The sequence below is a fragment of the Gastrolobium bilobum genome, unplaced genomic scaffold, assembly GCF_033153095.1.
Source record: "Gastrolobium bilobum isolate Gb01-03AN ecotype WA unplaced genomic scaffold, APGP_CSIRO_Gbil_v1 utg2122, whole genome shotgun sequence".
NCBI lineage: Eukaryota > Viridiplantae > Streptophyta > Magnoliopsida > Fabales > Fabaceae > Gastrolobium > Gastrolobium bilobum.
The window spans coordinates 15,544-87,331 of record NW_026897715.1 but is presented as its reverse complement, the minus strand read 5'-3'; the positions used below and the strand labels follow the sequence as shown (position 1 = coordinate 87,331).

The 71,788-nt window shown below is 32.0% G+C and overlaps 4 protein-coding genes across 4 annotated transcripts in view; 1 reads left to right on the top strand and 3 right to left on the bottom strand.

The window, feature by feature from the left end:
- Window positions 1-15,508: 15,508 nt before the first annotated feature.
- LOC133309421 (stachyose synthase-like) lies at window positions 15,509-18,480 on the bottom strand. The gene is made up of 4 exons (XM_061510186.1): window positions 16,951-18,480; window positions 16,674-16,851; window positions 16,187-16,551; window positions 15,509-16,107 (listed from the first exon to the last, which is right to left on the bottom strand). Exons 1-4 carry the CDS (start codon window positions 18,415-18,417, stop codon window positions 15,544-15,546), a joined length of 2,574 nt encoding a protein of 857 aa, XP_061366170.1. The 5' UTR covers window positions 18,418-18,480; the 3' UTR covers window positions 15,509-15,543.
- An 18,481-nt stretch (window positions 18,481-36,961) lies between these two features.
- Window positions 36,962-53,914, bottom strand: LOC133309420 (uncharacterized). The gene is made up of 27 exons (XM_061510185.1): window positions 53,690-53,914; window positions 53,312-53,377; window positions 52,874-52,960; window positions 52,604-52,660; window positions 52,423-52,487; window positions 52,149-52,318; window positions 51,724-51,785; window positions 51,495-51,578; window positions 50,916-51,075; window positions 50,251-50,366; window positions 47,862-47,990; window positions 47,116-47,187; window positions 46,838-46,933; window positions 46,679-46,756; window positions 45,646-45,774; window positions 43,221-43,397; window positions 42,859-43,062; window positions 42,656-42,769; window positions 42,311-42,552; window positions 41,849-41,894; window positions 41,521-41,769; window positions 40,057-40,287; window positions 39,499-39,590; window positions 38,168-38,396; window positions 37,701-38,054; window positions 37,490-37,563; window positions 36,962-37,387 (listed from the first exon to the last, which is right to left on the bottom strand). Exons 1-27 carry the CDS (start codon window positions 53,792-53,794, stop codon window positions 37,282-37,284), a joined length of 3,594 nt encoding a protein of 1,197 aa, XP_061366169.1. The 5' UTR covers window positions 53,795-53,914; the 3' UTR covers window positions 36,962-37,281.
- A 6,296-nt stretch (window positions 53,915-60,210) lies between these two features.
- Window positions 60,211-64,569, bottom strand: LOC133309422 (DEAD-box ATP-dependent RNA helicase 24). The gene is made up of 5 exons (XM_061510187.1): window positions 63,667-64,569; window positions 62,274-63,502; window positions 61,255-61,294; window positions 60,623-61,040; window positions 60,211-60,531 (listed from the first exon to the last, which is right to left on the bottom strand). Exons 1-5 carry the CDS (start codon window positions 64,277-64,279, stop codon window positions 60,486-60,488), a joined length of 2,346 nt encoding a protein of 781 aa, XP_061366171.1. The 5' UTR covers window positions 64,280-64,569; the 3' UTR covers window positions 60,211-60,485.
- A 3,623-nt stretch (window positions 64,570-68,192) lies between these two features.
- LOC133309457 (proline-rich receptor-like protein kinase PERK3) overlaps window positions 68,193-71,788 on the top strand; it is a 6,457-nt gene continuing 2,861 nt past the window's right edge. Inside the window, exons 1-4 of the mRNA XM_061510237.1 lie at window positions 68,193-68,514; window positions 69,189-69,560; window positions 69,783-70,154; window positions 71,310-71,519. Of these exons, the coding sequence (XP_061366221.1) occupies window positions 68,505-68,514; window positions 69,189-69,560; window positions 69,783-70,154; window positions 71,310-71,519 (964 nt within the window). The 5' untranslated portion in view covers window positions 68,193-68,504. The remainder of the gene's footprint in view (window positions 68,515-69,188; window positions 69,561-69,782; window positions 70,155-71,309; window positions 71,520-71,788) is intronic.

Below are 71,788 nucleotides of genomic sequence, written 5' to 3'. Positions count from 1 at the left end.
GACATAACTTGTATTATTTAAAATAATACACATCTTTTTACCTAAAAAATATATACACATCTTTCTCATAAAAATAAGAACATTGTGTTTCCGAGAGAAATTCTTTCTACGGCTGACACAATCCACATGTGAAATTTATTAGAAACATGTATAGGTTGTGTCAGCAAAGAAATCTCTCTCCTTTCTCACTTAAGAAACACGTTACCATAAAAACAATGTACATACCTTTTTTGTGACAAAATAAATTTAAGTCTATATTTATTTTATAATTAAATCTTATAGACAAGTTGCGAAATGTTTTTGGGGGAGGAAGTTAACGGGAGATAGACTGGGTGTTGATTTCTCTAGAACATTACTTAAAATGTATTTAAATCAATATTTAATTTACAATTAAATCTTATAGACAAGTAGCGAAATTAGGGCTGTGCATGGGTTAGGTCGGGTCAGGTTTTTGTCTGACTCGACCCAACTTGGTTTTTATAGGTCAGGTATTTTGACCCGACCCGTTTCAACTTGATCTAAGTCAGGTCTGACTTGGATTGAATTTTGTTGAACTAGTTTAGAACCAGTTTGGATCTGACCTGACTTGGTTTATGAACCGGGTCAAATATGACCTGACCCGTTTTTGACTTGATTTTCTCACAAAATTTTGTCAAAATTTTTACGTTACAAAAGACGAAAATTTCGTCACAAAATTATTTTTTCGTCAAAATTTTTACAAAAAATTTTTTTCTATTGAAATTTAGTTTCCGTCAACAGTTTTGACGAAAATGATTTCTTCCATCAAATGTTTTAAACAAAAAAAGAATTTTGTCAAAAAATTTGACGGAATGTTTTTCGTTCATAATTTCGATGGGAATGTATTATGACGAAAATTTTGACAGAAATTATTTCGAGGGAAATGTTTCATTTGAAACTTTCGACGAAATTTCGATTCTCTAAAGAATTTTGACAGAATATTTTTTTCACCAAAATGTTTTTTTTTGTCAAAAAAATTTACGGAATTTTCTTATAGAAATGTGTTTCGTTGAAAATTTTAATGGAAATTATTTATCAAAAAACTTGACGAAAATATTTAGTTGAAAATTTTCGATGGAAATGTGTTGCGCTAAAAATTTCGACGAAATTTTTTTTTTGTCAAAAAATTTAACGAAAATTTTTTCGTCGAAAACTTTCGCCGAAATTTGAAATCTGTAAAGAATTTTGATGAATTTTTTTGCCGTCAAAATTTTTTGATGACGAAAATGTTTTCGTTGAAAACTTTCGCCAAAATTTGAAATCTATAAAGAATTTTCATGAAATTTTTTGCCGTCAAAATTTTTTGATGACGAAAATATTTCCGTCGAAAACTTTCGCCGAAATATGAAATCTGTAAAGAATTTTGATGAAATTTTTTGTCGTTGATATTTTTTGCCGTCAAAATTTTTTGATGACGAAAATATGTTCGTCGAAAACTTTCGCCAAAATTTGAAATCTGTAACGAATTTTGATGAAATTTTTTGCCGTCAAAATATTTTTATGTCGAAAATATTTTCGTCGAAAACTTTTGCCGAAATTTGAAATCTGTAAAGAATTTTAATGAAGCCGTCGAAATTTTTTGATGGAAATGTGTTTCGTCAAAATTTTCAATGGAAATTGTTTTGAGGAAAATGTTTCATTTGAAACTTTCGACGAAATTTAGATTCTCTAAAGAATTTAGACAAAATATTTTTTCTATCAAAATTTCTTATCGAAATATTTTTGTCAAAAAATTTTACGATTTTTTTTTACAGAAATGTATTCCGTTGAAAATTTTTATGGATATATTCTTTATGAAAAAATTTGACGAAAATATTTAGTCGAAATTTTTTGATAGAAATGTATTTCGCTAAAAATTTCGACGAAATTTTTTTTTGTCAAAAAGTTTAACGAAAATGTTTCCGTCGAAAACTTTCGCCGAAATTTGAAATCTGCAAAGAATTTTGATGAAATTTTTTTTCGTCAAAGAATTTCGATAAAAATGTGTTTCGTCGAAAGTTTTTATAAATATATTTTTTTGTGAAATATTTTGACGAAATTTAGATTCCGTAAAAAAATTTGACAAAAAAAATATTCCGTCAAAGTTTTTTACCGATATGTTTATAGTCACAAATTTTGATGAAAATATTTTTCGTCAAAATTTTTTGCGAAAATTTTATGAAAATATTTTCCATAAAAATTTTTGACGTAATTATTTTACGTTAAAACTTTTCTTTTAATGTAATTGTGATTTTTTTTCACATAATGGGTATGGCTCATGTTTTGGGTCAGTGGGTCAATATTAAAATGAGTCAGGTCTAAAACTGACCCAAATAAAAGTGGGTCAGTATTTAAATCAGTTCAAAAAATATGGATATTTATGAGTCAGGTCAAGGTCGGAATAAGGACATGGCAATAAAATCCTTTTGGATTAGCATTTACCAAAACGAGTGAGGAAATTAGTGGTAGATGCTGGGTGTGGGTTTCTCTAAAACATTGGGAGAAGGGGTGGACAAAATGGGGACTTCAGAGTTCGTCACTTTCCCCCCTCGTTTGCCAAGTCATTAATGGGAGACATAACAGCATTGAGAAATATAATAAGTATAATTTTGAAATAAAAATAAAATTACTAAATATTGACGGCAAGCCTCCCCGGAATTGAAATTTTGAAATCTCAAGTGATTGTAGGATGAAATGTTGGTAAACACAAAAGGATTACTCTTCAATTGTCGGCTGAGAATATTTTGAGAAAACTCAAAAAAAAAAAAAACAAATTGGTATAATACTTCAAAATAAAGAAATTATCTGAAAAATCAATATTAGAGATTCTATCGTTATTATTGAAAAATATAAGTTACTAATGGATAAAAATGTCACGTATCTATTTTAAAACTCATGAACCAGTTTCCTTTTCATACTTAATCAGTTAATAACAAAATAATTAAAATAATAATAGTATATATCCTTATGTGTATCATAATATTAAATACAAAATATAAAAAAGAGTCAGTCAAGTCAGCAATATCCTATTTATAACTGAAATTTTCCTTCTCAAGTTGGACTCATCATAAGAGTTTGACTCATTTTTTATCTATTAAATAAGAATGAGTCATTCATGAGTAAGCAATATCCTATATAATAAAAATAAGTCAGCCATAAGTTAACATTATCCTATTTAATAAAAATGAGTCGGCATATCCTATAGAAGAGAGAAGCTCCTAGAGGACAAAAATATGGCATGTCTACTTTAAAACCCATAAATTAGTTTCCCTTTTACACTTAACCGATTAACAATAAAATTGCCACGGGGTGTTTGCTTTATATCTCATGAACCAATTTTCTATTTAATTTTACTATTCATTTAATTTAATTTTATATTTTTTACTTATCCTGTGGGGTCCTACATTAATAAAAATGAGTCGGCATATCTTATAGAAGAAAGAAGCTCCTAAAGGACAAAAATATCGCATGTCTACTTTAAAACCCATAAATTAGTTTCCTTTTTACACTTAACCGATTAACAATAAAATTGCCACGGGGTGTTTGCTTTATATCTCATGAACCAATTTTCTATTTAATTTTACTATTCATTTAATTTAATTTTATATTTTTTACTTATCCTGTGGGGTCCTACACTAGTTTCTCCTAATATAAGATCATTATGATTTATGAACAAAAGTTTGTGAGTTCGATAATCGTTTAAATGTTACGTCGATCTTGTTTTTGTATGGGTATGTATATTGTAAAGAATCTTGGGATACACCATCCCAAAAGCTAGCTCAAAGGGTGGGAGTGCCCAAGACCTTATAAACTCCACATTAGTTGCACATACAACCAATGTGAGACTATATATTTCAACACGTCCCCTCACACGAGAGCCCATTGGGCTTGAAGAATGGACAATGCAACAGACCCAGCCTACCTGTGCTAAGAAACGCCACACGAGAAAGTGGGTGGCAGCGAGGCTCTGATACCATGTAAAGAACCTTGGGATACACCACCCCAAAAGCTAGCTCAAAGGGTGGGAGTGCCCAAGGCCTTATAAACTCCACATTAGTTGCACATACAACCAATGTGGGACTATATATTTCAACATATATTTATTTTATTTTTAGTATTAACCTGGAGGTGTCCTCATTCAACCTCCTCCGATCACCTTGCCCTCGGGGTACGGTCTGACCCTGAAAGCTAGCCCCTTATTGAAATAGCGGGTGCATAGAGCTTCGCTACCGGAAGAAGAGGAGAGATGCATGTCCTCTGACCCTAAAGATTTTTCAAGAATTTGCTTGAGACAGAGTTTGAACCCCTGATCCAAGCTAACCCTTGGAAGCTCAGTTGCTAACTGACCTACCCTTGGAGGTTGGGTATGTATATTTACTAATAAGAACAATGACAAAATGATTATAGTTCTCTTGTATTTTTTACGAATAAGAATTTATATTTATCAAATTATAATGGTAGTTACTGAAATTATATTTACTCAAAATGTAGTTTTGTCAATCTTGTTTATGTATTGGTAATTATATTCAATTTTAATAAGCTAATTTTGTATTCTATTATATAAATATTCTAGAGTTATGATATTGAAACCAACAAATTCGGAGAAAGTTAAAAGTAATGTATTCTCTTTAAGTTTAGGATAATGTTATATAAGTAATATGTAAAAAAAAAAAATTAAAATATCGTTACAAATAATAAATTAATGCAAATATTAAGGATAAGTTAATACAATTAATGCAAAATAATAAAGTAATGTAATCTCTATGCATCTGACAAATGACGGGTATAGGTGCAGGCTCCCCAACGTCTGTCAATCTACCAACCTCATTGCATGTGGCTAGACATCGAAGTGCCTCATGATAAATGTGACTCATGGAGAACACATCCCTCGACTCTGGTGATGCCATGTGGGCGACCGTCTCTACTCGGTCAATGATAAACTTCTAGTTTATCATGTTTTAAGTACTAAAATCACATATATTATCTAGTCAAATGCACAAAAACATAGGGTTATTTGATGAAAAGGCATTGAAGTTGAATTAGGAACTAACATAACTGATTCTTGTTTTGTTTTGAAGGTAATTTGATATAAATTGGAGCAAGAATAATGTTAAAGGACTTGGAGCACAAGGTTGAAGATCAAGGACACCCTTAAAGCGCATCCTAAAATAAAATTAGAGATTGGAATAGGCCCCTACAACGCATTAACGCGCGCAAAATGAGCAAAAATAGTCAAACTCTTCTAGAAAATGTGCTAACACACGCTATCATGAAGAATTTTCTTTCGAAGAACGTGCTAAAGTGCACTCTGGGCGCTTTAGCACACTTGGGCGATTTTCATAACATCTTTTAGCATGCTAAAGCACATTCATCAGCGATTTAGAACCCTGTTGCGATCCAATTCAGGCGCAATTCATGAAATTAACTTAGGCAACAAATCCCACACTTATTTAAAGGAAATTTCAAAACCAAATCAAGACCTTTGATATTTTGAAGAGTTGAATCCTATTTTGGTTATAAAAGCGCGTCTTTCATGCTTTGGAGCACCGGAGGCAGGTCGAATTCAAGATTATGCTGGGGACTTTGAAGATTCAGAACACCATTACACCAATAGAGTTTGGGGAAGCTTTATTGTTTTCTTGTATTTTTGAATTCGATATGTTAGGCTATATTTCTTTATAGTTAGAATTAAATGGAACCCAATTGAACCTTTGTGATTATAGATTAAATGTTTATTGTAATTTTTCGTTTTTATATTGCATGAATTTATCTATTTTTAATGCCTTCTATAAGTTTGATCTTGTAGATTGATTTAGGATTATTGTATGACAATAGAAATATTGGTACATGATCCATGCATGATAAATTCATCGCAGTCCTTATGATTATAGAAATTAGACATATGACAATTATTCAATATTGTGATTCTTGATCTTAATGCTTATCTTCTTGGGGAATAGCCCGGGAACTAGGATTCTTTCAAGATTATAAAGAATTAGGGTGTTAAGTGATTGAGTCCTAATTAATCTAGAGGAATTGATTGGCAATATATTAAGGGCAATTACTTAAGGATTTAATTCATAACATAAAGGAGAAATTGGAAAAAATCGAAGTCCTAACTGAGTCTTCTTTGATTGTCAAAAAAACATTCAATTTAGTTTCTTGCGTTATCAATTCTTTAATTTTGTTATTGCTTGGTTTTAAATTTTAATTCAAACATTCTCGTTATGGTTGTCCAAATAAAGCAAAAATAGTGAATTATTGATTGAAATTCTAATACTATTGGGAATGATATCATACTCCGGTACACTTTATTACTTTTATGATCACTACATTTTCCGAAGTCACAACAGTCAGCCTGCGATTGGCACATTAACAAAATACGTTAAATCTAATACATCGCAATGTAAAATAAATAATGGAAAGAAAAGAATATTCTCAGACGTACCACATGCGCACTGGCGGACCCAGCCATGGGCAAATGTCCGCAAGTGCCCACATAAAATTTTGGATTTTTTTTTTTTTTTTTTTTTAGCTTTGTAGGTATTTATTTGTATGTTGATTCAATATTTATATTAGGAGTAAATATCATTTTAAGTTTCTAATAAAAAACATGGTCCCCACTTTAGTCTCTTATCAAAAATTAGTCTCGAGGTCCCTACGAAATTCAAGTGAATCAATTTAGTTAAAATCGTGGTTCCTCACTAATTCAAAAAAGACCTACATTAGTTACTCAAAAAGACTAAAATGAGTTCACTTTAAATTTCATAAGGACTAGGTAACTATTTTTTTTTATAATAGACTAAAGTGAGTACCGAATTTTTTGTTGGAGACCAAAAATGATATTTATTCTTATATTAGTTAGCAACGTACGGAGATGATTAAAATAACGTAGCAACGCTCTCTTCCTCCCCTACCATGTACCCATTCTCACGCTCTCTTCATCTCCTTTGTTTCCTTTCTAGACAAGGCCTTCAGTGTGATTTTGCTTGTCTTCTGTACAAATAGTGTTGACTTTTTTATTCATCACTATAAAATAGAATAGAATGATGATGTATGGATGTACTTAAGTATATTTTCATATTTGTTTTGGAGGATTGGTAAGATTTAAGAGAAAAAATGATGGGTCAAAATATTGCCTGCAGCTTGTTACGGAAGCAACTAGATTATGAGCGAGTTTAAGCGTTAACTTAAACTTTTTTTACAAAAAAAATTTGGGAGCACCCGCCACTAAATGTGCGGACATAAACAAATTTTTCTGGGTCCGCCACTGCACATGCGTATATATACCTCCGCTCTTTGGGTCATCCAACTACGAGTAACAGTCCTATACCACTGAATATAAGCATTATTGATCGATAGGTGGCCGTCTCCATGCAAGGATTGAAGATCTTGCAACACAAGGGCATCCCTGGTCTCCCACTGTGCAATATAGAAAGCATGGTGATCCCTCCAGTCCACTTTTGATTTACCCGTAAGGCTAAGAGTATGCATCTTAGAACAGTGAATTGGTCTCTCGAGGATTAGTTGCTGAAAACTAAACTGCCGAAAAACTCATATCCGGCTACTGGTATACGACAATATGAAATTTAATTAGTGGACAAACAACCATCCATCTGCATGCCATGTCAGCCATTGTGGGAAACGCAAGGAAATCGTGCTACGACCTCCATCTTATCTGGCGCCAGTGCATAACATCTATGTGATGGCGATTAGGGTGTAAATAGGCTAGGCTAGTCTAGGCTATGGCTTAAATAAGTTAGGTCTGTGTGAAAAATATTGGGTATGGCCTGGTCTATTAGCCTGTGTAGACCCCAAATTACAAGTCTGGTCTGATCTATATTTAAAAAATAAAAGCCTCGACCTAGGCATGTTAGCCTGTTTAAGCCTATTAAACACTCAACAATTAAAAGAATAACTAAAATAATATTATTTTATTATTCAAAATTATTAAAATAATAATTTTATTTATTATAATTTAAATAAATAATATGATATAGGTTGGCCTGTAGGCTTATAGGCTAGAAATGTACAAAAAAAAGCCTATGGCCTAATTTCTAAATAAGTATTTTTAAAAGTCTAGGCCTATTTTCTTTTACTATTTATAATAGGTCAAGCCTGACCTAATATAGGCTAGGCCGTAGGCCGGCCTAGCCTATTTACATCCCTAATGGCGATATCTGCAGATGCGGGTATATATCACCTGCCGCGTAGTATTTTATGTAAATAATTATTTTCTGCAGACAGGCCCTCTGGGCTAATCCCAGTTTGCAACCTTTAACCATCAGCATTTTATGTAAATAATTATTTTTTTGCAAAAATTTGTGTCATTAGTATTTTGAATTTTACAAATTTATATTTATAAAAATTAAAATCAGATTTAGAAATTTAATTATAAAAGAAGAGGGATAAAATTTTAATTTACTTATAAAAATGTGTTGGTGGGGTTGGCCCTCCGGGCCGAGCCCAGTTTTTCCACCTCTAACTATTAGCATTTAATAGATTTTTATATTTATCCACACAAAAAAGACTCTTATAGTTGCATCTAGGTTTTTATATTTTATCTCAGAGATGAACTCTCATTTATTATAATTAGATTTACAAAATAATAATAAATAGTTATTTTTTTGTAAGGATTTGTGTTGTTAATATTTGAAATTTTATAAATTTGTATTTACAAAAATTGAAATCTGATTTGAGAATTTAATTATAAAAGAAGAATAGTGAAATTTTAATTTAATTATAAAAATGCGTTGGCAGGCCCTCTGGGCCAAGCCCAGTTTGCAACCTTTAACCATCAGCATTTTATGTAAACAATTATTTTTTTGCAAAGATTTGTTTTATTAGTATTTTGAATTTTACAAATTTATATTTACAAAAATTAAAATCAGATTTAGGAATTTAATTATAAAAGAAGAAGGATGAAATTTTAATTTACTTATAAAAATATTTAGGTGGGCTTGCCCTCCGGGCCGAGCCCAGTTTGCCACCTCTAACTATTAGCATGTAATAAATTTTTATGTTTATCCACACAAAAAAGCTTATAGTTGCGTCTAGATTTTTATATTTTATCTCATAGATGAACTTTCATTTATTACAATTAGATTTATAAAATAAAATAAAAATTTGCAAGGATTTGTGTCGTTAGTATTTGGAATTTTATAAATTTATATTTACAAAAATTAAAATCTGAATAAGGAATTTAATTATAAAAATGTGTTGGCAGGCGGGGCGGGCAGCCCCTCTGGGCCAAGCCCAATTTGTAACCTTTAACCATCAGCATTTTATGTAAATCATTATTTTTTTTGCAAAGTTTTGTGTCATTAGTATTTTGAATTTTACATTTATATTTATAAAAATTAAAATCAGATTTAAGAATTTAATTATAAAAGAAGAAGGATTAAATTTTAATTTACTTATAAAAATGTGTTGGTGGGGCCGGTCCTCCGGGCCGAGCCCAATTTTGCCACCTCTAACGATTAGCATGTAATAGATTTTTATGTTTATCTACACAAAAAAGGCTCTTATAGTTGCGTCTAGATTTTTATATTTTATCTCAGAGATGAACTTTCATTTATTACAATTAGATTTACAAAATAATAATAAATAGTTATTTTTTTGTAAGGATTTGTGTCGTTACTATTTAGAATTTTATAAATTTGTATTTACAAAAATGAAAATCTGAATTAGAAATTTAATTATAAAAGAAGAATATTAGAAATTTTAATTTTAATTTAATTAAAATTTTGAATTTAGAAACTTATTAAATAGGAAACATTTTAAAGTAGTTTCATTGTTATTATAGTTTTTCTTGAATGTAGCGAAATTAATAGACTCAACACTTTCCAATGCAGAAAGTAGTGTAATTTTATATTTGTAATGAATGATGAATTATTTTTTCACACATCAAGTTCAAATTTCAAAATTCGAATTTGAAAAGTGAAATATTTTGTAATGAATGCTGAACTCTTTTCCCACTTAACAAATAAAAAATTCAAATTTGAAATGTTTCTAACGGTGAAAAAAAATTAAAGTGGTTTAAAGTGTGAACACAAAGCGCATATTGAAGGAGAGAGCGACACGTCGACAAACTTGCCAAATAATGATTTTCTTTTAGTATTGATATAGATATGTAATTTCTTATTTTTTTATTTAAATTTCAAATTTAAATTATTTTTAATCAACTATACATATTTTTAAATTTTAAATATTTTTTTGTTTAATCTATAATTTTATATTATATTTTGGCTTATTATATAGGGAAAAGTTCACCAATGTCCATGTGGTTTGCTTCAGAATCATTTATGCCTCTGTGGTTTTTTTCTATCACATATGTCCCTGTGCTTTGTAAAAAATAAGAAACCACAGGGGTATATGTGATAAAAAACATACCCTTTTACAAACCACAGGGGCATATGTGATAAGAAAAAAACCACAGAGGCATAAGTGATTATGAAGTAAACCACATGGGCATTGGTGAACTTTTCCCTATTATATATATCCTTATTCTAGTATTTTTGAATATTGTAAGTCAGTAGCCATCAAACGTTTTTGTTTGCGAAAATTTCCATATTTCTCTGTTCCCTTTGTATTGCATTTATTATTGGAAAACAAAGCATCAGATACATCAAACTAAAAAGGTGGTCTTGTTATCAAAAAAAAAAAAAAAAGGTGGTCTTATCTCTGACTTACAATGCATTTATTGATTGTAATCATTTTGTTGATCTCCCTTTCACATGATTACAATCAAAATGACCAGCAAATGTTATATTTATCTTTCCAAATTCCATTTGATATATTTTTTAAATTTATCTTTTCAAATTCATTCAACCAAACCATTAATATCGTTTCATTTATGTCTTTACAAATTCCATTTACTTTGAACATTAAATTTTCATTCAATTCAAATAAATAGCAAGTGTTATTTTTACTTTTTCAAATTTCATTCAATTTGTTTTATTAATTTTTTACGAATTCAATTATGTACATTCAATGCCGTTTAAGTTATGACTAATAGTGAAAACTGCAAATAACTTAAGAGTCAAATATTTTAGTGAAGTTGCTGATTTTTGTTATGAGCAATAAAATAGTTTTCCTAATCATTCACTTTGATTGATTGTGCCCTTTGAATTTTTCCACGCACATTGTAATTTCAAACGATATTTCAAATTACTAACATTTTAAAATTCCGATGTCATTTTATTTATGACTATGCAATAATAGATATATAGATAGATAGATTATCTTATTGTTTTTACAAATGAATTATTTATTATTATTTTAATTTTCTTTAACTTTAAAAATCGACATAACAATGACTTATTTTTTCATTTGGTAGACAACAATGAATTTAATTGCATATTTTGAAGGCTTACTTTTTCTTTAGTTTTTTTATTTTTATTTTATTTAAAAGAAATCATTTTAATAAAAGAAATTTTATTTTTAAAACCTATTTGTTTAAGTAAATCAGTTTAATAAAAGAAATTTTATTTTTAAAACCTACTTGTGTAAGTAGAATATTATTATTACTATTATTAATGAGCTTAACAATTACCAATTCAAAAAGTAGTAGATATTGTTATGATTGTTTGCCACTAAAAGATTCTGAACTTTTTTTCCACCTATAAAATTCAAAATTTAAAATCCAAAAACTCTTCAGCTTCCACTAAGCTTCAATACAAAAGAACTTTTCCATTCTCCAATGAGATTCAATAAATTTTCGCAGAACAATTACCTATGTAGAAAGTAATAGTATAATAAATGAGCTGTCTGCCACCAATAATTGTCCAAATATTTTTCCACCACTACAAAGTTTAAAATTCAAATTCAAAATTGAAATTTAAATGAAATTCGAAATTTAAAATAAATATTTCAGAAAGCAATGAGTTATTATTAATTTGGAAATTCCAATGTAGAAAGCAGTGAGATATTAAATGAGTTGTCTGCCACAAAAAAAATTTCACATAATTTTCCATTTATTTATTTACAAATTTCTATTTTATTTTATATTTATTTAATTTAAATTTTTACTAAAGAAGGAAAGTTTTCAAATGACTTGTAGTGTGAACACAAATGTGAGACTTAAGGAGAGAGTGACATCTCATCAAACTTTCCAACAAATGAGTTTCCTTTATATATATAGATATAGATATAGATAGATAGATTATCTTATTGTTTTTACAAATGAATTATTTATTATTATTTTAATTTTCTTTAACTTTAAAAATCGACGTAACAATGACTTGTTTTTTCATTTGACAGACAACAATGACTTTTTCTTTTTGGTAAACGGTAGACAACAATGACTTTAATTGCATATGTTGATGGCTTACTTTTTCTTTAGTTTTTTATTTTTATTTTATTTAAAAGAAATCATTTTGATAAAAGAAATTTTATTTTTAAAACCTACTTGTTTAAGTGGAATATTATTATTACTATTATTAATGAGCTTAACAATTACCAATGTAAAATGTAGTAGATATTATTACGATTGTTTGCTACTAAAAGATTCTGAACATTTTTTCCACCTATAAAATTCAAAAATTCTTCAGCTTCCACTAAGCTTCAATACAAAAGAACTTTTCCATTCTCCAATGATGTTCAATGAATTTTCGCAGCTTTCAATTTCTGCAACTACCAATAAGAAGATAGTGGAAAATTAATTGTGTTTGCTAAATTTTAATTTTTTACATTAAGTATTAACCACTTAATATAACATAATAAATAGTAAAACGAATTGTGGAATATGAAAGCGTAAGATAAGATGATTTCCGTTACTGTTTTAATAATGATTTTCGTTTTAATAAGTGGTTAATAATGATTTATAATTTTCATTTTAATTTGAATTCCATCGTTACTGTTTTACATTAAGTATCCCCACGTTTTAATAATGATTTTCGTTACTGTTTTTACATTCGATCTAATTTCTGCAAATGCCAGCTTCAATATAAGATAAGATTATATATATTAAGATAGAAGATATGACATTTCTTATTTTTTATTTAAATTTTGAATTTAAATTATTCTTTAATGTACTATACATTATATATATTTTTAAATATTTTTTTGTTTAATCTATAATTCCTTTAGTTTGACTTTGTAATTAGCTAATTTGTTTTATGAGGCTTTTGATTTGAATTCTGGGTTTTGAGTCACCAGTCACTATTTATACACAAAATAATTTTATTTTTTTTAATAATTAAGCTCATTAGTGGGATATTAATAGGGTTAACAATTACTCATGCAAATTTTTATTTTAGGTATAATAATAAATATTATTAATAGACTTAACCAATTTCAATGCATCAAGAAGTGGTAGAATTAAAAATTTGAATTAACATTTCGAATTTAGAAACTTATTAAATAGGAAATATTTTAGAGTGGTTTCACTGTTATTATGGTTATTATGAATCCTTCCATCCTGAAAAATGAATAAATTAGTCAGTATAAAATTTATGAAAACGAATTCATAGGGTTTGTTCATAAAGAAACAGAAAATTATACCAATAGAACAATCCCTACACACATGAACGAAAAAAAATATGCAAGCAAGACAAAAAAAGAAGCAACACTTCCCTATTTATAGGCAAAGTCGTAATTTATTTATTTAAAAAAAAATTTAGCTTGTAGAATACACTTCACCATTACCAATGCAGAAAATAGTGGAGGGAACTTAATTGTTAGGTGACTGATTTCAATTTCAATTAATACACTTCCTACCCATTTCAAATTTCAATTTCGAATTTTGAATTGAGAACATCATTGATACAGCTGTCTGCCACCAAGTATTTTAAAATGATTTAAAAGAAACTCTCTCTCATTTGTAGAATTTTTTTATTTACGAAATAAAAAATATTTCTAAAAGAAGTAACTTTTCAAACTATCTCCAGTGTGAACACAAAGCTAAGAATTAAGGAGGAAGTGACACGTCAGCCAAGTTTTCAAAATTTGGTTCTCCTTTCTATATATTAAGATAGTTATTTAGATTATAAAAAAATATTTAATTTTTTACTCTGCTTTTTTTAGAAATTAAATTTTTTTTGTGATTTTTTTTTAAAAAATATACATTCAAATAGACTTTATAATAGAAGTATTTTTTTTCTTAAAAAATAGCTTTAGGCTTAAAAAAGCCCATTCAAACAGGTCCAAATAAACTTAAATATCTGAAAGCTTCATGATATAGGCACTCTTTGATTACCGTTATTAAAAATAGTTTTTAATTTTCAGAACAAAAGAATAAAAAAATATGTTTAATAAAACCTGTATTGTAAAAAAAAAAATTAAAAATGTAACTATTCTTTATTTTTAGAATAGAAAATATTTGTTTTATTTTGATTTTTAACTTTAACAAAGAATACAGAATTCCGCAAAACGCTTTTAAGAAAAAAAAACCATAACACTATCAAAACCGACTCTATAATCTCCGACCAATTTGCATTTTGTTTTCTCGGATGGACACTGGCTTTTCAATTAAATAAAAAGTCCCAGGAGCAAAAGTATTAAATAAATAATAGTCCCACGAAAATTAATCCCAAAAGATTTTATCCTTCCGCCTAAAATAAGTAGCGTATTTCATGTTTCAGAAGGGGGAAAAAATTGTTATCCTGAAGCGTTGGACTCAAATACCCGTCAATTTTCAACCAAAAAGTTGCTCCGTTCAAGATTTTTGCCGCCAATTATATATAATATTAAATTGAATCAGTTGGTTAGTTAACACTAGATTAGAGTTGGTGGTCAAAGAGGCCTCACTTTTTCATAAATATAGATATGCTGCTGTCGTCTTAAAGTTGTGAGATTTGGTATATGGAAACCAGAATTAACACCGACCAAATAAACAGATAATTCTATGATATTTTGGTATTTCAAATTTTCAATTGGTTTCATATCTCTTACTCTTTTTTTGGGTCTCAACGCTTTGCGGATGACTCTGCACGTCATAGGATAGAACCATTTGGGTCACAGGTGTTGCCCAAGATAATTGCGTGTCACTTGTGAGATTTCAGCGTAACACGTACAACTTATCAACGCGACAATTGGCAATTAAAGATGCAACTGTCTTTTTCCGGGTTACTTGTCTTGAATCTTCGGTACACTAGAATCAATTATTATTATTATTAAATTGGGCTATCAATGGAAATAATGGCGATATGAAACCATAGTTTTAACTTAATTAATTGTTAGTGTTAAAAAATTGACTAGAGTCTCGTAATTAACTGATCTGCAAATATTAGTAACATTGCCATTAAGCTTGTGAATCTTAAAAACTAGAGTCCATCAACAAAGATGCATCAGAAAAACAATTTTTGATACCAAAGAGAACAATATGATTTTCTAGTTTACGCCAGGAAACACCGCATGAACATAAAAGGAACATGGAATGCCACAAACTACGCTATAAATTGCTCCATTATGTAAGCAACAAATGTACGTTTTATTGATGTAAAAAGCGAAGAGATGCAATAGCAAAAGGAAATAGTTTCCTTAGAAACAAAAAAACAAAAACAAATCAGGCAATATACAAGAGAACCATGAGCAAATAAAAAAAATCTAGAAGAAAAAGGCCACATCAGAAACTCCCTCAGCCTCTTCGATCCAAGGAAGGTTGAGAGTCAGTTTTCCATCAGGCAACCACTCAAAATGGACTTCAGAACCATTCAACTCTAACTTCTTAGGAGATTCACTTGAATAAGCAAGGAAATTCCCAGCACCTTTAACCTTAAGCTTAGCACCAGTCTCAACATATACCAAATCTTGAATTGTACCTCCACTATTGAACATGCTTGTTAGCCCAATTGGTGCAAATTTGATGCTGTCATTGATCTTAGTAACCGGCACAAAGCTGTAGAGCTCGAAGTTGACAGATTGGAGGGTAAATTGTATTGGTTCGGACTTGGGGGTCATCAAATGAAGTTCCTCAGCCTGATTGAGATACACTATGTACTCCTCTGCCTCACCCATATGGGTTGCTTCTTTCTTCTGGTCCCACTCAACCTCAGTTACATGTACTGCACCAGAAACTGTCTTGTAGCATTCGGGGAAACCCCTGATCTTCTTTATCTTTGGATCCCAACCTGCCCCTTGACAGTTGAAAGCACCAATAACTCCTCCATACTGTTGTTGAATGTACAAATTTATTGTTAGACAGCATGTAGTAGTAATCAATTGAAATGTATGTCAATGAGATATATACCTTATTGAAGTTCCAAATTTTGAGAGCAGTTTTTTGGTCAAAAAGAGGGTTCTTGAAAAGAACATCCCTTGTAGGAAGGGGAAAATGGATGCACTTGGGTACGGTGCCATCAGGGAACACGAGTTTCTTAATCAGATCGAAGTCATGGGAGCCTACACTGTCACTCAAATAGATTGGACCACCACAAATAGCCCTAGAACCAGCATGAAATTTGGCACACACATGGTCCGATTGGAACATGTCCCAGTCGGGCTGAATCATCTGCCCCATCCACAAGCTGTTGTAGGAACAGTGAATCATGTGTACCCCTTGTAACCAGAACACCCCCATTGGGTCATTGGAATCTTGGATCCAAAAGTCATCCCCTGTAACAAATTTCATTGGTTAAATACAAGTTTTTTTTTTGCTTGCATATGTATGAATTAAACAACGAAATTCATTTAGCAAATGGTATATCCCCTTTGTGTGTGTACTGTTTAGTGCTTACCAACTCTTCCCATGGCAACTTGCTTCGTTCCGAGGAAGAAAAAGTCATTGCACTGCTGCATGCTAGCGATAATTCCACTTCCATTAAAATTCTTAACAATGGACTTTGTCAACCCATCATAATAAGCCTTGGCAAGCTCGACTCTGCCTCCATATTCATCGCACACATATTCAAGAGTCTGCAATAGAAAAAAAAAAGAGTGCACCAATGTTAATAAGTACTTATAGTTGAATCAGACACTAAAGCTAGAGTATGTAAAAAGGAAAAGTATACTAACATGAATAACGTCCACTTTGACTCCTGTAACACCAGATTTAGCAAGATGAGAGTGCATGGAATCATACAAGTCATTAGCTTGATCAGGATGAACAAGCCCGATTGAACCTTTCACGATGTTTACCACAGCTAGATCATGCATTGTCCCATCAAGGCCTGGGGAGAGTTTGCAGGGAACTATTTTGGAATTCAAGTGGGTTGCTCCTGGCCTCACACCACCCCATGCACCACAGAGTGCATACCATACATAAATGTCATCCAAACCTTTGAATTCAGTCCTCAAGTCCCTTGTGAAAGCCTTCATCCCATAATCCAATTCTTTACCGGAAGAACTTCCGCATTCTCTTTTTTTAGCGTTGTGTTGCTCTCTTCCAAATAGATCATTGATTTCTCGTTTGATCTCCTGAATCTTGGACTCAATCTCGGTCACATCAGAACTCCCAGATTCAATGGCAGCATCACGTTTTCTCTCCAAACGCTCAACCGCCATCCCCCTTGCAAGTAATTCCTTGATCTTATTTGGGTCAAAAGAAGGAGCATCAGGACCCAAGAGGAGGCCAGCTTGGTAATTTTTGAACTTATCACCTTCGTCTAGCCTGTGAAGCCTTGCAGTCATTTGTTCACCACCCATCACAAGATTTTTAGCGTCTTCTGTGGGGTCATCACCATCAAGATTAATGCTTTGCCACCCATCATCAATGATGACAAACCTCGGAACCACCCCACCATCAGAAAAACCCTTCAATCCATACCAAACGCCAACAGGGTTTACAGTTAAATAAAAGGAATCCCAGGTGCACCAGCCAAATTTATCAACCAGGTTTGGTTGCATTTTCTCTTCCAATAGCCGGAAGGAATTGAGATGAACCCTGAGAGCACCGTAGGCCTCTTTCATCAAACTAAAGGGGTTGTCTGACATATGAATATAAGCAATCGCATCAAACTTTGATGCTTTGACACGAGTGGAACCACTCTCAGCACAAATCATGACATGGCCATAATCAGAGCCAGCTTGGAGAGCAGACCTAAAATTACCCTCAATAATAGGGATAACTATAACGTAGGATTTTATTTGAGGCATGTCAATAAGAACCCACTGGGTTTCCATTTGTAAATCCGAACCCGAGTTTCCCACCCAATGTGTTGACCACCATGTTTTGAATCTAAAAATACTAAGAAAATCTTTACCGCTGAAACTACCCAAAGAGTTAATCAATCTATCGGAGGACACATTTTGGGAGAATCCAAGGAATCCACCTTTATGAGAAAGTGCAAGAGTCCTCTCAAGCAGGGAAGGTGGGGCATCAGAACATGATTGACACACATTGGAAAAAGGATTGAAGGAGACATTTTGAGGGACTTCAGAAAACACTGATACGCCTCGGACGGTGAGTTTTCCATCGGATAAATCAAAAACATTTTCTGAAGATTCGAATGTGGAATTCATTGGACCATTAACAGGAGCCATGGAAAATGGGGGGGGGGGGGGGGGGGGAACAGAGAACAGGGGAAAGGAACAGAAAACAGAAAACAGAGGAGGAGAAAGGGTGAAGTGATAGAAACCTTGTTTTGAGAAATGAGGAAACCTTTCCTCTCTAGAGGGATATATATATATATAGCAGCTGAAATGATAGCTATGAAGAACACAGAGTGCTAATAGCAAGTTGATGAAAGGCGAGGATCAGAAATGAGGAAACCTTTCCTCTCTAGAGGGATATATATTAGTATCAGTTACAAATTTTAATGGTCTTTTTAAGTCTGATGTGATGGGCACGTGGTTACTGTAATAAAGTTGTTTAGTGTAATGTTAACATAATGGGTCACTTAGTGGTGGAGTCATTTGAGTTATTAGTGTAAGGGTTCTATTTTTCTCATGTTGTAGGAGATAAGTATCTCCTACTATAGATACATAATATGGTAGAGCCCACCATCCATTAAAAAAAGAAAAAAGAAAAAATGATGTCATAACTTTTTATGTGAGAGAAACATGAGATAGTTATCTCATGTAAAATGAGACAATTATTTCCCTTAGTGTAATGTGTCTCTTGAATTTAGTTGTTTTTTCATTTTCTTACTTTATAAGAGGCTTATTTTTGTTCCGAAATAATACATGAAAAACATTCTCTCTTCCAATATTGTGCGCAACATCCTAAAAAAATTGTAACATTCAAAAGCCATATCTATGGGGAAATATACATACGCTAAAACTGCAAATGCTGTGTCAACAAAATTCAAATGAAAATAGAAACAAAGATGACACGGGTGTCTGAGTGTCGTGGTCGGCCACGGTCGTTTTTAATGCCTTTCTGAACTTTTTCTCTCTTTTTTCCTACTATTCTTTTTTTGACTCTTTCCTTTATTTATTTATTTTCTCTTTAAATGGTAAAACCCAAATTTAACCACTTTAATTGAGACGAAATAAAATCAAGCATTGTCTTAAAATTTGTGATGGTGTGGTGTTTTTTTATGAGAAAATATTTTTTTATGTGAATTTTTTATGATTTTACTGTATAACTTTTTTAATATTTAATTAAATAGAGAGATAAGTATAATGTTTAACGAAGGTCGGTTTTCCCCCGTAGATGACGGTTATGTTTTGCTGGCCATCTATAATTTTGTTGGGTAAATGGATTGTTATGTGATATAGTATAACACCATATTCCTACTCTCACAATGGAATGTGGGTTCCATCCCTTAACTTTTCTCTCTCCACTCTTCTCTCTTCTCTTCGTTATGAGAGTAGGAATTGTTACGTTACATCATGTAACATAACAATCCATTTATCCAATTTTGTATCACTATAGTCTATATGGGGTTCCTTATTAATTAAGAAAATGATTTGACTTGTACACTTGAACGGTTGAGAACTGGAAAGTTCTAATGGACAATTCAGGCGTCATATCTCTAATGATGGGGTAAAGTATTTGTCCTTTCGTTATCCAGTGATTTCTAAAATTATGTTATTTTAAATTAATGAATACTATTTTTATAATTTTAGAAGAATTAATGAAAGGTATTTTGATAAAATTTATATGATAAAAAAAAATTAAAAATATAAAAATATCATTTATTAAATTAAAATGACGTAGATTTAGAGGTGAGTTTAGTGACTGTAAAAATACTTTATCCAAAAATTAATTAAAGAAAATTTGATATACGAATAGTGTTATCAGATTTGAATTATTGTGTAAGTTATTTAGTTTTGAAAATTTTAAAATTAATATTCAGAAAACAAAAAACACAACTACATAGCACATTATGATTCGGATGTAACATGTTGGAAATTATATTTTCAAAAATAAGTAGTATTTCTAAAATATATATACATATTTGAACTATTACAGGAGATTCATCAATATTTGGAGAGGATGAGGGGGATATCATTGGCCTTTTTGAAATGTAAGGAAAAGATATTGAATCTATTTTCATTGGATAGGATATTTTCACTATCAATTTTTTCTACTACCACTCCACTACTAATCACTATTGGATTAGAGGAAAAGTTAAATGAAGAGAGAAAAAAAAAACTTTTAATTCAATGGTAATTAAAGTGGTAGTGGAGTGGTAGTAGAAAAAATTGGTAGTCAAAATATCCTACCTCATTATCATTTATCACAATATAGTTGGGAGTCGACATATAGTTTTGTGACCATAAACTAAAAAGTATATATAGATTTTTAAAAGGTTTGTTTTTTCTGACGTTACTTTAGATAACTTTACCTAATGTTCATCAAAATGACGTTGTTTTGGGATAGAAATCATAGTATTTTTGTAATTTTAATTTATTTCAGGGTTATAATAGTCTTTATCACTCTAATTTTTTAATTTTTCAACCCAAAACGACGTTGTTTCAATGAACATTAAGTAAAATTATCTAAAGTAACATTGAAAACTTTTTTCCCATTTCTAAAACTATGAAACCCAAACAATGAAAATTTTATAAAATAAAATAATGATAACTGATGTAGTGTAATAAAAAGAAAATTACATCGAAAAGGTGCAGATAACTCCAGTTTTAAAGTTTTATTCCCTAGAATTTTGATCTTCATTCTTCCTCTGTTGAGAATTTTGATTTCCTTTCCTTTTGTTGTTCTTTTAGAATTTTTTTCAAAGCTTTCTGCTCTCTTGGGATGGATCAAGAACGTTCAAAGAGCAAAATTCAAGTCTTTTGGTATGCTCCTGCTTCACATAAGATAAAACAGCATTGCAGATACCTCACCACCAGCTCTCTAGAGGGATATATATAGCAGCTGGATGAATGATGACGTGGCCAACACATGCTGAAAAATAATTATTAGCACTTAGTTGCAGACTTGCAGTTACTTCTTTTAAATAAAATATTGTAACTTCCTATTGTATTTAAAAGATTTCTCATCTACTTTTATTATTTCTCTCTCCTATTGAGATTCTGATTTAAAGATGTTGAAGAATGATAGATAAAGATAGTTAGAAAAAAAGTATGTAGAATAACATATCCCATATATATATATATAGGGTTCACTTTTTCTACGGTCAATTTAGATAACTTATCTATATTGAGCCCAAAATCATGTCGTTTTGAGACAGAAATCAAGATGTTTTTGTAATTATAATTTATTTCAAGGTTATAATAGTCATTTTCTTTATAATTTTTTAATTTTTTAACTCAAAACAACGTCGTTTTGAGAGCGAATGTAGAAAAGTTATCTACATTTACCGTAGAAACATTAAAGTCATATATATATATATGGGGACGATTGTACTTACCACTAGGTAAGTTTACCACCCTTACAACCAATCTCATCACCGTTAGATTAAAAATCTAACGGTTCATAATTATCTTTTATAATCCTAATTTTTACTCTTCCATCCCCTCTTTGTCTCTCTCTTTAGGTTTGAAATCTGCATACCTCTCTCTCCAAATTCTTTGAAAGTGTAAATGTGGATACAAATTTTTTACGACTCACATCTAAAAACACAAATTCAAACTATGCATGGTGGATGTTGTGGACAACAAAACAAGAACTCGTTAACGTGACACACCTAAAATAATAATATAACATATGAGCAATCTGATCTGCATCTTTTACCCACCATTGCGAACATACATGTAATTTGAAGAAAATACGACATCGCCACAAGTCAAATACTCAAGAGACTCATTAATCAGTAATAGAAAAGCATATAAGAAAGTTGATTTCCAAATCTAGAGAGAGAAAAAGGTATGCAGATCTCAAATCTAGAGAGAGAATAAGAGAGTAGAAATTAGGATTATAAGGAATAATTATTAACTGTTAGATTTAATTTTAATCTAACGAAGATGAGATTGATTGTAAGGGTGGTAAACTTACCTAGTGGTAAGTATAACCGTTTCCTATATATTTATAGGGAAAAATGTTTCTGAAGATAAGTTATCTGTATTTATTCCCAAAACGATGTCGTTTTGATATTGAAATCTTAAAAAATTATAAATATAAAGACTATTATAACTCTGAAATAAATTAAAATTACCAAAACACCATGATTTCCGCCACAAAACGACGTCGTATACTTATCTGCAGTAAGTTATCTGCAGTAACTACAGAAAAAGCGAACCCATATATATATATAAGGGGAGGATATTGTAACAACCAAGTTGTGTTACTACCATGTTACTATCAATCAATCTCACCGTTACATCTTTGTGTGGTCATGATTTCTCAAATTTAATACTTTATATTTATTTTCATGATTTCTCATATTTAATGCTTTCACTTTAAATATGGGGAATCGTAACCATACAAAGATGGAAATAAATATAACCGTTGTATCAACATAATCGATGTAACGGTGAGATTGACTAGTAGTAACATGGTAGTAACACAACTTGGTTGTTATAATATCTTTTCCCACACATATATATATATATATATATATGAAAAAAGTGTTTGTCATTTTAAATGACATAAAGTTATGTCATTTTAAAAGAGAGATAGACGCAAAATAATTTATTTATTTAAAATTTAAATTAAAAAAAACCACCCAATTTCTCTCTCCCATGATTTCTATTTTTTATGTCTATCTCTCTCTTAAAATGACATAACTTATGTTATTTAAAATAACAAACATCAAACCCAATATATATATAGGGCTTATTATTTCTCAAGCTGCTTGAGATAATTTTATCTCCGGCTACTAAATCATAACCGTACAAAGATGGATCAATGGTGATAAATAAAGAGAGAGAGAAAAGGAATCATAACAATTCAAAGGTGAATCAATTAATATAAGAAAATAAATAAATAAAATGACGTCGTTTTGGAGTAGTCGGAGATAAACTTATCTCAAGCTGCTTGAGAAATATTTTTCTCATATATATATATATATATATATATATATATAGCGTATCGTTTCTCAAGCTGCTTGAAATAATCTTATCTCCGACTACTAAATCATAACCATATAAAGATGGATCAATGATGATAAAGGAAGAGAGAGAAAAAGAAAATCATAATCTTTCAAATGTGAATCAATTAATATAAGAAAATAAATAAATAAAACGACGTAGTTTTGAGGTAGCCGGAGATAAACTTATCTCAAGCTGCTTGAGAAATGTTTTTCCCATATATATATAGTAAAATCATTTCTACATCCGCTTTACGTATAATAATGACAGGTGTATGGTTATGATTCTCCACATTTAATCCTTTCATCTTTTGTATGGTTATGATTCTCCACATTTAATGCTTTCAAGTATTTGACTGTTGCGCGTACGGTAGTTGCAGAAATATAAACCCCTATATATATATATATATATATATATATATATATATATATATATATGGAAAAAATATTTCTACAGCCACTTTAGATAAGATTATCTACAACTACCCAAAAATTACGTCGTTTTGATTAATGAAAAGGTGTTTATGTAATTTTAGGTGAATTAATAAAGGGTGTTTCAATAAAATATATATGATAAAAACAATAAACAAAATTACGAAAACACCCTTCATTAATTCACCTAAAATTACGAAAATACCTTTCATTAATCAAAATGACGTAGTTTTTAGGATAACTGTAGATAACCTTATCTAAAGTGCCTGTAGAAATATTTTTCTATATATATATATATACATATATATATATATATATATTAAGATGAATGATTTTCAATGTAAGTCAAAGTCCACCATTTCATAATTTTTTAAGAAATAATTTCATATTAAAATCCATCATTCAATTAGAAATTTTTACAATATAAATCACGTGTGTAAAATATTATCTTGATTTAAAATTATTTAATACATCATTTATGTAAATAACAATTAATAAGATGTATGGTTAACAAGAGTTTGATCATCTGGTTATTATTATTCTTAGAACATCTGGTCCATTTTTCATTTATAGCAATTGGAATTAGAGTTTTTTTTATATAACAATGACACTCAATTTCAAACTTATAACTCATATAAATTAGGGATATGTTATTTTAGGAAATGGATAGTAAAAAAATTACATGATAATGTGAAAAGATCACAACCATATAAAGTTAAATCAACGGTTAAGATTTTGTAATTACTTATTTCAATATTTTCTCTCTCCCTCTCTTTTATTTTATTCTTATTGATTCACTTTTGTATAGTTATGAGTTTCCAAATGACCATGTCATGTTTTTCCAACACGAGAGGATCCAGATCTGTTATTTTACCTATTTTTTTTATGCTTACCTTTCATACCAATCCGTTAAATTAGAATCTCAATTAACTTTAGTCTTTCTCCATTCTCTTCAAATTTTGATCTAACGATGGTAGAGATTAGTAAATAAGGTAAATATAAGAAATAGTTATCCGTATAAATTATTTACCATTAAATTAATCTTAATAACTTTTCTGATTTGAGTTTGAAAAATGGGTTTTTCTATGTCACCAAATTTTTTTATTTAAATTAATGATTTATCTTAATTTTGAAATGAGAAAAATTTGCACTCATTATAAACTTTTAATTTTAAAAAATTGACGTGGCTGATCTATTGTGTCGGTCATTTCCAATGGGAAAGCCCTTGATACCCCTTGTACCTTAATCCGTATCAGGAACCTTGTGGATAGTATTAACATAGCTGACAACATGCACGTTGCTGCTAACATTATGCCCAGGAAAAGATCATAAGCTTTCATTCACTGGCAATATCTCAAGTTTGGGTGGATGAAAGTTAACACGGATGGCTCTAGCTCCCATGACGGAAGCAGCACCTCTTGCGGAGGAGTAATCCGAGATAATGGAGGTAATTGGATCATGGGGTTCAAGATCTTCACTGGTCAGGAAAATGCGCTAATAGCAGAATTGAAAGGTATCTTTCAGGGTCTCACTCTGGCTTGGGATAGAGGCTTTAAAAGTGTTTGCATTGAGAATGACCCTACTACAGCTTTACCACTCTCGAAAGAAGGTTGCATTGATAGCCACCCCTTATGCACTCTGGTAAAGAGGATTAGATCCTTGATTAGGAAAGACTGGAGAGTCGAATTGTCTCATACGTATAGAGAGGGCAATGCTGTAACTGATTGGCTGACATTCTCTTCCAACGTTCAGGCTTGGGAGTTGGAGATTTTGGGCAGGCTTCCCAGGAAGTGCAACAATTTCTTTTGAAGGAACAAATGGGAGTAGCTTATCCTAGAATGGTCTGTTTAGGTTTAGTTTTTGTTGGCCTTGTATTGTAATTTTTTCGTGTTATATATATATATATAATCTGTGGTTACATTTTATTCCGTGTCTTGTTGATTTGGATGGATCAAAGTGCCTTTACTTAAAAAATTTATCATTTTAACTTACGTTAAAAATTATTTATTCATATATTTCACATTGGACAAATTTAACCGCGTGCGTCCCAACCAAAATTTAAATTTTATGCGTCATATAATATCATTAATTTCAATCATTTATTTAAATAAATTATGATTGAAAAAATTATTAATTATAATAAATAACTGAAGTAATATAATTTTAAAAATTAACATTAAAGCCACTAGAATAGTTTATATGAGTTTATCAGAGAAAAAAATAGTTTATATAAGGTTATAAGTTCGAACCACAAAACTATTATTACATAAAATAAAATAAACTTATATGATTAAATAATAATTGACATTGTAAATAATTTACGTCATTTTTGAAATCTTTATAAATTTAAAAACGTTAAACTTGATTATCAAAATAATGATTTGATAGTTAATTTTTTTTTTCATTTTCATTGGAATGATTCAACTATATTAAACATGATCTTTTCGAATCCCCGTAAATTCAAGAATTATCATTAATGATTATATCTTGATAGTTGATTTTTTTTTTTTTTGATAAATATCTTGATAGTTGATTTATTTCTTTTGTTTTTTGTCGGAAGAATTAAAATATTTGATTGGGTGACTGGTATTATACTCCGTAGTTGCTTAAATGCTATAATTATTCATAAAATATTACAATTATTACGAAAAGATTCTGAATTATTACTAAATGATATTAAATATTTGAATTCTCCTGAAAAAAATAAAAAAATATTAAATTGTGATAATAATTTTAATAGTTTTAAATCTACAAGAATTTCAAAAGTGATGCATGAGAATTATTTATTCTATTAATTATTGGATTTAACATTTTTGATTTTCGAAAATATTTTTCTGCCACGCTCATATAAACCCATTTATTTTTATGTGAGTGTTGTAGAGAAATATTTTCTACAGGAAAAGCAGAAATGTATTTCTTTTAATTATTTATTAAATGGATTAAAATATTTGATTGGATGAGTGGTATTATACTCCTTAATTGCTTCAATGCTAGAGTTATTCATAAAATATTACGTTTGTTACCAAAAAAGTTCTGAAATATTACTAAATAATATTAAATATTTGAATTCTTCTGATAAAAGAAAAAAATATTTAACTGTAATAATAATTTTAATGATTTCAATTCTACAAGAATTTCAAAAGTGACGCATGAAAATTATTTATTGCATTAATTATTTAATTAAACGAATTTAATAATTTATAAATTAAATATATTTACGTTATTTATTATCTTAATTATTATATAATAATTACTATTTATGATACTGAATAATATTTTCCTCTTCCCATTACTCAAATAAATAGCCGAGAACAAATGGATTTATCAACAGTTATTATTTATGATCTGAATGATATTTTTCTGTACCAATTTACTCAAATAAATAGCCAAGAACAAATGAGTTTACCAGTAAAGCTCACTCACGACGACTTTATCACAAAAAAAAAAAAGCTCACTCACGAAACATTGATAAATAACATATTTTTTAATCCCATGATGATTACTCATTAAAAAGAATTGCTGTCAATCTTTTTCAATTTCAGTGATTTCTTCCCTACTTTTTAGCGGTGATGATTTTTTTATTCAATTCGTGTTGTAATATTCCTATTTGCTTTTCTTTCTTGGCGGTTTGGTCCGATCTTATCTTTGGTTATTATTTTCTTGTTATTGGATATATTTTATTTTAAACTTTTTAAGATTGGATTATAGGATGAGGTAGTCCATAAACTAACTGGGCCAGTTATTTTTTCCCGCTTTTGTCAAAGATTTAGATAGACATCAATATTGTTTTTATGTTCAATCGCAGCAATCAGAAATTTAGGTTAGTTTGTTTTTCCTTTATTTCAAATTATTATGTTTATTTACAATTACAAAAATATTACTTTATTTTTTATGTTATTTCCCATTTTCTCTCGCAATAATATTATTTATTCTAAAAATGTCATTTAAATTTTTTCATTTAGTTGAGCTAATCGGCTTGGACACAAGTTAACTTTGATTTGGGCACATAAATATTTTAAGAACTGGAAGAAAAAAAAAATGTTCACATATTGAGCTCTATATTTATGAATTGATAGTCAATTAAGAGTCTCTGTGATTAAATTAATCGTATGTTTGATGTGATATATAAGGCATGATAGTATAAGTTTATACTATACGTTATGACATTTTTAATTGTTTAGTGTGACTATCGTATAGTATAAGCTTATACAACATAATCCCTTAATACATCAAAACAATGTATAACTTAATCCGGCCTAAAGGTGAGGGATAAGGCCTGATAAGAGATTGATATATTAACATTGTTGACCAATGTAATTCTCAAAATTAATATTAAAATATTTTAATATTAATCTATTAAAATAAAAATTAATTTTTCAATATATTAATTTTTAAAATATTGAATATTTTTATTTTTATAAAAATTAATTTATATTTTGGACACACTGATCAATAATTTTTTTATAAAAATTAATATCATATGACATTTTTTGAAGAATTATATAATTTTTTTATTAAAAAATATTTTTATTAAAAATATTTATTTTTATCATATATAGTATTATATAGTGCATTACCAAATACTAGATGATATTATCTTACTTAATATATTATTTTATATAATACCGTGCCAAACATTGGATAGTATTAAAATTCAATCAAGTCTTATACAATCAGATTTTATATTATCAGATTTTATTTTATGCTATGCATCAAACATGCCCTAAAAGAAGAAGTAGACAACTTACAAATGGCCAAATCATCAGACTTGTCGGTGGAGTTTTATAAACAAGTTCGTCAATATCCTCAAAGTAGGTCCCTTTAAGGTTGAGACTATTGTTGTACCAAAAAGTAGATGTATCTTATATTCTTGCTAGAACAGTGACATGCGCTTTTGAAAATGTGTGATTATGTTCTTTCCTAGGGACACCGTTTTCTTTACTTCTTGTACCTGCTCAAGATAAAGTTGTAGTTTATTCAGAGAAGAATATCCCAAGGCTAGCCTTTTGAAATTTGTTTTCCTATATTTACTGTTCAAATAAAAAATTTTAAACGCACTATATATATCTATGAAAAATAGATAATTTATACTTAAAGTTTTTTCCTTACAATTATTTTGTTATAGTTAAATCAAATTAAATTAACAATTTTCCTACAATATTATTTTATAATTTGTAATTTAATTGTTATTCAAAATTTAAATTAAAATATAAAAAGTGAAAAATAAAACCTCCCTCATAAAAAAAAACATAATTTTCTTAAACATCATTTCCTATTTTTTAATACCACTAAGATAACACTTTTGAAGTTGAAAACTTCAACCATTCAGCTCAATTTTAATGGTATCTTCCTGTTCTTTACAGGGATTACGATTATGTAAAATGGATTTGATTTTCTACATCTTTATTTATTGATAAACTGAAAGGGAAAACACCCCAAACATATCTACATCTTTCTTCTTCTTTTTTGGTAAATTGTGCATCTTTACTTTTATTCCGACCTCCCTCAAATCAAAAGGAAAATAAACTTAATAATTTTTAATAGACTCTCATTTTACGTTTCTATCTTTTTTCTACCTCGACATATTTATCATATGAAAAAAGTGTTTTTTTTTTAAATGACATAACTTATATTATTTCACTCTCATAAAGAGGTGGGACCCACACTTTTATTTTTTGTGTCCACTCTCTCTCCTGCTTTATCTATCTCTTTCTCTCACTTAAAATGACACAACTTTACATCCTTTAAAATGACACACACTTTACCTTATCATATTTATATTTTATTTTTATATTAGTTTTTTTTTGCACACATTGACAAGAACGACACTAATAACTTGTGGTTTTATTTTTTAAATAAAATTACTTAAATAGTCTTTAATTAATAAATAAAAATATAATAAGTGCAGTAAATATATAATTATTTAATTATTAAATTTAAATGAGTCGACACGAAATATGAACAGAAAAATATTTAACACAAATATAAATGAAAAAAACTCATATCAAGTCGTGTTGGTATTTTAAGAAATTGGTCTTTCACCTTTTAGCTAGGAGGATACTTTGGAATGCAAAAAAAATACAATTATTGTTTTCCATATATCAAAAAGGAATATATTATTCTTTTTACTTTTTTTCTTTTATCTACCTTTGTCTAGGGCTGGCAATATGGGCCAGCCCGCCCCGGCCCGCCACTAGCCCGCCCAAAATGGGCTGGCCCGCCCCGGCCCGTTTTGACAAAATGGGTTGAATTGAGTAACCCGGCCCGTTTTATGAGTGGGCTGGCGGGCTACGGGCCAGCCCGCCTAAAATAAAAAAAATATAAAAATAAAATACAAAAAATTAAATTCTGCATAAAATCACATAAAAAAAATCTGCATAAAAGCATACAAAAATCTGTATAAAATCCTAATGTGCTTATGAAACCAAGAAGATCAGTGTTTAATAATCTGCATATAAATATGCACCTTTCAATCCAAAAATAATAATAAAAAAATAAAATCATATCAGGATAAAATAGAATAACAAAACAAGTAACAAAGTGTTGTATGAGCAGTCCACAACAATTCAAAAAAGCCACTTGCAAGCAGAGAAATCTAAGATACGGAGCTACATAACAATTGGGTAACCTAAAAAAAAAAAAAAAAATGACTTGGCGGGCTGACCCATATGGGCTGGCGGGTTTGGCGGGGCGGGTTGGGCGGGCTGGTGGGTTGAAAGACTCAACCCAGCCCACCCCATTTGGCAGGCGGGGCGGGCCAGCCCGGCGGGCTCAGCCCATTTTGCCGGCCCTACCTTTGTCTATCACTCTCTAACATTATTAGATTAAAATCTCAATAGAAGAGAAAAAATAATATGAGATTTTAATCTAATGATGTTGAAGAGTGATAGACAAAAGTAGATAAAAATAAAAATAAATAGAATAACATCTCTCATATGAAAAATGTTATTTACTCAACGTTGTTCTATTATTATAAACTTTACAAATTTCTATTTGTTGAATATAAATTTTGTCAATTTATGATTTTGATAATTTCTATGTTCATATAATTTTATTCCGCACATACCATTTGATATTTGCAATACATAATATTTTAACATTCTAATGTAGAGTATAAATAAAAAATGGATAAAGCGTATTAAAAATAAAATAGATTTTGGAATTTTAAATTTTCAGTTGCAGATTTAGTTAATTTACATGCAACGTTTTAGGCCTTTAGCGTCTTAGTCTATTGAGTTTTTTAATAAGTTGTTTATATAATTGAAAAATTAAAATGTTGTAAATTATATTTAAATTGATATTTTTCAAATTAAGTAGAGACCACAATAAAAATATCATTCTTTATTAAAAGTATATATTATTCCTTCTCTTTAACTTCTTTCTTTCTTCATTAAATTGGACAATATTAAATTATTATATTAAAATGCTTGATCATTCAATTTTACATGAATGCTAAAAAAACTTGTTAGTACAAAGAGTCGCAGCCACCAACACCATCTGGAGAGAGGCATAAGCACTGTAATTCTTAGACTCGCACCCAAACTCTGGATTAGTCTCATATGCGGCTCAAAGAGTCAAACCCGTGGAGATACCAGGGGGTTCTGATTTGCCTCAAAGAGGTAATTAGGATCACTTTTCAAAAAAAAGAAAAAAAAAACTTGTTAGTACAATTTTGATGAGGAGAGTAATTGATGAACAACGATGGTAATATCCAAAAAAAAATTTATTAATACATCAGTCTGCAGTATGGCATATTATCCTTCCAACTTCCTTTACAAGACTCCTTTCATATTAAAAACATTGATTTATAGTGATTATTAGCTGTGTTTATATTTTTTTTATATTAAAAATGTGAATGATAATAATTACATTAAAAAAATACATATTAACTGTAAATTTTCCTATGGCATCATTACATCATTTTGGGCAATGTATTTGTATTTGTTAAGTGAATTATAATAATTCAAATGTACAACCAATAAAGGGGTTGATTATTTATATCATGATATGAAGATCAGTACCTTCTTAAGAGATAAGAATTAATATTAATTATAGAAGAGAGGATTGCAGATAGGCTTCTAAGGCGTGTAATTTGGATTAATGATATTAATTTTTTGTGTAAATGTGAGGAGTCTTATATAATTATTGCTAATACGTTATGATGAATTCATGTAAAAGTTCGACTCACTGTTTCATCATATATATATATATATATATATATATATATATATATATATATGGAGAGAAAAAAATATTTCTAGAGCCACTATAGAAAAGATTATTTACAGCTATTTCAAAATCTACGTCGTTTTGATTAATGAAAGATGTTTCAATAAAATATATATGATAAAAAATAAACAAAATTGCAAAAACACCCTGAAAAACTCTCAGTGGATTCACATCCGAATTTCCCCTGGCGTTTACACGTGAATATTCTCTCGTCTTCCAATATATGATTCAGCTAAGTTTACTGCGAAGAGTTTAGTTATCTTCTTTTACATTTTTTGTCATTGCCATATGTTATTTTGCTTTTATTTAAGAGTCTGATAAGCACAAGCATTATATGCTTCACGCATTGAAGAGAAAAAGTCATATTTTCCATAAACAAAGCGTGATTGGAGTTTGCCATGATTCTTAGATGCCAAAGGAAGGAAAGAAACAGTAAAAGAAAATTGAATCTAGAAAGTGCCAATTCCAATTTTCCAACTTCAAATAAAGGACCAAAGTGACAGAATGGAACCTTTTGTATAATTTTTCGTTTTCAAACATTTTGTAGACAATACTTTTCATTTTTTAATCTTTTCAATGTTATGGTTTATTAGATAAGAATTAAAAAACTATTGTATAATTTTAATTTTAAGTAGAGATACATGTATTAATTAGATTACTTTTTATTAAAATATTAATAATTGTTATTTATATTTTCTCTTAGTTATACTTTTTTTATATTTTTTGAACTTCTGACAAAAAACAGATAAAAATATTTTTGAGTGGAAAAATATATAGTAAAACTCAAAATTGGATCATTCAGGACCATTATTTTAAAATAAATGTAGATAAGTTATCTATATTTGCTTTCAAAATGATGTTGTTCTGAGTTGAAAAATTAAAAAATTATAATAAAAAATATTATTATAATCTAAAATAAATTATAATTACAAAAACACATTGATTTTTAACTCAAAATGACATCGTTTTAGGCTCAATGTAAATAAATTATCTACATTGACGATAGAAAAAACGAACTCAACTTTAAAACTGGCTTCTATCTTACAAAATAATTTTCTTAAAAATAATTAAAAAAAGAAAAAGAAAGAGAAGGAATAATTTATTTATTTAATTTAACATGAAAAAGACAAACTTTTCGTGGGTATGGTTTAATTTGTCGATAGCACGAGGCTCCTAAACATGTGGAGCCAAACACTGATGACACGTTTGTTTGTTCTGCTTCTTCTACGTTGCTCTTACCACCGAAGGAAATTCTCCATTCTTCTCGTGCTATTTCCAATTCCCTTTATTTCCATTTTGTCTTTATTTCCTTTTATAATTCTGAAACAAAAAAAAGGTCGTTGTACCTATTCATACATGTTTAATTATATTATGAAATAATAGTGTATAAGAATTAATATTAAAAATTAGAACTAGGGAAATTTTATTTTATTTTTTTATAACAATAAAGGGCATAGCCCCAAACAAAACACAACAGAAACTAAACAAAACTAACAAACTATCCGGGGTCTATAATCCCCCGGAGATCTTGATCAAAAAGTTGAGCAAGACGATTTGGCATGATTTGATGATGCCAAAATTCAGTGTCTTTCTGAAGAGCAGACTTAGCTAACCAATCTGCACATGTATTTGCTTTTCTTGGAATATGATTAAGTGTTACCTTCCAGTCCTGAGCAATAAGTGCTTGTATCTTAGCCACTATTCTCGGCTGACAAGCTGCATTGCAATATGCAAGAATAAAGAAAACTTCAGAAGCATCTCCTTCTAGTTCCACCTTCATAAACCCCATTTGCCAGCCCATCTCCAAACCTTTAAGGGTTCCCCAAAATTCTGTCATAATTGGGGTACAGGCACCAATATGATACTCAAAACCTCCTAGCCATGAACCATCAGCAGATCGAATTAACCCACCACAAGCAGCCCTTTCGCTAATCCTTTCGACCGCTCCATCTACGTTGATCTTCACCCAATTTATTCGCAGTGGTAACCACTTAACTCTACGAATATTACTAGAGCTACCAGTCTGCAATAGCTTCCTGCCCCTATTGTTGCGCAGCTCCTCAACATACATACGAATTAATTTCAACCCATGATTGGGATGAATGAAACTAGAATCATGGACACTTCTATTCCTCTAGCCCCATAAGAACCAACAAGAGATGAAAAATAAATCACGCCAATTATCTAGGCTATCATGGCTCCAAGTCATTGTAATATTCTTTTCAACCCAGCCTCTCAAGTCCAAGCTATAGAATGATCACACATGATTAGGTAAGACTAAACAGTCCCAGATTCCACGAGCATGCTTGCAATCTCGCAAGACATGGAGGTTCGTTTCCAGCTCACCATGACAGCACAAACAGAAACTGTGACCACCACTCCAAGTAGCTGTTCGATCCTTAGTAAGAAGCCGACCATGCGTAATTATCCATATGCATGTTTTAACTCTCGGAGGGCCATTCCATTTCCACAAGCTAGTCCAAGTATTTTGCACCTTCTCAAGAGGAAAATTAAGCATAGAACAATACACAACTTTTACCAATGAACAACCCACCTTCTGATTCTTCCAAATAATACGATCATGTCCAGCTGACTCGCTAGGAGTAAGAACTGCAGAGATTCTTGCAATAACATGGTCAGTGAAATATTGATGCATGTAAGAAAAATTCCATTGACCATCGTTATTCACAAAATGACTAACAAGAAGATGCAAATCATTCAATGTAGACATAGATGTAGCTAGGGATACGAGACTTTCTGATAAACCATGCCAATTATCTTTCCAGAATATTGTGTCATTACCATCACCAATCTCCCAACGAGTTGCTTGAAGAAACGAAGGCCAAACACTACACAGATTTTTCCAGAAGTATGAATCATAGGTTTTGTGAATCATAGGGAAATTAAGTTATGTTGAAATGTGTTCTTATATGTGTTCCATGGGCATAACAGTATAGACTCTGATACTCAAATTGTGAGGGAAAAGAACGGAGTATGAAAATGAAAAAGATGATAAAAAAAGGATGGAGACGCTATTTATAAGTTTAGGATTTAAGATTTGTTGTTGGGTCTATTGATAATTGAGCCACATCACGGGCCCAAAATACAGGTCTTAATATGTTAATTTCCTAATTAATTAAATTTCTGGAGATTAATAATATGATCATGTGGTCAATGACTTCCATGTGCTTTGTTTGATTTAATTATAATAACAATAATTTTATCTAAAATTTAACTTTGAGAGAGATAAGATAAGTGATTAGAAACAAAATCAATATGTTGAAAGGGTCTCTGGTTTTTTGGTACCCAAAAAAAAAAATCCCTTTTTCAAAAAAGTAAAACGTATTTTATTTGTGGACGACAAGAAGTGAAACTAACTCATAAACTTATGGCTCCGTTCATTAATAATTCAATAAATTAAATTTTTTAATTCATTTGTTAAATTGAGTTAAATTTGAACTTTCCCAGGTTATTAGCTTTATTTCTTAGTGAGCCGGCTTAAGTTACACACATATACATTTGTCATGTGAGTAATAATATAGGGTAATACTTCTCTCATTTAACATGAGAGAAGTTTATTTTCCTACACTAACAAGAAATGTGGAGCTCACAAATTAAAAAATATATAAAAGAAAAAAATTACAAACACGTCTTTTTATGTCTAAGTGACATGAGATAATTATCTCTTACAGTTGGAGAAAACTATTTCCCAATAATATATGAATCTGCTGCTTATAATTATTTATATAAAAAGTCTTTACACGGATTAGTGTTATAGACTTTCAGATTTAACCTTTTTGATTATGAGTAAGGATATTCTAACTACCAAAAATTTGTACTACTCATCACATCATCACCATTGGATCAAAGAGAGATAATGTTAAAAAGTTTTTGAAGAGAGAGAAAATATTAATCTAATGGTGATTAGATAGATAGTAAGTTGATAATAAAAAATTTTGGTAGTGAAAATTTATTTCAGGTCTTTAGATCAGTAAAAGGTTAGGACCACCCTTAAGCCCAGCATAGTCCTCAACCCTACAAGTATACCTCTTCCCCTCTCTCTCTCTCTCTCTAAGACATGGACACTAATTCTACAAAAGCACAAGGGTGACTCTAAGACATGGGCAATAAGACCTTATGTCCGGACAGACATCTTACAAGCTATGGGTGGCACCTATATTAAGCGTTAGTCAAATTTATTTTGGACGTGACTCAACGTAATAAATTTGTAAATAGATTTTAAAATGTTATATTTTCATAATTTTTTTATTTAAATAATAATATATTAACTTTTTTTTTGCCTCTCTTTCATTGACAAAGAAGGATGGATTCTAAATATGCCAATAAAGATTTTCATTTGAATGACTTTCATTGACACTCTCACTTTAAATACGAATTTAGTTTAGAAGAAATTTCTAATAAAAGATAGGTCACTCCTTTACACATACCACAATTCTGCATGCCCTTTCACAAATCAGCTGTTTGCCACTGTAAATAGCTATGATCCTTGCGAGAAGATTAGTTCCTTGCCCAATCAAACCCCCAAACCCCATCTAACTTACTGACAATACCACCAACATGCAGCACCCGCTCTTCCAGAGTTGCCCACAGAATTGCAATTTGCATTGAGTTTCACAAACCATCAGAGGGAGAGACCCGACGTAGTATTCGGGTAGGTAGGGTGGGTGCTGTAGGAGGAATCGCTGCAAGAATCCACGTTCGACTGTGCAAGATGTCTACTATTTTATTTTATTTTTTTGAATACAGATGTCTCCTTTTCCTGACAATATAAGCTTCATTCCATTTAACTGTCCCATAACATCCATGATTCTAGTCCGCCATGAACACCAGGTGATTGGGATTACCAATCTAGGATTAAGTAACGAGCCTAAACATTGTCCTAACAAATGCAAAAAATATGCGGTGAATGTATCATGACAAGTTGCGTGCGTGGCTTCTTCAATATGCGAATAGCTCTATTCATTCACTAATTAATTTGCAAAACCTAGTTCTTCCATCGTATGATTAACAAATCATGCACTTCCAAGCAGGGTCAAAACGTCCAAGCTTAGTACCTTCGCCGCTAAAAAATATTGCTTCTATTTGCGTTTGCTCCAACGCCAAAAAGTTAAGTACAAAAAATGAGCCTAACAATCAAGGAAGAATATTAATTACATTCTATTTGCATTTGCCCCTCCAGATTAATAAAGAAAAACATCCGAACCTATCAGAGAACGTGAATGCTGTCAAACTAACTCAACTAAGAGCAGTTACACTAACACAAGCTTTGTGTGGTAGGAAAGGGGATTTAATAAGTCTTCTTTCGCAACATTGGCTTCCTCACATCTTTTCTTGAAGTCGCAGTATGTCCAGGTGTGGGTATGTCTACCGTGGCTTGATACAAATCCTTCAATCTTCATATAGGATTAGGGGAAGAGATCAATGAAGATACATGGCCATATAAGTCCAAAGCTAGTTGCTGTGAAGGTGAAAAAGAATAGGAATATCAAACTTACCTTGGCATGCTGAGAAATAGTGTAACAACTAGAAATCCAGCTATAAGAGGGAATACTGGTGCTGGAGTCAGCTCCTGCATTGTACAAGAATTAAAAATAAGAAATATTATGATCCAAAGCAACAGAAGAAAGAAACAGAATATAGTTAACAGAAAATTTTGATAAAAGAAGGCAAATTAGGCAAAAATTTTGATAAAAGAAGGAAAGAAACCTGCTTCAGCTGATCTTCAATCCTGTATCTCAGAGGGCCCACATGGATTTGAATATTTTTCTCCAAGTCGACCTCAATGATATCAGATTCAAATCTAAGCGAGCTTGAAGAGAGACCAGATCGAAGCTGTATAAGGTGTCTGCCCTTTGATAAGCCCTTTACTTGGAAGAAGTTAGAAATTGGCAGGGGGAAGACTGACTCTATCTTAGTTGGGTCACTAGCTGACCTTATTTCTGCCATCAGGTGTTTGCGTAGTTCATCCGTACCATTTCCTTCAACGTGGCAACTTACAATTGTCACTTCAGGCTCCTCAAAAACTATAAAATCCAAACCGTTGATATCCTCAGTTCCAACCTTGGAACATCAACAAACAAGTTATAACAGGATCAGAACATTGACAGCAAAGCTACAACAGATAACTACCAATCTACCAAAAAAGAAATAAAAGATAGCTACCAGGAACTAACCTTGATGGCAATAGAATCTGGAGATGCACGCTCTATATTAGTGCTGTCTATGACATCCCTTTTAGCTACTTTAACAACATACACAGTATCAGGCATTAGACCTCTCAGACGAAATTTCCCAGAGGAGTCTGTTACAGTTTCCTCAAAATAGCCTTTTGACTCTGACCGGGCTTCAACTGAAACTCCTGCTTTGGGTTGGCCAGACAACAGAGTGACTAAGCCTGTTGCACTGTAAGGATTGATTTGCCTCAGCATCTTCCAGAGTAAAGTGTGCTCAAGTTAAAAAGTGCAACCACAGGGAAAAGGGGAAAAGGTTGCACGGTGTAAAAAAATATAAATAATGCAAACATGCCCTTGCTCAGTGGTTAGGTTGTCAGTATGTGATTCCTCTGGGTACCAGTTTTATATCCTTCATCACCCTATTCACCAGCATAATTTAAGTTCCTTTTATAAGGAAAATTACTAGTCTTACAAAGCCTTGCAATGGTGTGCATCTTCAGGTCGAGGCAACCTTGTGCAAGAGGCAGGATTGCTTTCCACTATAATCATGTATACTTGAATAGATATGATTCAAAGTCAATCTATTAGGTCAACTACGAATTAAAATGATTACTACACAATTCAGAAAAGAACATACTTTTATGTACTATGTGACGTATGTGCAAAATCTGGATCATTAAAATTAGTTGAAATGGAGCCAAGCTTGCAAACGCTAGTAGTGTGTTGAGTTGCACTCCTGCTCTCACTCAAATTCCCCAATCAGAACACACCCATACCTGACAAGAAGCCTTTGTCCAAGGGTTTTGGAATGAAGTTTCTCATTTAAACCAGTGGCGTCCCCTCTTACAATATTCTTAAACTAGAGGAGTTGTACTTGTTTTATACAGATTACAGACAGTCTATATGTATGTATCAAAATCAGTCACCGTAGGGTCTCAATAACTTGTACATAACAAGGCAGGTAATTATTGAGCAAATATCATATCAATAGAGAAATAGCAAATGAGATGATATATAAAGCACGAAAAAGATATAAGCAAACATAACACTTTAACAAGTTCATTGATATCTTTTTGAATACAAGGGGAAAAAAATTCAAAGTACACTTTCAGATAATGTTTGATAGTTGGTTTTAATGATTCCAAGGAAAATGTCAGACCATTATTCTTTTCCGCACAAAAATGTCCAAGATAAGCAATTAAACCATAATCTTTTTGAAAAAACATTGGCACAAAGCTAAAAATACTTGAAATGCAGTAAACTTGAACATACTGATGATTGCTTTCGTTAAATGACATAAGGGTGATTAGAATGAAATAACAAAATGAAACCTGTAGGCTACGCGCGTGGCCTGGAAAATAACTTCCCTAAACTCCCCTGCTCCGAGCTCTATCGCCTGTGCTGGAGGTGAGAAAGCATACTCCTAGGAAATAATATATGCTGAATAAGGCAGTTGTCCAGGACATAGTTTCAGCAATGACCAACATAATTTTAATCATCATCAATTTCTTAAAAATTCTTATATTTACAGACTTCACAACTTTTTTTTAATTGTTGAGTTGCACCCAAGCAGAAAAATATTAATAATTTAGTACAAGCATAAAGAGATGACTCAAGCTAAAAAGAAACACATAAAGAATCTGGATAAGCAAGCTACACAATAAAACATGACAGCAAAATGATACAGTTTCTTCTTTTCTTTTTCATATTTTGTTTCTTTTTGTCAACCACAAGTAGGCTCTTACTCCCTTTGGGGGCAGAGATTATTTTGGATGCGTAATCAAATCAAGTAATATTGTGAAAAGCTGATTGATAGAAAAGCCAAGCATACAACGGATAAAACAAGCAGCAGAACACAATATCGTAAACAGTTATGTCCAGTATAGTACCTTCAAAACAGGACGCAAATAGAACATTCCAGGAAACAAATTATCAAACAGGAATGTCCCTCTAGCCCCAGATACTGAGTTGTTTCTATAACCGTTGTCACCGCTCAAAGATAACAGAACAGAAGGAATGGGTTCTCCAGCATCATCCTTGTGATGTACGTGTACTGAAATTTGACTAAGCTTCTGACAACTAAAGGAATAAGGCCCAACTTGTTTTAAATGATAACCAGGCTGCAAATATAAAAAAAAAATGAATAAATCAAAAAATACAAGATAACATGAAGGCAATCAAACAAAAAAAAAAAAAAAAACCACTTAAGATAGCCCTTTGCATTCAGTACTTACATTTATCTTTCAACAAATGATACTCTTTAGAGGTTATTGGGTTTCTGTTTTCTTTCTAAATTAAAGATTATTATCATATAAGGTTTGACTAATGATGTGAAGCTGAGTTCACTAACGACGAAAAATGGCAAAAAAGAAAGCATTCACTCCCCTTCTATATCTTATATCTATAGTTTTTTTGCCAAAGTGCATCTCTTCCGCATTTAAGAAAAGTTTGGAATCTTGGGTTGCCAACCGGTGGAATACCAAGCAAATCCGAAATTTTCTTGAATATCGTTCAAGAAAAAAGTATTCGAAACCAAATCATAGATTTCGAGGAACTGTTCTTCTTGGAGAGAATGATAGTATTAAAAAAGGATCAGCCAAATGTAAGAGGTTCTGGGGAGAGTATTAACATAAAGAAAATTGTACACACAATATATATATATATATATATAGGGATAGGATCATTTGACATCGGTGTCAAACTTTTTAGTTTCACACCAAATTTTAACCGTTGATTTCTGTTAATCTAACGATTATAATTATTGGGAATTATTAAATTAATTAATAAGTGTGACCCAATAAATTATAACCGTTAGATTCACGAAAATCAAAGATTAAGTGATTTCCGTCAATCTAACGGTTATAATTTATTGGAAATAATAAATTAATTAATAAGTATAACCCTATAAGTTATAGCTTTCAGATTGACGAAAATCAACGGTTAAGATTTGGTGTCAAACTAAAAAGTTTGACACTAGATCTTAACTATTGATTTCCGCCAATCAACAATTATAATTTATTGCGAATTACTAATTAATTAATAAATTTGACACAATAAATTTTAACTGTTGATTGGCAAAAATCAACGGTTAGAATTTGGTGTCAAACTATAACTTTCATATTGTGATTCTCCTCCAGTTTCTTTCCTTCTTCCTTTTTTTTTTTGCACTCCTCATGTTAAATCGCTTTAGACAATACAACTGCAAACTAGTGACCATCAGTTTTGATGAAAATGAGAGGTATCAACACATAAACATGGATAAGTAGAGAAACTGTACAACTCCATTTTAGCATTTTTTTTTAAATAAGGCATTTATTGTATGTAGTTTCCCATAGTTCAGAAAAAGAGACTACCTTTGAAGCCTCAACATTGTAACCAACGTCATCATGCAGAGGACCTGCCACAAAGGAGCCATCAGTCCCAGTGGTTGTTTCAAGCACTAATTCACCACTTTTGAGTGCAGTGATACTGCTGTCTCCAGCAGCAAAAATCCGGATATGGACACCAGAAAGAGGAAGCGAAACTGATCCTTCAATATATATACCCAGCCGACAAGAAAATGTAGGAATATAAGCTTGACAATTATCATCTGTCACTGATACCTAAGGAAATGGATTTAGCAAATGAAACTTTCAGCGATTGTCCCAGAAAAACATCAGTACACAAAACTATGATACTTACATGATGTTCTCTAGGATAAAATAAAAGTTTTTGCTCCCCATCATTCCTGTAACAAAACAAAAAAGAATTAGTCAACTGTACAAAATTGGGTAAATTGCAGCGCTTGAATTATTTCAGCTACAGCAAGAGGAGGGAAGGAGGTGGGAAAAAAGAGAAAAAGTAATTAAACTACCGAAATAAAAGGACCAGGCATAAACCTCCCAGAATCATAAAATTGTGTACCTTATATGCACGATACACTAAAAAAGCAACTGTACAAATGGTATAAATGCATTACACTTAAATATTACAGGCAATACATAGTCAATCCTCACAGGAAAAATAGACAGATGTAATGAGATAGTCACTATTAATTACACACAAACGGTTTTCCTCTCTTGATTATATCTCTTTCTACAGAATCCTTTTAACCAAAATAGATATGTAACCATAAATGTTTAACAACCAGCTACATAAATGTACCTTGAGTCCCGAGGAACAAAGGTAAGCTTTTCTCCAAGAATGGCCCAAATAGAATACTCTAAGATAGCGTTATTTGTTTGATCTTTCCCATGAGACTGAAGTATGGCCGTAGCTTGATCAATAACACCAGCTCCATCATGTTGAATATCAACAACTACATTCTCAGGCAATGCATTAAGTGAGCTGGACTGCACATGTATTTGTCCTTTAAGAAGATACTTTTCTCCTTTTAGATGGATTGGCTACAAAAACAAATTTAAAAAATGACGGAAGAAAATCCTAAAAAGAACCAAATATGAATGAAAAAACTGAAAATATGGTCATGGCTATCTGAATTCTCCATACCGATAGATTAGATGTATCAATTTTCACAGATGAGCTCCCAAAGAAGATACACGAATCAACAAAATTAAATTCATATGCTCCAGGATATTCTACACATATATGCTGGGAACCTTTCTGCAGATAACACAAGAACAGAAATGAATTTTGTGACGCTGCAATATCCTGACATATTTGTATAACCTATAACTGAGAGATTCAAATACCTGAATCTTCAAATTCACAGTTGATCCATCTGGTCGAGTCATGGAACCATCAACATTATGAGTGGAGATAACATTGACCCAGTAGCCTTTTTGAACAAAAATAATTCCTTCCAAGTCCTCAGCTCCAACATTTACATCTATGAAGCTCTGCTCCCAGCACCAATTATCTTCTAAGGTCACTGATTCAGGGGAACTATGTTTGACCTAAAACAAATATTATTACACAGTGGAAAAAAAATCCACATGAATCAAGACATAGAAAATTTAAAAGAAAAGTGTTCAGGAAATAAAACTTAAAATAACTAAAGAATATTCTACTTAGACAAACCACAGATAAAATGGAAATGCAAAAGAAGCCAAACCTCAAGTCTGTATTTTCCAGGAATAACATCTGAAAACAGAAATTCACTACTCTCGGCGGTTAAGCTAATTGTCTTTCTCTCTTCATTATGTTTATCAACCTGTCTCACAAGACTAACAGATACAGACGGACCACAATTCTCCTTGCAGGCTACAGCACCGTGAATATTGACCAAAGCCTACAATCATAGGGCATACAATCAGAACAGAATTTTTTTTATGAAAACTTGACATGATACCATATATAATAAGGGCTTTATATCCAGGTCCTCAGGAGGGATGGGGTCAAAAAGATTCCAAAAGGAAATGACGGAGAGGAGTCTGATATTTAGAGGAATCAAATAAAAGAATTACCATATAGAATTTATAAATAAATTCAGGTTAGTAATTCTATTCTAATCAAAAGAATCTTAGGTTGTGACTGGATGGAGGGTTTTAAAATTACACAGAATTTGAAATGCAATGAAATTAAATTGAAGTAATCCAATGTCCATCATTAGTAAAATTTAGTATTTGGTTAAATTATTTCTGAAATTCACTTCTGGAAATGTCACCTGTTTACAAATCTGCTACCACCATAACTTCATATTCATCCACCACACCTAGCCTCACATCAATATCATATAAAACCAACAAGTCTAGCTACAAAAACCATCATCGTTAAATAATTTGAAGTTCTTCTCATTGGAACCGAAGTACCAGATTTTATTTAATCATTTTACTGGTTCAATCCATCCTTGATGAGCACCATACAGGAGAAGGAAAAACACTCAAAAGTCGGCACAACTACCCATGTGCCACTTTTTTCAAAATATATTCCAGTATGCCACGTGGGAACTATTTGACAGGATGCCACGTTTTTCAATCCTACTGACCCCACTGGCGAAACTCATCAAACTCTGCCACATGGCAAAATCCTGACTGTTATCATAAATTTCTCTCCTTTATTCCATCCCTATCTTCTCACTCCACATAATTTGTATTAAATTGACATTATAATTTTGCTATTAAATTTGAAATTAGCATCAAATAGATTAAGTCAAATAATAATTCTCATTTATGTGGTGATATTTTAAAATTTCTGCAAATTCAAAAACCTCAAATTTATTGTCAATAATAACAGTTCAATGATTGATTTTTCTTTTCTTTTTTTCCTAATTTGCTAAAAAATGAATGCTCATACGTAAATAATTATTCTGATAAATTAACCAAATTGGCAGTATTATTTTGACACTAAATTACAAATTGATATTAAATTCATTGAGTCAAATAATAATTATAAATGTAAATAATTCTAATTTGTCTGGTGAATTTTTGAAATCCCTAGAAATCCAAAAACTTAAATTTTATTAACAATGACGACAACATGATTATTAATTTTTCATTTTCTTTCCCTGCCAAAAAAAGAATGCTCCCAAGGGGATTGACTTAACGAAATTATGCCAATTTAATACAAAATAATAATGACAATTTGATCAATTTATTAAAATAATTATTTACATGTGAACATTCTTTTTTAGCAAACTAAAAAAAATCAATCATCAAATTGCCATTATCGACAATAAATTTGATGTTTTTGAATTTGCAATGATTTTGAAATATCACCACATGAATAAGAATTATTTACGTTATTAATTATTATTTAAATTAATTAATTTAATATCAATTTCGAGTTTAATAACAAAATAAAGTCAATTTAATACTATTTATGATAAGTGAGATGATAGGGATGGGAGAAGGAATTAAATTTAGGATGAATGGCCACTGGCACATGACAGGACTTGGTAGTTGGTAGGTCGCACTGGTGGCGTCAACAGAATCGAAAAGCATGACATATTGGGAAAATGTTCCCACGTCGTGGCATTTGGGTAACTATTTTGAGAAAGTGTAACACATTGATAATTGTGCCCTCAAAAGCCAATTGCATCTTTCTCGTAGACAAAGATGGAGCAAGCAAATCATCTTGATCTTTAGCTTAGCACCTCAAGCCCCATCATCTCCCTTATAAAGGCTATGAATATCTACGACCATCTAAATCGATCACCACCCATGATGTCAACACCTTCTATGACCACTTCATCATCACCATGAGATTTATCGCCACTTTCTCCTCCAACAATGAGAGTGGCTTAGTGAAATCGGGAGAGAATAGATGGGAAATTTTAAAATTCTACCAAATGAGATGTCATTTCAAATACTACATTCTACATGAAAAGTTACTAAAAAGTATTTTTATGATAAATCATTTTAAATCCTCCTAAAAAGTACATTACCTCCTTAAAATCATTTATCCAAACACAGTTATATGTTGTCATCTACATAAGAACATTGCTGAACAAGTAATAAAACCATATATGACTGATCATCTCACAATGCATGCAGCATAAAAGAAGAAAGGCATATAGTTAAAATGCAATATAAAATTACCTGTGAAAATTCAACATTCAACAATGGACTCTTAACCACAACATCGATATAAGATGGAGCGAACATGAGTCCAGCAGAATTCTCAGGAGTAGCAGCAATAGCTGATAAGCGATATTCACCAGGCAGAACCTAGACATTAAACAAATGAGTAACACACCAATAATAAGGAAGGAACAATCAAAATTTAGCAGATACTCCAAAAGAATCACTAAAGAAAAAAGGCATAAAATTATTTGGGAATAACATTTCAATTTTTATAGCAGAAAAGTTTTTTCTATCACACTCACGTAAACGTGAGTGAGTTCCACTAATTTTTTTTTCTCCTCTTTACAATGGCACCCGCTCACTTTTATGTGAGCGGCAGAAAAAAAATTTACAGCAAAAATTGAAATATTTTTCCCGAATTAATTTTATTACTGAAAAATTTGAGATTTCAAGATAGACATAATTTTGACACCTGTCCATCATCTTCAAACACAAAAAGTTATATTCTTTTCAGGAACTGCAGATGCTGAAAATTAGCATTTCTTTCGGTTTCAACTAAAATATTCGATATAAAAACCACGCTATCTAACCCAAATCCCTTCATAACAGATTAGTTTTTCTATTCTAATTGTTTAAACAAACAACTATATTAGAAAAAAAATAAAAAAAAAAATTCATAATCTCAAAGCCGCAACCACAAACTCCCCAATTGTTGCTTACATATAATTACGGCTATCTGGGACCCCTAATTCATTTCATAATACAAAATTGCATAGCCCCAAAGTTTCAGATCTTTCCTGTCAAAGCTTGTGACCAGAAGATAGAAAAATACCATAAACAGAGACAGATTCAATGGTAACATGGTGCTTCCCAAAAAAGCTAACAACAATAAAAACAGAACTCCCAGATCATATAGTACAATCTGTTATCTGTATCCAAAACCTTTTCTCTTTCAGCCTGAGTTAACTGTATCCACATGATACTAGGAGACGAACGACAACAACAAAAGGAGAAAAAACAATTGGTTCATTGCACAGAACTGGCATACCTCAAAGCAGAAGTTTCCATTTCCATCTGTTTGTTTCTTTTGTGGTTTCACATTATCAGGTCCATGAGTCAAAGCCACCTATTACAATTAACAAAAGATCAACTTTGATTTAACATGCAAATATTGCTAAGCTACTTACATGAAAGGGGAGGTGCATACCTTTGCTTTCTGGCCACCACTAACCATCCTAACTAAACCGCAAAGATCATATGAAATGGCGTTAATGTCTTCTATTGAAGCCATATTTGGCAATACCTGGCAAAGCAAACAAAGTACGAAAGAGGAGCTACGACAGCAGCAATTTTCATTATTACAAAATAAGTATCAAAGCTGTATTCCAAGCATTTCTCAACCATCTAACAAGTTTTTATCACCATACTAAAAGAGCAATATATTAGACTCATAAAAATCTGATAAATTTTTATGATATATTTTACCATATAATTTTCCAACTTCTTGAATTTGTAATGCTCCTTTCGGGCCTCTATAGTATAGTGCTTGGATGTAACCTAATAAATTCAACACAAAAATAAGAAAGATTAAAATAAAATTCAATTATCAACATCAACATCAACATCAACAACACCTTTATCCCAAATTAATTGGGGTCGGTGGTAGATGAACCCACATGAAAGATACAAAACGGTTGAAAAAATGTTAAAAAAAAAAAAGTAAAAAAAAGCCAAAAATAAATAAATAAAAATAAACAAATAAAATAAAAATATAAAATAAGATAAAATAAAATAACAATATATGTATATATAAATAAATAAAAGTAAAAAAGAAAGGGACAAGAAGAAGTGGGGGAAATAAAGGGGAAAAGGACTAAAAAGGGACCATCTGGAACATAGGAATAAAATTCAATTATAATTAAAAAAAAAACTACAATCAATGAAAAGATCTCAGCACAATCTAAAATGATCAAAAAGTTTTTTAACAAAATCTTAGGCCATAACTAGTATCCGGGAGATCAAAAAAGAAATAAATGGTTAAATTGACAGAAAGAACCAACTTACCGAAACTGGGAAGAGAGATAGGAAAAGAAATACTATTGAGACAAGTAAACAAAATTTCTAGATTGAAGAAGTTAAATGAAGATTCAGGATCTTATATCCATAGACTTAAAAAAAAAATGTGTTGCCAATGAAAATGCTAAATGAAGCACATCTCATTATATTAATACCTGATCAAGCCTATAATATCCTTGATTGTCAGTAATAGACCTTTCATGACCATCAACTATGATTTTAACACCCTCCACTCCCATTTCATTTCCATCAACTACACGGCCCCCAACAGAAAATCCAGTTACCTGTGATAATCAACATTCATAGCAGGAACTTGAGCAAAATAACATACACATAATCACAATAACAGACAGATATCACTAAAATACGATAATTGTTACTACACCAATTGTGTCAACAAATTAAATATTTATAATCATCCAACAGTAAAATTTATATTACCTAGATATTTTACAATTCCAACCTTAATTTGCAATTCTTTTTGATAAACCCTTGGTTTACCATGTTTTTAGGCTAGTTTATACAAGAATTACATAGTGGATTGCATGGAAATTAAGGTTTTACATTATAAAATCACAAAGGTTGGATTTTTAACTAACATGTCGTAATCTTGTTTATTTTGAAGGTATTTTGACATAAAAGAATGCTTAATGGAGCAAAGGAATGAAAGGAGATGTTTGAATACCAAAGGAAGTCAAAAGAAAGCAAGTTACAAGCAATTCACAGGTTGATAGAGAGCGCTCAACAGCGCGCTAATGAAGCAAAATAGCCAAAATCCACTGGAGGAGCGCGTTTTAAACGCGCTACAGAGCACCAAAACACGCTGGCAACAACAAAAGTTCCTCTCGAAGAGAACGCTTTAGCGCCCTGATGAGCGTTAAAACGCTCTAAGGCAGACAGAATTATCCTATTCAGCGCGTTTAAGCGCTCTGGTGAGCGCTAAAGCGCGCTGATACGTCAAAGCTCAGGCCCAATTGTTATCAGTATCCAATAGAAGATTTGAAGAAGATGTGAATGGAAATAAAAAGATATGTTTATTCTCTATAAATAAAGGGCCTTGGGATCAATTGAAGGAAGCTTTTTGGAGAGCTTTAGAGAACGTTTGAAGAATCAAGAGGAGGAATCCTGTTGCAGAGCATCGGAGCACTGAAGAGTCAAGACAACATCACATCAATGGAGTCTTGGGGAATTATTTTCTTTCCAATTGTTTTTGAATTCAATATGTTAGGCTAAGTTTTTATGTAGTTAGGGGTAGATGGAACCCAATTGAATCTTGTGTGTTATGAATTAAATTGTCTCTGAATTCTTCTCTTTTTATATTTGAATGAATTTATCTGTTTTTAATGCTTTCTATGAGTTTGCTCCTTATAAATTGATTTAGGAAAATTGTATGACAATAGGGATGTTGGTGCATGAACCCTGATTTGGTAAATTCATCATAATCCTTGTGATCTAGGGATAGACATAGGGCAATTGTGCAATCTTTGAATTCTTGATCTTAATGCATGTTTTCTTGGGGAATAATCGGGGAACTAGGGTTCTTCTAAGATCACATAGATTTAGGGTAACAAGGAATTGAGCCCTAATTAATTGAGAAAGAATTGATTGGCATTATATTAAGAGCAGATTCTTGACCATTTAATTCATAGCATAAAGAGGAAATTGGGGGAAGTCGAAACCCTAACTACGCTCGTTCTTGATCGTTAAACCAATCATCTTTTCAATTGTTTTTAATTCTGAATTGCATGTTATAGATTGTTCTTTATTTAAATTCTCTTCATCTCAATCTTGGTTGTCCAACTAAGCCGCGATTAGCGAACTAGTGTTTGAAACCAATCCTCGCGGGAACGATCTCGTAATCCGGTACACTTTATTACTTAACGACTGGTGCACTTGCCGAGTCGCAACACTTTTCTATTTTGGTTTTTCACTTTTCTTTTTCTTATATCTTTTCAGAGATAATATGCACTTTAAATTTCAACAAATGATAACCATAAATCTATGCAACTGACAGTGAATAATTTTCTTCCATCAGCATTTACGGTTGCTAATCACACTGATCACCCAGCAGTTGACTGAGCTATCATTCAGTAACTTGATGCCAATAAAGTATAATCATACTACACTTAGCAGCCAATTGAGGAAATGAAATCCCATTCAAAAGTAATAAATTAATACACAATGAAAGGATATCGGATAGAGCATGGATATACTAATACAGCAGTAATATGTGGAAAGTAGATGAAAAAAGATTAATCTATTTTTTAAAGGGATTTTTAAGAAATGTGACAACACAATCTAGCATTCACATTTCATTTAATGAAAGTTTCACAAGGCCAGCACTAAACAGTGATACATAATCAGATATTTTGATTTACCATAGATTGATAAAACTTATTTTTATTTTGAATGCCAAAGGAAACAAACTACAAAGATGGTGAGATATATATATATATATATATATATGTGTGTGTGTGTGTGTATGTATGTATATATGTATGTATGTATATATGTATATGCCACATTTTAATGCATATAATGTACCTGAAATTTTTGAGGCACTGTCACATGTTGATGCTTAACATTAACTGAGACACTGGATGGCGAAACATCAAATACTGTATTTTCACCCTTATAGTATGGCACAAGTTCATAAGTTCCTGTAGATTAATGAAAAGGTTGAGCACTAAATTCAAGCAAATAGGTTCTAGCAGCATGTACTTAGAAGAAGCAATTTTCATGCACAGAAGAATGATAAATACTCAATCCATAAAAAAGAGTAAATTATATATGATAGGGAGAATAAATAGCAATTGTTGATTAGCATAAAGCCATAAATACAATATACAATTTGAAGTGAAATTTCATAGGATCAATAACTAAGAGAGACTAATTGCAGTACAAATATGGGTGGTGAAGTTCCTGCAATCTTGAAAATTGATTTCCATATATATCTAACTACAAATTGGTGCTCATTCAAAAGTTAAATACACAAACTACAAACAAGATGACAAAAAAAATCAGGGAAAGAATATTCATTTTTATCAAAGTGTAGGCACCAGAAATTCAACACTCCCCATGGGACATCTTAAGAACATGTTTCAGAAGTTCTTGAGAGGGATCTATTTCAGCAGAAAAACATGCACATGCACTCTAAAACACACCAAGAAGGGAGTGAAGAGAAAATAATCATTCAAAAGGGAAATTACCGCAAGGTATTGAATTGAATGTGAACTTTCCATCAGCATCTGATACAGCATGGCAGAGAGAACCTCCTTGTTCTGGGCCATTAGCAGAACCTTGAAAACATTCCACCTCAGAAACATCATCTGAATATAAGAAAATATGGACTCCTAATATTGGATTTCCCTGGAAAATGAAGAACCAAAATAAAAGACATGACTACAAGAAAAAAGGATTCGATTAAACTGTCAAGTTAAAAAATAAACCACATCAAACTAGTTTGGAAGTTTAAGCTTTCTGAGAGCCAAAACATCCCTCAACACACTCATAAAAATATGAATAGATGAAGCAGTTGAGACAAACAAGAACTTATTCTTTGTTGTATGTGTCACAGATATAAATGGATTTTTAAAAAAATTATAATATAATAATTCCACAAAGAAAAAGATAATATAGCAATTCCAAATGAAATTTCCACAACGACGGTAAATCCCCCTGATATTATTCGAGAATCTAAATACTTGTTATACGCCAAAAAGATAATATAGCAATTCCAAAAAGAAAGTGAAGTTTTAAATAAGGTAGGTCCCTGCAACAAACATTACCTGAGCAACAACAAACCCACTGATACTATACCCAGGGACAAAGAAAACATCATCAACTATCCGATTTCCAAAGCCCAATTCCACCTGCAAGAAGCACATTATTATAAAAATAGCAAGCACAATAAGCAAGCTCATCAAATGTATTATGAGACTAAATAGTGACACAGGAAAGACATGGGTATGAACACAACAAAATGCTGAAAGCATAGCAAAATACGATAACTCAGACCTGCGTTGAACCTTTAACTTCAACTTTCATATTAGGATTAGAAGCTCGTAACTCGTATTTTCCTGCACATCAAGAGTGTATCGCCCGTTTGTTTGAACAATTTTGGATAGAAGGATAATAGCAAACAATAAAAATAATGGTAAGAACAAATGATTTTAAAACCAAATCCCACGGACAACATGAACAGAAGTTATAATTCTAGTCTTCTAGACATGAATAATGAATATAACTTAATTGGATTCCTTGGTCAGATTTCACTCATCGCAAACAAAGAAACGTTTTGTCCATTCAATCGAATTACCCAAATAAACTTCCATTCCGATTTCTTGCATCTAAACACAAATCCTGAACAGCACATAATATTAATTAGACACATCTTGCCTCTCTTGAATTATACTTGTAAACAAGTATATAAACTTTCCTACCTGGAATTATATTTGTAAACAAGTAATCCCCTGATGGCGAAGTTAAGACAGAAGAGACAAGATCCCCGGAAGGAGACAACAATTCAACTTTTACATTTGAAGGACCTCCGTTTTTAACTGAACAACTTTCTCCACCTACAGCTCCCACAACTCTACCAGATATAGTGAACCTACAGTATACAAACTTCTGCAGGTAATTTTGAAATCCAGAGCAAGTGCAAGCACAGGATGCAGCAGAACATAAAGTATTAAGAAAATAAAATCAGTAGCCCACCCTGTGAAACGAAAATTTATATCTTCATTGCCATTGCAACCATGATTGTCAACCACAACAGGAACCTGTAAGGGTAAAGGTGTCAGAATTAATAAGAATACTTCGACTACTCTTCAAGGAGAAACATAAATCCCCATTGAGAAAATTGTGTCAAACTGTCAATAACTAAGAAATAACTAACCTTTTCTGGATCCCATGACCATCCTTCAGGTCCATTAATTTTAATAACAAAGGAGCCCTGCAATAAAAATAATTGCATTGAGAAGAACTGAATAATGTATTTACATATACATACATATATATATATAGGAAAATAATTATCTCATGTTGCATGAGGTAATTATCTCATGTAACAGAGACAAGGCAAATAATTAAAAATAGTGGATCGCAATATGAGATAAATAGATCCCATATATATATGAACATGCATACTAATTCATGCAAGCTTTACCTTGTCATATACTGGAATAAAATAGTATCCATTTGGAGCACACTGTGTTCTATCCTTTACCAGTCCATCCACAGTTTGAAGCTCAACCTACAAAATGGACCAACTAAATTATTGAATAAAAGCTGACACGAGTGCATCATATCTAATAAACAACAGAAACTCCCTTGCACATGTACCACTGCATCCTCCTCCAAGTAGGATGCCTCAAAAAATAAAAAAGGAGAAGAAGGGGCTTTCTTATGCATGTCTTGTTTTTCTATAATATAACATTTTCAACAGGAAACAATCCAGGCCAGTAACATTTTCAAAATCAAATGCGGACCAACTGGTAGAATAAGTTTACAACTGATATGAACTCATTTTTATCTTATAAATACAATTGAACTTTATGATAACATTTATAAACGAACGCAATGGGTTCATATTACACACACTTACCGTGACATGAGAATAATCCAATTTGGCATCAGTTTGTTTCCTCGACTTTACCAACGACGAGCTCGCCTGCGTCAACCGAAATATCACACCACTCGAATTTGTAAGCAAAGATATTAAATAGGAAAAAAAATTAATACAAAAAATAAACAACCGAATTAATCTGAAATAAAGTGAGTAGAAAAATGAGATCACGAAACGACAAACAAACAAACAAACAAATGGTGAGTTAGAGCAAAAATTTCAGATCCGCACATTTATTTTTTCAATCTGAATAGTCGCAGAGGATAAAGATAACATTGATCTAAGACGAAATCCGATATTCAATTACTTCCATGTGTTTCGTACTACAGAAGGTGATGGATAGATAAATTAGTTTACCTCGACAAATCCACCGCAGCCATAGATGGAATCAGCAGAAACAGCTGAAATAGAATAAGTTGTGATAATAAGTAATAAGCATAGAAAGGCAACTCTGATTGACATATCGGATCTGAGGGTGGGCGATGAATTCAACCGAAGGTGGCTGAACAGATCTGGAGAATCATACGATGTTTATTTCTTCTTTAATATAGCCACTTCACTCCGAGTTCCGAGTCGGAGAGAGGGTTTATGGGTTTAAAAAAAATTAAAAAAAAAAGGGAAAGTTTGGAGGATGTATGCAATTTCCTCCTTAACTTTGTTTTTATTTCGGTAAAAAAAAAATTTAGTAACTTTATTTCGGTAAATTGGGGTGCGAATGATATCGTCATCATCAATGTGTGTTTTTTTTTTCGATTTAAAAATTTCTTTTCTTTTCTGATTAAATATAGGGAGAGATTATAATTAATATCTTTTTTTCGGGAGACTGACCATTTTGTCACGTTTCACCAAATTATTTTCCAGACTGTCACGCGAACAGTAAAAATTTCCGGAATGCCACGCGGCATAATTCGCTACACGGTGCAGCGAATTATGTTTGCAAATAATTCGTTACACAGTGTAGCGAAATATGCAGTGTCAGGCTGCACAGTCAGCAAAAAAGACATGTGTCAAGCTGACAGTAATTCGCTGGGGTGTGTAGCGAATTATGCCTGTTATGCTGCCAGCTTGACACGTGTCATTTTTGCTGACTGTGCAGTCTGGCACTGTATATTTCGCTAAACTTTGTAGCGAATTATTTGCAAACATAATTCGCTGCACAGTGGAGCGAATTATGCCGCGTGGCATTTCGGGAATTTTTACTGTTCGCGTGGCAGTTTGGTAAATAATTTGGTGAAGCGTGACAAAATGGTCATTGTTTCCTTTTTTTCTTACTATCTCTTATTACTAAATCTTAACTGTTGATTTTCGTCAATCTAACGGTTATAATTTATTAGAAATTAATAATTAATTAATAAGTATGACTCAATAATTACAACCGTTAAATTGATAGAATCAACGATTAAAATTTAGTAATAAGAGATAGTAAGAAAAAATGTAATAATTATAATCTCTCTTTAAATATAATATTTAACAGTGAAGTTTTATATTTACTATAAAAAAAAATTAATATTTTTACAACTAACTTAATCACCATTAAATTAGATTTTAATCGAACGGCTGATAATCAATTTTTATATTAATTTTTCACTTACTTATTCTCTCTCATCCATTTTTTTCTTCTTCTTTGTTTCGACCATTTTTTCTATTTCAATTACTGTAATGACAAAAAATGGGGTTTCGTCATTTGTGTCTTAGGTTGCAATTGTATTGACTTTTTAATAAAGTCTTTTTTATGTCTTCCTTATTTTAAAAGTACTTTTTACAAAAGTTACAGTTATTTAAATTTAAAAAAAAAATATTTGATTTTTGAAAAAATTATTTAGCTTTTGACTTCTGTTTTTTTTAAAAGTTTCCGAAAAAAGTAAGTTTTTAGCTTTTTTTATGACTTCTGCTTTTTTTAATAGCAAGCATCCAAACAGATTGTTTTTGAAAAGTACTTTTTTTCTTAATAAAAACAAATTTTGAAAAGAAAAAAAACCATCCAAACCGGCTCTTAGCTGTGGAAATTCGAAGTCATTCTCGATTATTGTTGTCTAAGAATTGGGGGTTCGCCATTTTTAACAATAATTGGTTGTGGTCTAATATTTTAATTAAATAACAATTGATTTCCTTATCAATGCCTGATAGAAATATATCCCAAGTGTTATCTTTTACCTATAGTGGTAATAACTAATAAGAGAGGGTTCAAAGCTAGAACGAATAAGCACGCAATTTTGGTAATACCAAGTTTTATAGAACCAATTTTGGTAATACCAAAATTACTTTAGCATCGACAACTCACAACACTACTTTTTGGCACATTGACATGACACATTGTGTATGGTTTGGAGTGAAAAATTAAGATTATAAGTATTTATCGTAAGTTATTAAATTAAATTCTAATAGTGATAAAATTTGTTATAAGGATGGTAAATTTTTTCAATAATAAATATATATATCATTCACAACAAAGTCTTTACATCATGGAGTTTGAACCTGAACTATAAAACCTTTAGTCAACTGTATCCACCTTTTTTTAATTACTAATTAGAGATAATATTTGATAAAATAAATTTAATTTTTTTGTTAAAGATAATTTTTCAAAAAATCATTTGTTTTAGGGAAAACTTCAAAAAAAACCCTACAAGTTTCCTTAAAATCACTTAACCCCTCCCCGAAATTTTTAATCATTTAGCCCCCTACTTAAAATTTCTTTATCATTTATCCTCCTAATTTGATTTTTCATCCAAAATTTTGTTAACAAAATTAAATTTTTTAAAAGATACCAAAATTACCCTTAATAGAAAAAAGAAAAATATAATTTCCTCACAAACGCAGTTTTAGACAAACTCGCGTAAGAAAGACATGAATGTAATCAATGATTGAATCCTCTCTCTACTCTCAACAACACAGAAAACAACGAAATAACATATTCGGCATGTTTGCTTGGTAATATCATATGATTAAGGAAAAAACAAGGCATATATGAAGCACATAACGTAAAGTTTTTCAGTTACTGTGCAAACAAAATAAAGTGCGGCTCTGAATATATTTATAAAGTCATATTTGTTGGTCATGTAATAGCAGAAAAGCTTATAACAGAAAAAGGAAAGATCTAAACCTACTGAGATGATGCCTCTTTAATCATTTTATTTGAACAACGACGCCAACAATTGTGAGTGAGTGTTTAATGGCAATGAGATTTGCAGGAAACAATTTTAATAATTACTAATTCTAACAAGGCTACCTTAAAGAAAATATTTCGCGAGTTCGTCTAAAATTGCGTCTGTAAGGAAATTATGTTTTTCCTTTTTCTATTAAGGGTAATTTTGATATTTTCAAAAAAAAGGGCAAATTACATAATACCACCTACTTAGGGGGTGTTTGGTTCAGGAGATGTTTTTTTTTACTAGGAAAATGTAAATACAAGGAAAAATGTTGGAAAGTAAGTTTGGTAGGAAAGTTTATAAAAAGTTGTTTGGTACCGTAAAATATTAGTAGGGAAATTGGGTTAAATATGTTGAGTGTATGTTTGGTTGAAAATAAAAATTTGATGGAGAAATAGATGGAATTTACGAAAGCAAGCTTTTTTATAAAATTTTGAACCATTACAACATATAAGAAGAGGGGTATTAATGTCATTGTATTCACCCACTTTTTCATTTCTCTGGTTTTTGACAGGAATACTATGTCTCAGAGCATTCATCAAGAGTGTGTTTGTCCATTTTTAACACACATTTCTAATTAGCTGGACAAGTGTGTTTGATGGATAAAAATTATGAAATCTTTCAACCAAACAAGGAGAACAAGGATTGCCACATGCACTTAGATAGGAAAATTTTGAGAACCCTTGAACCAAACACAACCTAGATGTTTTTTCAAAAAACCACCATCTACTTTCAATTAAAACAATTACCCACCTTACACTTTAATATTGAATTAATTAAATATATTTATTCATTTTAAGACAAAATTAACCTTGTGCTCGATCACTCACCACCTAATTGCTCAGCCTCCCTTAACAACCACCATTTTTTCAATGTCTGTCCATCCAAACTTAAATTAAAAAAAAATGGTGATCGCCATCGTAAAGATAGAAAGGGAACGATGATTGAAATTGAAAGTTAGTATCTGCGAAATTAAACTATTGAACTGCTTCTAAGACTAAAAAATGAAAAGTCTTCAATAGGCAAAAACAGAGGGAGTTGAGATATGCATCAAAGCATATTGCAAATCTAGTATGTTGGTGCAACTATAAGCATATTGCAAATCTAGTATGCTGGTACAACTATAAACATTCTTTGTTTTTAATTGGTTGATAACAAGATTCTGCCTTTTATTTTTTGTTCTCGTTTTGTATGTGCTTCAAAATTGTGATTATGAGAATCACTAAGTTTTGGTATGGCATAACTAAGTTGCATGCTTCCAGAAATTTTTTTGACTTAAAGTTGATATAAAAGAAAAAGAATCAGCCCAAATTTGTATAATGACATTGGAATCTATTTGTTAATCTCTATTTTTGCTTCTGCGTCAATCTTCTTCTGTGTGAATCTCACTAATGCATCCATTATGTGAAGGTTGTTTCAAAGGAAAGAATCACATTTCGAATTTTGATTAAAAAACTTTCACCATTTGCTACGAGTTTTGTAATCTCTTGTGTCTAAGTTTGTCTATTCATTTAATTGTCTGCAAAATGCTTGATAAAAAACCTAAATCAAAGCTACATTATTGACTTGTGGCAAAGATGGTCCAAATCTCTACTCTATAATATAAGCAAGGTTTTACAGTAGAAACGAAGCATCTGAAATGACATGGAGACTTGTATTCAATCATCGTTCCCTTTCAGTCTTTCTGACGGTGTGAAGAACCTTGGGATACACCACCCCAAAAGCTAGCTCAAAGGGTGAGAGTGTCCAAGGCCTTATAAAGGCCACATTAGTTGCTCATACAACCAATGTGGGACTATATATCTCAACACGCCCCTCACACGAGAGCCCTTTGGGCTTGAAGTGTGGATATTGCACAGGCCCAATTTTTGGTTTACCTTTTTGTGCTTTTTTATTTTAATTTCACTTTAAAGTAGGGGGCGGAGAAGATCGAACTTGTGACTTTGTAGTCACTCAAGCTCTGGATACCATGTGAAGAACCTTGGGATACACCACCCCAAAAGTTAGCTCAAAGGGTAGGAGTGTCCAAGGCCTTATAAAGGCCACATTAGTTGCTCATACAACCAATGAGAGACTATATATCTCAACAGGCGGTGATCACCATTTTTTTTTTTCATTTAACAGTGGATGGGCGGACATTGAAAAATGGTGACTGATGAGCGAGGCTAAGAAGTTATGGATGAGGTGATTGAGCACAGGGTTAATATGTCTTAAAATTAATGAATATGTTTAATTGATTCAATGTTATACTATAAAATGAGTAATTGTTTTAATTGAAAGTACATGGTGACTTTTTGAAAAAGTATGTAAGTAGAAGGTTGTATTATGTAATTTGCCAAAAAAAAAAATTAACTCTGGTAATAAAATTTTGGATGGAAAATCAAATTAAGGGGGTAAGTGATAAATACATTTTAAGTAAGGAAATAAATGATTAAAAATTTCGGAGAGGGAGTTAAGTGATTTCGAGAAAACTTGTAGAGTTTTTTTTTGAAGTTTTCCCTTCAGACCCAACCCTTTTATGTGTATGTAGAAAAGTTGTTTATCTCATGTAAAATATGGTAAACATAACCCTAAAAATATATATATCTTTGTACAAATAGTGTCGAAGAATATAATCATATTTTTAAACGCCTCTACATTATATAATAAGGGGAATGTATCGGTCCTGTTGCAGAAAAATAAAAGATGGTTCTGTAGACACAACATTTCATGAGAGAGAAAATAATTCAAGGAGAGAGAAAAAGTAATCGATGGGGCCCACGAAAAACTGTCTCTACTGGAAAAAACTTCTTTTTCCTGTAACAGTAGCTATGTATTACCCATATAATAAACTGGTAGTGTAGGAATACAAATTGACGGAAATAAGAAATAAACTTTTTTTTTCTGATACACTATTTGTTAAATATACACACAGTAAAATATGTTATTATTATTAAATATATATTATTTATTCTCTGAAAATAAAAATAAATTATATTATCGAATATTTTTTTTTTCCTAATAAACTCTTTCTATACATGAAAATAAAATAAAAAAATCCTCCTGAAACAGTAATAGAAGTAAACCAAATTATATATTAAATCAAAATATTTGTATAAGTGACAACTAAAATGAATTTACAAGGATGAATATAAATCTCAAGGGTTGACTCGTGTTATAAACTTATAATATGAGCCAAGGATGGATGAATTGTCAAAAAAGTGTACGTTCAAATCCTAAATAAAACTTTTGGGACGTGCAGACTGCAAACTCTTTTCACTCGGGTGCTAAACGAGTCAAGGGCTTTTAACTCGGCTCGTGAAGGCCTGAACTTACATGTCTAAAATTAATTGTTGACACCAGATTTGAATTTGTATAAAAGCTCGTTTAATAAAAAAACCTCAGGCTCCAATTCAAAAACTCGACCTTAGAGCCTTTCAAGCCGGCCTAGTATATTATTTTTTTTATTTTATATTTTTTATATTATTTGTAATAACCCTCTCTTTTTCCTTAATTCATTTCATCCTGTAAAAAGAACACTCACTAAACCCATAAAACATACCATGAAGAGTGAAGGCGTACTTTTAAGTCTCAATTAACAGAAAATTAATCCAGAAATACTTTCATCGTATAATAAATGAATAAATAAATGAAGTTGAAATCTACTGATTTATAAAATGCAATGGTGGGGAAAGGTGACCTGACAGAGGGTTTAAGTTGCATTGTACAAAACATTTAATTAATTTTTTTTTAGCAGAACCTATACCGCTGATTCATATGTGTAAATGGTGTAATCGACCACACTTCGTAGGATAAGGGTTTGTTGTTCTTTTCGTTTGTGGGCAAAATGGTTTTTTTTAAAAATAAAAATAGAACCAAACAAACCTCAAACCTTTCTACAACTTAGAAGCTAAAATAATACGTGATCGGAAATTAGAGCATTCATAATACAAACAAATTCAAATCAAGACTTGACCTATAATATAGGAACATTCATAGATTTGATAGAAGTACCATAATGAGATAGACTATCTATCCCAACCTGATGGCCTTCGTCTTTCTTTCGGTTTAGAACTGCAGCAAAAGAAAATCAAAAACTTCATCAGCAACCAAATTATTTAACCATTAAGATACGTATGTAGCAAGTTCAGCTAAGAAAAATAACCTGTTTGTGCTCTTCTGACCAGGATTTCCTCCAGAACTTTGGCTTGTGGAATTTACTGCTGATGTAGCAGGATTGGATGAAGCAGTATATTGGTGAGTATTTATATCCCCACCAATTGATCCACCAGATACAAAGCCAGGGAGTGCTGGTCTCTTATTGGCAGCCATGCTCGTATTGTTACTGAATCCTTGATTCTGAGAGTTTGATGAAGCAGCAACGAAGTTGCTCTTAAATTGTGACATCATTCCTGTTCGTAGAGAATTTGCAGTGGAAGATCGACTTGAAACTTGGTTAGATGAAGCGTTATTTGACTCTGGATTATATCCAATGCCCAAGCCAAAATCTACTCCACGCACACCTCGGCCACCTCCGCCGCCGCCGCTGCCACCTCCTCCTCTAGCTCTGCCTTTTCTACCACCTGCACAACACATGTTCAGAGATAGATCCTCCAATCAAGCAATTGCCAATATCAGGATTCTACTGCTAAAGCATAAAAATACGACCAATGACAAGTGCATAAACTGGTGTGTTACAGCAAAATCAGATCTCCTTTTTTTATTATCATTGTTTTGCTCACCAAATTTATTATTTTACAGGCACAATAATGCTAGTGAGCTAGTCACATCTCATACCTCCTTTTCTTGCATCACGTTTCGACCTGAATCTCCCATCCTATTGAATTCCAAGATAAACATCATTAAATAATATCAAGACACATACGAGATATCTAAACCTTTTAGCATCATCTTAAAATATGAAAAAGGCAAGATTTTAGGAGCAGAAAACAACAAAATAAGGAAAATAAACGTATTAATAAAAGACAAAAGCATCTCCACGATAAACTCTTTTTATTATTAGTGCACCAACCCTACAGATGTAATAAGCTAAATGGTTGTGAGAACTAATCCATTCCTTTGATGACAGAAGGCTTAGAACAGAAGGCTTTTCCGGATTGACAACGTGAGTAGCTGAAATGAACAAGCCAAGATGACAAGGGCAACAAAATACCAATTTCATTCTCTTCCGGGCAACTATTATTTCCTTCAACCAATCAAGCAGTCAACCATTATTTTATACTCCCAAAACAATTTGTCCTTCCATACTCTTACCAAACTGTTCATTCCAATATATTTTCCTATCTGTATACTTCCATGACCTTAATTTCATATTCAACTGCTCAACACCAACCAAGCCTATGAACCATTTCACATTTCAAAAAGAGCAATTCAGTGATTTTAAAACCATAAAAAAAAAAAAGATGCGCTATTCTCAAACAGTCAAACCTAAGAAAACTAATGATATTATGGATATGGAATTTTTATCAAAAGTATGTAGTTTTGATGTTCTTAGCCTCTTAAAAACCTACCTCAGCCAGCATTAATACCATTACTTTAACTCTGCTAAGTAAAATGTACTAATTATTAATTGATTCTTAGCATGTAAATAGCATTATTATATTAAAGCTTACAGTGAACCAACAAGACCTACAAGAATATCATAATAAAGGGATGAATAGGATATTCTGCAAAACCTACAATCACATGAACTAACAATAATTCCACAGATAGTAGAGTCTACAAGCTTGAAATGAGTTGTATAAACATCAATATATGTTGATGAAACAAGAATATACTATAACGGGCATTTTTACCTTCATAGCAAGATCCATCAACTCTATGGACACATTCTGACCAGCAGCAACTAAGCTATTAACCAATTCACCAGCAAATCGTGCTTCTTTCTGAGTTATAAGAGTGTATGCAACCCCATCCTTGTCACCAGCACGGCCTGTTCTTCCAATGCGATGGACATGCATGTCCATATCTTTTGCAATATCGAAATTCACCACTGACTTGATTGACTTGATGTCAAGACCTCGAGCAGCAACATCAGTGGCAATAAGCACATGGTAGATGCCAGATTTAAACTTCTGCAAAATATCCATACGGGAAGCTTGATCTTTATCGCCATGCAAGGCAGCAACTTTAAAGCCTCTCTGAGCCAATTGCGAATCAATTTCATCCACAGTGGCCTTCTTGGAAGCAAATACGAGGGCATCACCTTGATCAATCATTTCAGGCAGCTTCTCCAGAAGCCACGGCAATTTCTCAGAATCAGAAGGAATTACGTGAACAACTTGAGTAATATCTTCATTTGCCATCCCCACCTCCCCAACTGTTACTCTAATAGGATCAGTAAGGATTTCCCTGGCCAACTTTTCAACTTTCCGAGGCATTGTTGCAGAGAAGAGTAAAGTTTGGCGGTCTGGCCTAATCTGACCAACAATGGACCTTACTTGTGGCTCAAATCCAAGATCAAACATCCGGTCAGCCTCATCAAGAACCAGGTAAGTTGCTCTCATCATTGTCAAAGCCTTCATTTTTAGCATGTCTATCAATCTGCCGGGGGTAGCAACAACTATCTCACAGCCTGCCTTGAGTTCTTTGAACTGATCAAGTTTTGACATTCCACCATAGACAGCAGAGACACGAATACCATACGATTTTGCAAATTTCTTGGACTCCAGATATATCTGATGTGCTAATTCTCTAGTAGGTGCACATATCACTCCTATAGGACCCTCCTCCTTCTGGAGTTCAGGCTGATCCATGATATGCACGATCATTGGAAGCACAAAAGCAGCAGTTTTACCGGAACCAGTTTTTGCTATACCAATGATATCTCTACCAGAAAGCACAACCGGTAAAGCTTGGCATTGTATAGACGTGGGCTTCTCATAACCTTGTTTTTTTATAGCATTCATAATTTGTGGAGAGAACCCACAATCCTCAAATGTCTTTATTGGCTTAGGAACATCAAAACCCGATACACGAATAGCCAAACTATTCCGGTATTCAGTTACATCTTGCTCACTCATACCTGAAGTAAAAAAAGAAAAAAAACATAGGCGCCAGATGTTCAATCTCAGTTAACTCAAAACTTAATGACATTAAAATAAAAAAAGTAGCTAAGGACTCACACTTGTGCAAATAGAGTTTGTTCCAAACAGAACTGTCATGAACGAGTTTATGCAGTTGAATTACCTGATGTTGAAGGGGTCTCCTCATAAAAATCCTTATTAAAGGGTTCATAATCAATGGAACTGTGATCCAAAGGAAGTATGGGCTCAATTTTCCTCTTGTCAATAACAATAGGGTTATCATCAGAATCATACTCTATTAAACCAGCGTCCACAGCCTTGGCAGCAGCATAAACCTCCTCGTCAGAATCATACCCAGCATGCAGCGCCTCCGAAGCCAGCGTCAACCCTAGGTCCTTTTTCGCCCTCAGAAAGCTCTCCATCGGATCGTCCTCCTCGTCATCTCTGTACTTGTCCTCGGCCTTCTCCTTCGGCTTCGGAGGCGGCGGCGCCTTCATCTCCTCGTGAATCCCTTCCATGAACGCATCCAGGGGATCGATTTCTTCGTCGTCGTTACCGTCCTTCTTGTCGCCGCCATTGTCGTTGTTCTCTTCCTCCCTGGGACCATCGTTGTCGTCGTAATCGATGTTGTCGAGGTCAGTATCTTCGTAATTGTCATGGCCGTGCCGCGACGAGGGAGGAACGTAGAGTCGCTGAGGAGCTTGAGATCGCTCGAAGCTATAGGTTGATTGGCGGTTTATGCCAAACCCTTCGAATCCGAACTTCCTCTTCGACATGTCTGGCGATTGGTTTTGTAGTAAAACACAACGAGAGCAAGAGACAACCCTAACTGAGCTTGCGCGAAGTTGAGAGGGTGGTGTAAGAAAAGTGAAATAACGGAATTTAGGGTTATCGGTTTAGTAAAACAGGGGTGACGGAGTCACGGAGCTATGGTCTACGGCTAAGGGAATTTGGCGCTTCCGCGTGTGGAACGTTGCGTTGCAACCAGCAATTTTGCACCCAACCGTGGTCGATGCCTGGTTAAAGGAAGGAGATGATGACGACGGATCTAGAGTTGGGTGGGCGGGTCCCGAACCATATGAGAAAGCCCATTAAGCTGGCCCATCTCAAGGGATTGTATTTGCCAAATTGACGGGGGGGATTTCTGGTTTCCCCACCTATAAAAAAGGGTATAAAAAGGGGTTTATTAATCTCATCTTACATGAGATAGTACTTTTATGTAAGTGACATAAATATGTAGAGTCTATAATGTAAAAAAACAAAAAAAAAACACGAAATTCTATAAGTATATGACATAAGATAATTTTATTATGCAATATAAGGCTATTATTTCCCTTATAAAAACTAGGGAAGTTTGCAGTGTATCAGTCCGGATTCTATTGATTTTGAAATAAAAATTATTTAATTTAATTTTTTTTGTTTGATTATTTAATCATCTATTTAATTTGATTTTTTTTTAAATTTAATTCAGTCCAATTTAATTTTATTCAATTTTGATTGCATTGATTTTTAATTTTTATCTCTAGCTATATTGAAATAAAATCATACAAATTTACAAACCACCGAAAAATAAATTTAAGTTTTCAAACTATAAGTCTTTTTTTTTTTTGATAACATCAAACTATAAGTCTTAGAACTTGTGAAGAGTTAAAATAGATTAATAAATAATAAAAAACTAATGCAAGATAGTTTGCTTCAATAATATCTAATATTTAAAGTCTACAAAATAACAAGATTCCAAGCCACCATCTTTCAAAAATAATAAATACATAATACATTGGATCGGTTTGAATTGGATCAGTTTTCATCAACTAAACCGAAAACTGATTCAATCCAATTAAAATATGCTATTTTTTTCAATTTTCTATTATTTCCGTTATCAATTTTTCAGTTTGATTACCGTGGTTTGAATTGATTTAGATCAATTGATGAATATCCTTCGTCAAAACGTTAACACAGTCTAACTCCTCTCCCTCGACTGTGATATCAGGTTTGGGTATAAATTTTGGAAAAAGTGATTTTGTGTTACAATTTTTTGACGTATTTATCAATTATAAATTATTTTTGCAAACAACCGAATCATGTCTTGGTTAACTTTTTCCAAACACTAGTTGGGATGGTCATCAATTCATGTAATGAAAATATATAATTCATTTTAAAATTTTAATCTCCTTTTTTTCTGGAGATACAGGAAAAAACAAAAACAACTAACTAATAGTTATATTTCTAGGCCAAGAGATGGCCTGAAAATCATTTTTCAACTTCTGCAAATAATCAGGAAGGGTTATTGAAGATCAAAGTATCTCAACTATAGAGATGAGCTTGGGTAGCAAACCAATCAGCCACACTCTTTCATTCTCTATAGGTCTGAGTGATTTTAACTTCACAAATCATATGGAGGAGGCAGTGAATTTGTAGCACCAGATTCGAGAGGGGATGATAAGGGGATATCCATCCTCGATGAACTTCTAAATCACCTTCCAAGTGAATCTTTTTGTATCCAAGATTCTAGGCCATCTCCAAGCTAATAAGCATACCCCAAAGCTCAGCCATGGTAGATATTCCAATACCAAGATTTTTAGAAAAATCCATAATCCAGTTGCCAGAAGCATCTCTCAAGACACCTCCATAGCCTGTTCGAGCACCACCATTGCTACAAGAACCGCCGGTGTTCACTTTAATCTAGCCAACTTCTAAGAATTTCCAGAAAATAAGGGCATGCTCCATGGGTTTAGGATGTAGACCAGCTTTGCAAAGAAGCATTTGAGCATCAAGAAATTTTTGTTTGAGACTTTGAGCACTCCCAACAAGAGTCTCCACAGCAGGATGAGTATTATCAAACACCAATTCATTTTTGCCTGCCCAAAGTTTCCAACAAACAACACCAAACAAAAGGGGCCAGTTTTGATCCATAAACAAGGGTGGGGAATGAGACAAATTATGAAAAATCCAATCAAGAGAAAGTTAATAGAGAAGAAATGAAACCATTTTACAAGGAGGGATAAAAGATTTCCAAACCTCCTTGGAGACTGACCATGTGGAGGCCAACTTTCACACTCATTAAGGCATCTAGGACAGATATCAATGTCAGACATGCGTCTTAGATAACGTCTCTGATTGGTGAGCAAATTTTCTCCTTTAAGGAGACAAATAAAATTTCAATCTCCTTTATTAACAAAATGGTATGGTCTTTTACTTTTAAGTGTGGAATATACCTTTTTATCTTCTAAATATGCAACTCACTTCTACTTGCGTCACTCGTTGCTGCTATTGGATTGTGATGTATTTTATGTTATTTTTTATTTTCTCGTATTTTTATTTAATCTTGTAACATGAAAAAAATTGAGTAAATAATAGATTAATAGACTTAAAAAACAATTCAAAAAGTCATTTAAGAAAGAAAATAAAAAATAAGATATAAACAAGTTGAGTTGAAACTTCATAGTTTCAAACAAGTCAAATTTAGATATCTAATTTTGACTCATTTAAATCATTTTTTTAAAAGTCGATTCGTAGCTTTGCATCCTTGTTTTGGAGGTTAAGACTTTCTCAAGGATTAATTAATTATAATTATGTCTGGACCAACAATTAAGACTTACGATAATAGGAAAACAAACAATTTATATATGTGCAAATATTTAAAATCTTACACTATTTATTATTAGTCCTTCACCAATTTACATTTAATGAATATTATTATTAAATATTAATAACTAATTAATTAATATAATTCAATAAATTATGATCATATTATTTATATGGGGAGAGATATTTTGACTCTGGTTTAAGATTTAAAAGTATTATTTTCCATTTTAATAATGAATTTTCGTCCCTCTAATGATTATAGTTTATTGAGTTATATCAATTAATTAAATATTAACTTTAAAAAATGACAACATTTAAATGAACGAAAATTAATAGTTAAAATAGAAAGTAAGTCTTCTAAGTTTTACACTAGAATCAAAATATCTCTCCCTTATTTATGTCTATATTCAACTGTTGTTATAATTTTTTAATAAATATAAATAGACATATTCAACCTATGTCAACTTACAAATCTAAAATTGTGGAGAACCAGATCAGGAGTGTTATATCAATAACAATGTGATGGTATATATTTATACCATAAATTCAATCAAACTCCACCTAACTATGGATTGAATGGAGAAAAAAAGAAAAGAAAAGCACACACAAATTACATAAACTCAACTAAAGCCAACACAATGCATTAGACCCTTCTATTATTGGGAGCGCATATGATTTTCCAATTCCAAAACTCACACAAGCAAACCTAATGCACAAAGTCTAAGTAAGCGGTTTCCTGCGAACGGGTATCTGGCAAACACAGTACCGACACCACACTGGGTCCAGTGTCCACTCCACGATTTTCCTTCGCTTTTGTGCTGTCAAGTCATACCCATTATCCCTACCCTGCAACTGCAACACACCCGAAAATAAACTAACAAAAGTCAGGTCTATCCATCATCCCCTATACCTCAACCCTCATGACCCATGAGGCTCTCTTACCGTTAGTTTGTTCTTTTCCGTTAAAGGTGCACGTTGGGTCCCGCATTTAAAGCACGCCGACGTCTCTGCACCCGCACGCAACGGAAACCAGAACAGAAAATAAACGCCGAAAACCAACCCTTCGTACCCAAATTATTTTATATTAAATAATAAATAAATAAATAGCAGAAAAAAAAACCCGCTTCTATGGCAATGCCTCACTGAGGCTGCAGCCAAGGCAACAACGACATCTCCGTTCTCCCTCTCCACTCGCAATCACGGCTCTCCGATTTGACTCAGCTATGGCGAGCTTGACTCGGAGCTCACTATCTCAACCCGAAACTTTCTCCTTGATGAAAGTTCCGGGTTTGGATCCACCTTCATTTTCAGTTACTAGCGGTCCTTGCTCTTAGTGCAGCTTCTGCTATCTCTCGCCGTTGATTTCATCTAAATCCTCTAGATCTGAACCGTTCGTTGCAATCAACGACATCGGTCATGCCAATCGGTAATAATAGGTTTTCGGCTGCTCCTTCTTCATTTAATTTATGTTCAATTTTTTAATTTTGTATGTGAGACAATGGAATCCGAGCTTTATTTTGAGTCACATGGTCGGTTACTTTGGTTGGGAAATGCTGTTACTATTCAGAGTTACTATTTAGAGTCTCACGAGTGTTGTCATTTCCTCTAGGGAAATGCTGCTCAAACAACAAGAGGCGCTGTTGCATTTCAACGGAGTTTCGATTTTCTGTCTTTAAAAAATTAAAGGAAAATGCAGTAGGGAGAGTATATAAACTGTTTAAATTTGTGCTTAATGGTCTTAGAGCTTGTTCTGTAGTTAATCTTCTAAAATTTGTTAATATGGTATACCGATGTTGTCCAATTTAGACAGTAGCACTCGACTTTAGCTCCGATTGAATAATACGAAGAAAACCAATTATTAGAACTTCTGTTTTTGGTCATGTAATAACCTGTTCAGACTTTGAAATACAATACTGATATTTATTAAATTTTTTTGAAAAAAAATATATTATTGTACGGCTTTGCTTATTGGCACTTGAGAAGCAATCATAATACTTAGAGCTCAGGCTATGTTATTCAAAAGTAATAACTTTTTTTTACATTTTAGAGTTTTGTCAAGCATCCTTAATAGTTGGTTTTGGCTTTTTACTGATAATGCAGGTATATTGAAAAAGGTTCAAGGCATGTTGCTGAAAGGGATGCTTATGTTATCTTGCCTGGTATTTATCACTGAGTCTTCAGCTAGATCACTTTTGAACTCTGTTGTTGTACGTGATCTACCACTACCAGCAAATCTCCATGTTTCTCGTGGTGCACCAATGGCGGCACTGTCACCATCCAATCCCCCTTCCTATGGTCATTTCATAAGTACTGATCAACCCCCTGCAAGTTCACATTTACCCATACCATTCAAGAAGAGGGGCGAATTGAAACCTCCAATTTCTGGCCGTAAAGGTATTTCTCCAATGTATTCTACTGCAGCTGCAGTCCCTTCTGCTTTGGCTCAGCCACCGTTGTCCCCTTATTCTTCCAGTAAGTCAATACTTTTTTTTTCCCCTTATAAATCATAACTTTTTATTTCTAACGTTTTTGTAACATTCTTTTCATAGCAAGCTCACCACAGAAAATTGGCACGTCCTGTTGTAAATAGCTGCTTAATTTTGAATATTAAACATTGCCGTGTCCTTCATGATATTTGTGAGCTTTGGGACCTGCAGCTGATAATGACATGGTTGCTTATTTTTATTATGCCAGATTGTTGTAAACAAGACATGGTGTTGAAACGAGACAGTAAGAGTTGCCACTGTGTGTATCCCATAAAGCTAGATCTTCTTCTTCTGAATGTATCTCAAAATCCTAATTGGAATGTTTTTCTTGATGAATTAGCTACACAGCTTGGGTTGCAAAGTAACCAGATTGAACTGATAAACTTTTATGTACTCAGCTTATCAACATTAAATATATCGATGGATATTACTCCACATAAAGGCATCAGTTTCTCTGCCAATGATGCATCTAAAATAAAATCTTCGCTTTTAATGCATAAGGTTCAACTTAACCCTGGATTAGTGGGTGAATACAAACTTCTCAGTATAACGTGGTTTGAACCTCCACCTCCTGCTCAAGGTAAGTCTGGGCCTTTTTACCTCTAAAATATGTCATTACTAATCATGATGCATTGATATGCTTGATTTTGAAACTAATGGAGAGATGAATATTGTACGTAGATGTATAGTGTTTATTTGCACTTAGTTTTGGAACATTTGTAATGTATATAAATCTTACTGTTACAGCTTTTACTTAATTGCTAGTATACAGCTTTGCCTAAAAATAAAAAATAAAAAATCACTCCCCGTTAAACCCGACTAGCGAGTGTGGGGTGGAGGAAATCCTCGTACGCAGCCTTACCCTTGCATAATTGCAAAGAGGCTGTTTCCTGGATTCGAACGCATGACCTTTCAGTCATGAAGGAACAGTTTTACCACTGCTCCGGTTCGCCCCCTTACAGCTTTGTCTATATTCATCTCAATTTGTTTGTATTTCATGCTTCCTGCTGTAGTGTTAAGGAGAAGATAAAGTTTTCTTAGGCTGAAGGGATCTATTTTTTACTCATGGCATCTGATAGCTGTATATTTAAATTCTTCATAGATTTTGTATTTTACCAACAAACAGCAGATATTGCTGATGCTTATGAAAGTATTTTTGTTTCTTGGTTGACTGTTAGTGTTAAATATTAATTTGAATAGTGGTTTCTATGTTAGTTAAGATGTACTATCTATCATAAAATTAGTTATGCACGTTAGGTGTCTCTCACTCTCTCTGTATTTGTGGGTTTCATATGTGATTTTAATTTTTAATATTACATACACTTAAGGCCTTGGTGTTTTAAGTAATACAATGCCAGATGCTTTTCTACTGTTATTGAATTCAAAAAACAACAAACAAGTGCCTTTGTGGGGGTTGATAAAGGGGTTAAAAATGAATAACTATGTGTCATAGTTATTACAATCTGTCATAACATTAGTAAAGATCTACTATCTTGCATAACATTAGTTATGCACATTAGCTGTCTGTATTTGTGGGTTTACATATGTGATTTTAATTTTTAATATTACATACACTTAAGGCCTTGATGTTTAAGTAATACAAAGCCAGATGCTTTTCTACTGTTATTAAATTCAAAAAATAACAAACAAGTGCCTTTGTGGGGTTTGATAAAGGGGTTAAAAATGAATAACTATGCGTTTATTTGTATTAACATATCTTTGTATGTTAATGCAGCTCCCACTTTAGCTGCATGGCCTGTGAAAGCTCCTATGTATCATTCACCTACAGCTACATCGTCGAGTTTTTCAAATACGGGAAGGAATTCAAATTTGTTTCTTATTCTTGGAATTGCTACTGGCACACTCTTCATTGCTATTGTATCTGTGCTTTTATTCTGTTTATGTGTGTTGGTACCGAAGACAAAAACACCTCCCATAGAAACTGGTAAATTTCTCTAATTGTAGTTCTGTTTATGTGTGTGTGTTTGTGTATATATATTATATTTGATTCCCATAACAACCTAGTGCCACCTTTTTATAATTTGGATATTATAGTGTCAGTAAATACAAAGTATAAACAACATGGAGGCAAATTGATCCATTTAAAGGAAAAACTGTGATGTGTTATGAGGAAAAGGAAGAGAGAGAGAGAGAGAGAGTTGTCTGGGATGGAGCAAATTCCACTGCAGTGCTATAATTGTTTGGCACAACTGA

Bases quoted from the DNA above. Each gene is read 5' to 3' on its own strand.
- LOC133309421 (XM_061510186.1), bottom strand. From the start codon at position 18,417: ATGGCTCCTGTTAATGGTCCAATGAATTCCACATTCGAATCTTCAGAA. The intron at 16,552-16,673 runs GTAAGCACTAAA...AATTTGTTACAG, and splicing joins AGTTGCCATGGGAAGAGTTG to GGGATGACTTTTGGATCCAA. The intron at 16,108-16,186 runs GTATATATCTCA...ATTCAACAACAG, and splicing joins AAATTTGGAACTTCAATAAG to TATGGAGGAGTTATTGGTGC.
- LOC133309420 (XM_061510185.1), bottom strand. From the start codon at position 53,794: ATGTCAATCAGAGTTGCCTTTCTATGCTTATTACTTATTATCACAACT. The intron at 53,378-53,689 runs GTAAACTAATTT...CGGTTGACGCAG, and splicing joins GCTGCGGTGGATTTGTCGAG to GCGAGCTCGTCGTTGGTAAA. The intron at 43,398-45,645 runs GTAATTTTATAT...CTATGATTGTAG, and splicing joins TGAATGTTGAATTTTCACAG to GCTTTGGTCAATATTCACGG.
- LOC133309422 (XM_061510187.1), bottom strand. From the start codon at position 64,279: ATGTCGAAGAGGAAGTTCGGATTCGAAGGGTTTGGCATAAACCGCCAA. The intron at 61,295-62,273 runs GTAAAAATGCCC...GGAATTCAATAG, and splicing joins TGATGGATCTTGCTATGAAG to GATGGGAGATTCAGGTCGAA. The intron at 60,532-60,622 runs GTTATTTTTCTT...CTTTTGCTGCAG, and splicing joins GGTCAGAAGAGCACAAACAG to TTCTAAACCGAAAGAAAGAC.